This window comes from Nuphar pumila, chromosome 4, assembly GCF_984573655.1.
Source record: "Nuphar pumila chromosome 4, dmNupPumi1.hap1.1, whole genome shotgun sequence".
NCBI classification, from domain to species: domain Eukaryota; kingdom Viridiplantae; phylum Streptophyta; class Magnoliopsida; order Nymphaeales; family Nymphaeaceae; genus Nuphar; species Nuphar pumila.
In genome coordinates, this window is record NC_143252.1 from 9041467 (window position 1) to 9107347 (window position 65881).

The following is a 65881-nucleotide window of genomic DNA, read 5'->3' on the forward strand; positions in this document are numbered from 1 at the left end:
GTTTGATCTTTTCCTTTTCCAAGGCTGGTGGGGTGGGCCAAAGTTCCTTCTTACTTGGCAATGCTTATGTTTAGAGACAATTAGGCCCTGTTTGGAAACTAGTAATTGGGATAGGAACTGGAAACTGCCAAATCCTAGATTTGGCAGCTACCGTGGATTCCATTCTTTAGTGTAAATACAAAGGTTATAGGACATCACTTCCCTTCCCAATTGCATAAACACCCATCCATTCCAAACGACCACACATCAACTCCTATCCCCAACTCCTAGTTTCCAAACAGGGCTTCAGTTAGTGCACGTCACATTGTGTTGGGGGCGTTGCAAGTTCAAATCCCAATGGTGTAGTTGTATAACTTGTAGGGGTCTGCCTAACCCCAGCTTTTTCTGTCCAAAGAACAAAAAAAAGTGACAGTTTTTTGACCTTTTGGAATGACAAAACGTGAGAGTTAAGATCACCACACTTATAAGGGTAACTTTCATTTAAACATGTGTGATAATTGGGAAAATAACAAGGTTTTCATGAAAATATTAATTGGAAATAATTGCTAAGGGGGTTAGTCAAACATTAACCAAGATTTTAGTTGGACATACCCTAAGAATTTCATTTGGGTTGGGTTGGATCCTGAGCTAGGTTAGAGACAAAGAAGTTGGATCTGGATCTGGGTTGTGGATGTGGTGGGATTTGGGTTGGTGATTGGGATAGTTCTGACGTAGATGTAGATATGAGTTGGGAGAAAAATTAATAGTTAGCAAAACCATGCTTTTTTTCATGATGTTGAAAACACGTTTTTTCAATAGAACTTTGAACACTAAAAAAAAAAAAACAATCCAACTTTTTCAAACATGGTGGCAGAAGAACTTGTTCTTTTCAGATAAACATCTAAAACCTGAAAAGGATATATATATATATATATATATATAGTAATGGGTCCGTGCTCAACCAATTTGGTGCTAAACTGCGTGTTAAATGGGTTTTTTGGGCTTTTTTATTTTATTTTTTAAATTCTGACGGTACAGATGAGATCTATGTACTTGATTTTAGAGGGATCAGCTCTTGAATCATTTGATTCCAACAAATTGGTGGGTTTTTATAAAGTTTGAAAAATCAACGGTCCAAAATCTTTGTAAATTTTTGAGGCTCCAAACATTGTTTTTTTCATGGGTAACAAATGATCCAGGTGTGGTTTCTTAGTAAATTGACCATGCCTGACACATTTATGGGGCCCAAACCACATAAAAAGTACCAGAGAAGCCTGAAAAACCCATTTAGCACGCGGTATAGCACTAAATTGGTTTTGCACGCCCCCCCCCCCCCCCCCCACACACACAACTTTGTTTTTTTTTTTTAAAGGCAAGATGGGGTCAGGCAGACCTCTACCAGTTATACAACTATATCATTGGGTTTTGAACCTGCAACACCCCCAACACGAATGAGCTGCTCCTACGAGACAAGCGGTGCCCCTTCCCCCCTGTTGGTGCAACCAACTTTGGCTTCACAGCCAAAAACGCATGTTATAGGTTCCAAACTTGTGATGTCCAGTCAACTTGGTTACTTTCACGAGTCACTCCTACTGTCACGGGCTTAGAAGCGAAGGCCCCTGCGACGTAGCTTGGGAAGGTGAAAACATGGTGGTCCAAAACACCTACAATGTAAGTGTAAATTTAAGGGTTTTTTTTTATAACTAGGGAAAAACTGCCTTGCTTACTGAGTTTACTGGTATAAAATCTGCTCACCAGAGAGTACAGCCAACTTTAGCTTCACGGCAAAAAACACATGCTGTGGGTTCCGAACTTGTGATGTCCTGTCAACTTAATTGATGACCTTCACAAGTCACCCCCACCATGTGAGCAGAGCTATCTTGGGCAGTCTGGAAATACCTTTCTAGAATGATCTAGGTCATGCAACTCATGCCTCACACAAGAAGGATCTGGATCCAACCCACTGGAATCAAAACCAACTTTGTTTGCCATTTTTGCCACCATGATCTTTAGTTTTTGCCAAACCTTGAGAAATGATATTTTAATTAAGTTTCAAAATGTATTTTTTTTAGAATTCAGCAATTAATAAGCAACGAGCCACATGCGATTTTGAAGGGAAAATTGAACCTGGATCCCAACCTGAACCGATATAGTACCCAGATTATATACTATTCCAAACTTAATTTTGAAGGGAACGCCTAAAGGCAACATTCCTTCGTGTATGTTCCTTTTCTCTTAAGCTTCAAAAGAAAATTACTTATTAAAACTTGAAAATTCAGCTCTTTTCAACATGCTCCTCTAATTTTCCTCCTATATATCATTTTCTTTATTTTTTTCTATCCATTTTTTCAAATTTGAGTGCCTCTCCATGATTTATCAATTTCCCTACTTTTTTTTTTTATTGTTTGAGTCTCAAATGAATTGTTTCTGTATTTTGGTATATTTTGTGGCCTTGTAGGTTAAGTGATATATACAAGGTTTGAATTGGTCATGTTTCTATTGGAATCACACACACCATTAGGGATGGCAGTGGACCGGGGGATAATGGGGCCTGCCCCACCTCGCCCGGTTTGGACCGAGGATGAAGAGCATGAAGCGGGGATGAAGGTTAAAATCTATCCGTGCGAGGATGGAGGTGGGGATGGACTTAAGCTTTCTCCCACCCCGCTCCGTCTCAATCCCCGCCTTTCCCCGCCCCACCTTGTCCCTAATCTTTTAAGGAATAACTATAGACCAAGGGAAAAACGGGGCCCCGCCTCACCCCCGTTTGGATCGGGAATGGAGGCAGAAGTGGAGGTTAAAATCAATCCCGGTGCGGGGATGAAGGTTCAGATTTTGAAACGGAGTGAAGGTGGAGACCTTGCCCCCCGCCCCGCCCCCGGTCCACTGCCATCCCTACACACCAAGAGAGAGACTAATTTTGTTGAGAGAGAGAGATCTTCTTAAGGATCACAGTAACATTGACCTTCAAGCAGCCGATGTTGATGGGTTGTCATGGGATAAAAAATCCAACACCAATGATCAAACAACGTCCCCATGTTTCTTACTATGTAAAAAGTTGTAATTTTGATTTGTAGTAAGGGTAATTTACACATATGTGACTAACATATGGCTAATTTATGTTGTACTAATATGTAAAAAGTTATAATTTTGGTTGGTATTAAGGGTAATTTACACATAAGCGGCTAACATATGGTTAATTTATGTTGTACTACCTCAAATTTCAATTATTTAAGATAGACGGCTAACCTTTTAAGAAAATACTCAAATGACTGCCTAAGTAGGGTGGGCATCGGGCCGGCCCAGCCTGACTCATTTACTATAGGGTCGGGTTTTGGCCTGATTCTTAATGGGCTCGGGTTTGAAGAGAAGCTCATGGTCCACCGGCAGAGTTCGGACTGGCCCAAATAAGATTATTCCTACACAAAATAATCCTAGCCAACTGTGTGTGCAATTAATGTGATTTGGTGCAATTAATTATCTTTTTTTAAATTAATACAATTAATTAGGTAATTAAAAAGTAATTAGCAAGTTTTCGTGCACTCAAGTTATTATGTGATTTCTAATTTCTATAAAAATTTAATTTTACTTTTTTTTTTTATAACTCAGGCCCGTCAAGCTTGCCCGGTAGCTCGTGGGTTGGCCCAAGCCTAGTAGTACTCCGGCTGGCACTGTTCCTAATGAGCCCGGGCCTAAAATGCAGGCCCAAACCAGGCCCATGGCGCGGGTGGGTTTGGCTCATAGGGCCGCTCAGCCCTATGCCTAAGTTGCTATTTGTCTGAAATTATTTATTCGCCCTTAAGTACAACTATAAAAGTAGAGGGCTACAAAAGTTACATTCAATGAGTTAAAAAAATAAAATGTTAAACTCGTCATTTTCAAGAGTTAGCTGGAGTTGAATTAAAAAAACATTCCAGTTATCTGACCAATTTTTTACAAGGTTAACGCTATTTTTAAATACTTGAAATCTGAGGTGGCTAAACATAAATTTACCATATGATTGGGGTCCCATGTGTAAATTGCCCTTATGATAAGTCAATCCATGGTATTTATATGCATGATCACATCAAAAGCAGTCCTTGATGGGTTGTGGTTGGTGCATGAGCATCATAGTTGATAATTAAGTATGGTCCAGAGCATCATGCATGTCATTATCATTGGGATGGTTTGTATTTTTTATTTTTATTTTTATTTTTATTTTTATTTTTATTTTTATTTTTATTTTTTAATGAACGACAGGAAAACCACCTCGAAATCAAGACCTAGTCGCGCTGGCTAAGCCTGTCCTACTTACCATCACTGTCACGGTAGCGTAAACCAGTGGCAAAAACCCTTTGCCACTAAGAAGTCGCCAAGCTTCGGTTGAGCAAAAGTTTATTTCTTGCTCTCATTAATGCAAAGGGTTGATTCTTATGAGAATGGAACCCTGACCACCCGTCTAGTGGTGAAGTCCCCTTCCACTGCACCAAACCCTTTTAGGGCTGGGAGTGGTGTGTATCTTATTCGATAGTTTTAAGTTGAGCTTTCATACATAGGAACATGGTCACAAATATCAAGTGTTTTGAAAACATCACAATGTTTAAAAAAAAAAGGTGATACAATATTGATAGAAATTTTTCATTATGATGCTAACAATTTTTAAAAAAATCATATTTATCTTTATGTTATGATAATTTTGTATTATTTTAAATTCATACCATAATTTTCTTAAGAGTTTCTAAAAATACCAAAATTTCAAATATTTATCTTGATATTTTCCCTAAAAAAAAATATTTATACCGAGGTTGTTGGATTTATAATGATATTGATATGGTGGGCCCATAATAGCTTAGCACACCTAGCTAAGTGGGTCAGCTTAAAGCATTCGAGTGGAAGGACATTGTGAGTTCGATACCTGAGGTGTGCATCTTTTGCAAGGTCACAATCAAAGAAAATTATCCTCATCATGCATAAGTACTTGTAGAGTTTTACACATAGACGTAGACCGTAGACATAGACGTAGACGTAGACACCGAAACAGGACCACGAGCAACGTGGCACCTCTTAAACCATAACGGAAATTCCAAACAATAACAGTGGTTTTTCCTTGTTATTAAAAAAAAGATATTAAGGTGGAAGTCACTAGAATATGAGAACTAAAAATATGGGCATTTTCAACACTTATTTTGCAAATCCAACCATGTGGCTGTGCTTGACATGGTGAATTTGCTAGGAATCAACTATATATTGGATCATGTATTTTTCATGAAAAAATATGATTTTTGAATGATTGAATATATATGAAGATTATGAGCTATTGATTTTAAAGCTTTAAAAAAATCTCATTTATGCATCAAAATTGGATGATTCAAGAGTGGGTTCTTATAAAACCAAGTGTGCAGATCACATTCGTACGGTCATATTCAAGAGAAAAAAACAAAAAATTCATGGAAATGGCGATTCACACATTAATTCTCACATTTCCATTTCTCATATTCTAGTAACTCAACAAGGTGGTTCGTCTAAGATAGGCTTGATATCACTCTTAGCTAATAGGATCTGGGTATTTACTAAACATGGGTTGTCTTATGTCTACCATCAGGACCATGATGTCATGGAGCAAGGGCATCATCAAGCTACAATAATAGTAGGTGATTAAAAATTGTTTAGGTGAAAGGGATCCTCTATGGTGACATTGCACCAACAAGTGTTCTCAATATGTTAACAAATTACATTTCTAAAGGTCAGTTTGACTGGGTAGGAATTTAATGCATTGACTGGCTGCTAACAAATCAAGAATATATATATATATATATATATATATATATATATATATATATATATATATATATATATATATATATACGTACGGTAAGAATAAATGCAAATATTGAAGTAAAACTAACAAGGTCTAGGAATCAAAATTGAAATTAAAAAATAGATTCAAACGTTTACTTAAGAATTGTGCTAGGCTAGTCGATTGTTGTACAGTATCATTATAGAGAATCCCTACCTTCTTTTTCACAACGAAATTCCATCTTACTAATATTATAGTATGTTCTTGTGAGTTACAGGAGTAATATCAGGTATAAAAGCAGTGATTACTCTAATTTTTTTTTTCCATAAGCAAGCTAGGGGATAACCCTCAAGGGATTCGAACGCAAGACTCTCAATTATGATAGTGCAACCTAACCATCCAACTATCTCATTTGACCTCTTACCCTCATAAGGAAGGTAGAGTTTGATATTTTGTGTCATCATAAGTAGATAACCTGCATAGTCTAGACCTACCATGATCATTTTCAAACCAATAAATTTTTATATTAAAAAAGGATTAAAAATTCAAACACCTAAGATAGAAAATTTCCAAATTAGAAATTGAGAAATTTGAAAGAAATAACATAAAATCCATTGTTAGCTTTAAAATAAGTAAAATTCAAAAACAATGTATATAAGGAAAAAAAGATACCAAAATATGAGAAGTTCAAGCACTCGAGATATTAACTAATTTGCAAAAAAACCAAATTTATTTTATGTGGAAAAACTTTCCAACCTGATGGAACAACGTGAGAAGATTCGGTTGTTCGTACCTGGTGCAGGGCTTTCCCATCTCTGTACCACTCACAAACGTCAAGCTAAGGTGGGGTCCACTATTTGTCTTGTTCCTGTGAAGGTATCTCCACGTGGCACAGGAATCTGCCATGTGTACCTTATAGGATGCTCAATGAGAATCCTCATCCCAAGCAAAAGAAGGGGAAAAGAAAGAACACGAGGGTAAGTTGCACTACTAAGAATTTTTTTTTTTAAAAGCCAACCTTTTGCTCTTAATATAAAAAACAGGCCTTAAGTTTATAAATTTCCTGATATGAATCTCTCATTTTCTGAAAACAGTCAAACAGAGACCTATCCTTATCATTATCCGTTAACTCAGGTTAAGTCTCAGTTAAATTGAATCAAATGATAATAATACCCTTCTCTTTTCTATGAGGGTAAACAAGAAATCTTTAACTCCAAGAAGACCCAAAGGCCATATGAGAAATTAAAAATAAACGTCTCCCAAGATTTATGATGATAATATCATAAAAAATTGCCTGAAAGTTTAAAACTGTAATCTTGCGAGTTTAAAACTGTAATTTCTCGCGAGATTTTCAAACCGTGACAAATATCATGATATTTATGGTTTTAGCATATATTTATCGTGAGATTTTTATTTTTAAACATGTTTTATTTATATTTTCTTATAAAAATAAATTCTTATATTTTCAAATTTATTTTTTATTGCTGATAGTTTGCCAAAAAAAATGCAAGATTTATGAAAATTTTCAAAATCTCCAAAGGTTTTGACTCCCGAGATTTTGCCGTTTTTAACTTTTGTCACTATGGTGACATTAACCTCATCTCTATTTTGGCAGTTTTCAAGAAATCTGAAGCTTATATCAAAAATTATAAAAAACAAGAGGCCTATTTTTTTAAATTAAGGGCAACTGTTTCTCATAAATGAAAATTTACCTTCAGAGGAAAAAAAAAAGGCAAACTCTGCTTTCCCACTCTACCCTTCAAACTGCATTTATACATCACAGTTTTTGAGACAGGCTCACTGTGTTTTACGTCTACATGAATTAATGTATATAGACCGCGTCTAAGTTGAAATTCATATTTTCTGCAGGGTGGGCCCTACAGAAGGGACCAACAAGTTTCAAGCTCTGATATCTGAGATAGATCGTCAACTTTGTATATTCTTTTTAGTAATTTACAAAAAAGCCCTCACAAAGTTTGGATTACTTTATTTAAATGCATTTCAAATACCCACATGTGGTATCAATTGACATTTTATCCATTTTTTTTTTTTAAAATCGATAATGATCATGTAGCCGTTTGATAAACAAATAAAACATGAGGTTGTTAGTCACTTTGTCTGACTAAACAAAGGCTACTTGAATATCTCTCTCTCTCTCTCTTATATATATATATATATATAAGAGAGAGAGAGAGAGATCATAGATGGTCCTACACTCCTACCCCTTTTTCGTTAGGACTCGGGACCCTCTAAAAGTCATATTTTTTGTTTATCATTGTTTACTCAGAACATGTATTTGATTAAAAAAAAATTATGATAAGATGTGTACTTTAAATAGGTAAAAAAAAATGGTGATTTTTATACTAAAATTTACATTTTTACGTGAAATCAATTTGAAAGAAAGCTTTGTTTTAAATTAGTAAATAAATAATTGTATTTTATCAAAAAACAAAAACTTTGAATATGGTTTTTAGAGGGGCCCTATAACAGGACCTAATAAAAAAGTGGTAGGACTATCCTCCTATATATGGGATACCATTTGCTACCCTCATGGGTAAGGAACCCCTAATTAGAAATTATACAGAAAATTGTTTTCACAAAATCTGACCTCATGGATGTGTTTAGAATGGTAGTAAAAATCAACTCTTGGATTATAGTTTTTTAATATAAAAACATATTTTTTGAGGTTTGAAATTTGGTACATTTTAGGTCATTGATTTTTCAACCCTTGGAAAATCTGACATTTTTTTTTCAGAAAAACATGATCCAAAGGTCAGTTTCTACTAAACTTGATATGCTGATCACATTTGGAGGGTCAGATGTGCAAAAAAATTGGATAAAATAAAAACATTACATTTTTTTATTAAAGGCTCCTTACCCAAGAGGCCGTGTCTTCAGAATCACGTTTCATACTAATGTTCTACATAGTTTATTTGATAGGAATCATGCCTTGTAATATGCTTCTTGGATATAAAATGAGAAATTTTAAATCATAAAGTGCATTGTAGCCATTGATTTTTTAAATTCTTAGAAAACTATACAATGATCACTGTCACATGATCCAACACTTATTTTCTGCTTAAAAATGCATGTAGATCACATCTATAAGGTCTGATCAGTGCTCCTGGAGCACCCTATGAAATATATGTATATTATATGTTAACTAAAAATATGTGAACCAAAGTGTGAACTAAGCATTTCCTAAACTTTTTTTGTGAATCCAACTCTGCATATGCATTCATAGTGACCCATTTACTAGAAATTGATTATTGGATAATGTATTTTTTATGAAAGGCAATTTTTAGATGCTTGAATATCTCCAAATGAGTTCCAACCTATTGGTACTCTCCAGATGGTTGGTCTATTTTTCATCTTTCTCCTGAAACTGTGTCAGACTCCGTTTCGTGGCCCCTCAAGTGCACACCCCTGACCCTAGTGGTTGGATCGTCTTCTTCCTCTTCATTACATTTTTTTTTCAAAATGCTTGATCAAGTCTTTTGATTTTAATGGTTTTTTTATTTTTTTCAATTAGCATAACATATTTTTAGGGTTTAGTTTTTTTTTAAATAACATGAATGTTTAATTAAGGTTTTAGGGTTTTTTATTTTTTTTAATTAGCATTAGATATGAATAATGAATTCTTGATTTTAGGTAAATTATTGGTGGTTTTATTTTTTTCAATTAGCATTAGATATGAATAATGAATTCTTGATTTTGGGTAAATTATTGGTGGTTTTATTTTTTATAATTAGCATGAACCTATGATTTTTTTTTAAGGATTTAGGGTATTGATTTTGATTTTCTCAAATGACATGAATTAATTATCAGGGTTTTAAGGGGTTTTCCTAATTTATTTTTAGTTATCATTAAACATGATTCAATTAGTGAATGCTTGATTTTGGTTATGAAACCCCTAAATTTGATTTTTTATGGGATCTTAGTTTTTTATTTTTTATTTTCAAATGAAAAATACTTAATTAGGTTTTTTTTTAATTAGCATTATCTATGAATGTTGTTTGTTAGGATTTAGGGCTTTGATTTTTTTTAGAATGACATAAATGTTTAGTTTAAGGTTTTAGGCTTTTTTGTGTTTTTTTAATACCATTAGGCATGAATCTATGAATATCATGTGATTTGATTTTGGCTAGAATATAAAAAATTTGTTATCAATTAGCATAAATGCATAATTATGATGTTTGTTGCAATTAAGCTCTTTAATTGGGTTTTTTAGAATGACATAAGCATTTAGTTTTGGTTTTAGGTTTTTTTTTTGTGTTTTTTTAATTATCATTAGGCATGAATCCACGAATATTGTATGATTTTATTTTGGTTAGAATGTTATTTTTTTATCAATTAGTATAAATGCATAATTTGTGATGTTTGTAGTAATTAGGGTTTTGATTTGGCCTTTTTTAGGATGACATAAATGTTTAGTTATGGTTTTAGGGGTTTTATGTATTTTTTTTAAATATTTTTAGGCATAAATTTATGAATATTGCATGATTTGATTTTGGTTAAAATATTAGTGTTTTTATATCAATTAGCATAAATGCATAACCTGTGATGTTTTGTAGGGAGTAGGGTTTTGATTTGATTTTTTTTAGATTGACAAATGTTTAATTATGGTTTTAAGGGTTTTCTATGTTTTTTAATTATCGTTAGACATGAATCCATGAATATTGAATGACTTGATTTTAGTTAGAATATTAGTTTTTTTTAATTAACTTAAATGCATAATTTATGATGTTTATAGGAATTAGGATTTTTATCTTGTTTTTTTGTTCTAGGTGTGTTTGTATGCCTGTATAATTTAGGTTTTTTATTATGTCCGCTGATATACAAAGGCAAATTCTAGGTGCATTTATTCCCGCCCTAGTTTAGATTTCTAGCTCCGCCCATACTTTATATATATATATATATATATATATATATATATATATATATATATATATATATATATATATATATATAGGTCTGTGCAAAACTACATTGGTGCTAAATCGGAGCTAAAGCACATTGACCATCCATCGCGCATGCTGACAGTTCGTTGACCGATACCACCACTAAAAGCAAGTATTTGTTAGCATTTTTAGTGTGCCAATAAAGATCAAAAACGTGATTTTTGCATTTTTTACACGCTGACCGTCCATCAGCACGTGCAATGGACAGTCAACGCGCTTTAACTCAGATTTAGTGTCAAATAGGTTTAGCACAGACCCATCTCTCTCTCTCTCTCTCTCTCTCTCTCTCTCTCTCTCTATATATATATATATATATATATATATATATATATATATATATATCAACGCGCTTTAACTCAGATTTAGTGTCAAATAGGTTTAGCACAGACCCATATCTCTCTCTCTCTCTCTCTCTCTATATATATATATATATATATATATATATATGTATATATATATATATATATGTATGTATATATATATATGGAAATGTTAAGTGGCTTTCTGTAAATAGCAGACAAGTGAGTAGGCTTTTGTTAAATTATAATGTTGTAGTAGTAGTTTACCCAACCAGGAGTAAATGGGAATATGTTTCTCACTCAAAATCTTTCTCTTCGAACATCCAACCGAGACTCCTCTTGCCCAAAGGCTACCTTATCAACGATTCTCTTGCTCACCATGAAACAATAAAGTTGTATCCTAAGATCTTGAAATACCCAAAACTTGCTAGATTTGTAATCACTAATAACCGTGACTGTTACCACCGAGGTGGTAAGCGCTGTGTCAAGCTGAAGGCCTCGGATCGAATCCCTCTGTCACATGGGGCAGCTGTTGTTCTGGTAGGGGTCTGCCTAACCCCAGCTTTTGCCTTTAAAAAAAATAAGTGACTGTCGGGTATTTTGACCACCTAAAGAATAAGGGAAGGTGTCTTTATTGAGAAGTTGGAATATCTCCATCATCAAAAGTCAAACAGGAATATCTTATGAGAAATGAGCAAACTTAACTCTTAGTTAAATGAAAGGTTGAAAAAACCAATATTGAATTCAAATGAGATTATAAATCAGAATTAGAACAATGTTGTGTATTGGTGTGTACCAGCCCATATGTATCTTATCAGCAGAAAATCGATACCATCAACCCTGGATCGGTTATTTTTTAATAAATCTAAAAATACTAAAATTTAATCTTTTAATATTATTTTAATGGTTTTAACATGTGCCACATTCTGATTGCCACACCATTTTTTTTCACATTAGTATTGGTATCGGTCGATTACAACGATTCAAGACCGATACTGATACTGACAACATTGGATTAGACAATGCACATAGTGCCATTTAAAATATTAAGCACTTGTTTGCAGTTTCTTCAATAAGATAGTTATCCTGCACCAGTTATGAGATCCTACATCTGTTGGGGATGTGCCAACTTTTAGAAATCTTAGTTTGAAAGTCATGCTGAAAGTGATGGTTTACTGGTCCACATGAAGCCAGCCCAGCTTGTGATTCTCAGATTCTTAAGAGGCCACTCGAATCCAGAGCTAGCTGGTTCTCCCCGAAATGTGTTGAGGTGCAGCAGTTGACTGAACATCTAGGGGTAAAGCACTGTTTCGGTGTGGGTGCGAGAGCGGAACCAAATCGAGGCAAACTCTGAATACTAGATATGACCTCCAAAACAAAATTACAGGGGTCAAGGTTGGCCAATGAGACTATGGCGGATAAGCTTCATCGTCAAGAGAAAAACAGCCCATATCACCAGCTAAGGCCCTTAAATGACGGCTCAGTGATAAAGGAGGTGATTGTTGGAAGGTGCCTTATTAATCTCTAGTGGTGCAATGTGATATTTTGCACACCTAATATCTTAATTTGCCTCTTTTTTCTAGGATTATTGAAAAAGCTGGGCACATCTAAAACTACATAAAATAATTAAATTAAAGACCCAAGGGGTTTTGCATTGTGGGATGGAGCGTAGACTGTTTGATGGGTAGTCTAGGTTCAAATCCCATGAGCGTCACCGTCACCATGGGTCGAGCCTCACCCTCGGTCGGGTTGAGGGGTAAGTCCACGGAGTTTTATGCTGATAGGACAGCGGTATGGCAGGCTGAGTCAGCGTGGTTAGGTTTCTATGCCTGGGATGGTTAATTTCTCCTAGTAAATAAAATAAAATTAATTAAATCCAAAATTATCCTTTTTTGCACGTACCCAATTAGGCAGATGAAGGTTTACATGTTACTTTATGGAAACAGTTTGATGTAGTGATTAATAGGTAACTCATGTCTCGAAGCAACCTCATTAAATAGTATTCTCTTTAGACACCAATTTGCTTGTTAACCAAATGCACCCTTAATGTCGATGGGACACGACTGGGGACACGCTATGACACGATATTAAACCCTACTCACACATACTAGAAATCATGGTTGCAGGTTGTATCTTCTCAATTAAACCCTATGGACGTACTCAACATAGTTTATTTGATAGGAATTAAGGGTGTCAACCGGTCAGGTTTACCTGGACATGATCCGGACCAAACCTTATAGGGTCCAGGTATGGTGACAAATAAGAAGACCAGGGTTCAGACCCAAAGGTCCGATTAATACATGAACCTGGGTATAGTTTATACCTGAGCCAAGTTTCTATTAAAACCTGCAAATTTTCAATGTAAAAATGATAAAAATGTTATTTTATCAGGTATGGTCCGGGTCTGGTTCATGTAATTCTTATCGGATCCGGGTATGGTTTTTCTTATAGTATACCCTATTAGACCCAGGTTCGGACCTGATACCATACCCAAAAATATAGTTCAAGTCTGGTTTCACTTGGGTCCTAATCAAACCCGACCGGTTGACACCCCTAACAGGAATCATGCTTTGGATCATGTTTTTGGACATAAAAATATGATTTTTTAAGTTATGAAATTTTGATACATTGTGAGCCGTTGATTTTTAAAGGTTGTAAAAATACATACATGCGTGCTATAATCACATGATCCAAAACTGGTTTTATACTAAATAATGCTTATAGATTATATCTATAGGGTCTGATCAACAAAAAAAATAAAAATTTTAAAATCTAAAGCTTCTGTAGGTGGGAGTAGGTACTCCGGGAGCACCTTATCATTACCATTAATAAAATAAAATAGTAATAAACATGCACTTTATTCTTTAATGTGAGGTTAGCTAGCTAGGCGTGTTGGTCATTTTCGTAAATCGGATAATTTGACATCTTAGTTTTAAAATGCTTCTTGACATTATGGTTAAAAGAATCAATACGCAATCCAACTGGAAGGCAAAGGCCGATTACAGGCTTGCTGCTGATGATGATGATAATGATGTGGCTAATATAAGAATGATGACATGATGAGGAATGAACATCCAAGTCAAATTTCTGATGGGCCTTATTTTTTATAGGGTAAATATTTGGTAAAGTGATTTAGCTTATTTTATAATTGTTTGGACCTTTTTTTTTTTGTAGATGAGACCCTACAGCAGTGTTTCAGATGATTTTTTATTAAGAAATGGAATTTGAATAATGTGATTTTGACAGTAAGAGAGTCACTACAATATGAGAACTGAAAATATGAGAACTAATGTTTGAAATGCCATTTTCATAGATTTTTTTTCTTTTATCTAACGATACATATGTAATCTACATCCTTTGTTTTATAAGAATATGCTCTTGAATCATCCTGATTTGATGCATAAACAAGATTTTTTTAAAGCTTTAAAGTCAATGGCTTATAATTTTCATAAATATTCAAGCATTCAAAAATCTTATTTTTTTCATCGAAAATACACAATTCAATAGTTGATTCTTAGCAAATTAACCATGCCAAGAACATCAGCATGATTGGATTTGCAAAAAAAGTGCTGAAATTTTTCATAGATTTTTTTTCTTTTATCTAACCGTACCGATGTGATCTAGTGCTTGGTTTTATAAGAACATGCTCTTGAATCATCCTATTTTGATGCATAAACAAGATTTATTTTAGGCTTTAAAATCAATGGCTCATATTAAAATCAATGGCTCATAGTTTTCATAAATATTCAAGCATTCAAAAATCTCATTTTTTTTTTATCAAAAATACACAATCCAATAGTTGATTTCGGGCAAATTCATCATGCCAAGCATATCCACAATGGTTGGATTTTCATAAAAGGTGCTGAAAATGCCCATATTTTGCCCCAAGATGGGTTAGCATAGTGGGGTGGAGCCTTGGCTGCTAGACGAGTAGTTAAAGTTCGATTTTCATGGGTGCCATCCCTTTGCGCAAGCCAACGTGTAGCATGGGTCCCGGGGCACTACAAGAAAAATGTTAATTAGTGACAGAAATTTGTGACTAATTATTTTCGTCGCAAATTTGTGACGGATTAGCTAGAGAAAACTAATCGTCCTTAAAATTGGAATTAGTTGCAGAATTAGCGACGAAAAAATTGTCTCAAAATCTACCTCTAATTAGTGACGTATTAACGACAAGAAATTTTTATCTCAAAATCCATCGCTAATTAGCGACAAAAAAAAATGTCTCAAAAGTTGTCGCTAATTAGCGACGAATTCGCGATGAAAAAATTTTGTCGCTAATCCATCGCTAATTTGTAGTCGAACATTCATAGTGGTTGCCACGTTGGCAATTCGTGTGTGGCAGCGTTCTACCAATCAGAGTACAAAGCACCTCAAACCTATATAAGTACATCGCCATCTCCTGGTTCCCCATCATCAGTGTCTCGATCATATAAGGTTGAGCATGTCATCCTCGCGATGATGACAATGAGGCTGAGAACACCCGTCGGTAGGAGCTCTCGCTAGTCCCGACCGAGCTCCCTCCACCACCACTCGATTGTCTCTGCTTGCTTCGCTGATGCCTCAACGCACCTGCGTTGCACCTCTGCGGCTGGCCATCGCTTCCCTCGTTACTGCAGATCGATGAGCAGCTCCCCGACGGACACTTCTCCATCGATTCCAGCAAGACCACCGACTTGGAGAGGTCCATTGGTGATTATCTGTCTTCATCTCTCGGCTCTGCTCGTTCCCTGAGGTCATCGGTGACCCATTTCAGATCGTTGGTGTCTTCGAAATCCCGTGGCGGATATGCCAATTGCTCCAAATCCTGCAGTATCAGACATTCGGCCGCGATCCTTGACAACCTGGTATCGGGGGGGGCTTGTCGGTCGAAAATGCCCTACCCTCGTCGTTGATCGGGCCAGAGACGTCGACCAACCTGAGTTTTCGGAGGTTGAGGCACCCTTTGGAGAGTACCCTTAATCCCCGATCCAGCGACTTCGATGACAACTGCCTAACCTCACCGAGAAGCTGGTCGAAAAGATCAAAATCCGACCAATCGAGGGGGATGGTGACCATGTTGTGGGTGAGCACCAACTCTCAATTGCAGGTGGGTGTCCTCTTGATACAAGCATTGATCAGGTCCACGTCCGTGAGATTGGAGAACCTAGAAACGAGCCTACCATGTTCTAGAAAGTTTCAATCACGAATCTTCAATGATTTTACTAAAACAAAGAAAGAAAAGAGCAAGATTTTTTTTAATTTTTTATTTTTAATTTTTTATTTTTAATTTTTACTTTTTTTATTTTTTATTTTTTATTTTTTATTTTAATTTTTAATTTTTTTATTTATTTTGCGACGGATTAACAACGGATAATATCTGTCACTAATATTCGTCGCCAATTTAGCAATGAATGTAGCAATAAATCAATTTTGTCGCTAATTAGCAACCAAAAAATTATGACGAACACTATTCATCGCTAATCCGTCGCTAAAGCAGATTTGCAATGGATTAGCGTCTGCCACTAATACATATTTTTCTTGTAGTGGGGGCAGGGGTCCTAGCCTCAGAGTTTTATGCATAGGACAACACAACTAGGTCTTCATGCCAGGTGCAGTTTCTTTAGGTTATAAATCCAAAAAAAAAATTCTCATATATATATATATATATATATATATATATATATATATATATATATATATATATATATATATATATATTGGCTACTAATAAAGGTACAAAACTAATGAGTATAAATCACTCTTTTCTTCAAAATTTTCTAATTTTATGTAGATCAAATGTTATGGTGTCATCTACATGGTTTGTTTAGTAGAAAACTTGCTTTGAATCATGTAATTATGACAAGTACTTAGGTTTTTAAAGGACTCTAAAAATCAATGGCTCATAATGTGTCAAATTCTCATAACTCAAACTGTAACATTTTTACATCAGAAAAGGACAATCCAAGGCTTGATCCTTAGCAAACAAACCATGTTGAACACATCTATATGGTTAGATTGAGTCGATGCAACTTGCGTCTATGATTTCTTGCTCATTAGTTATGTACCTTAATTAGGGATGGCAATCAGGTCGGGTTGGCGGGTTAGCATACCTCAACCCGAACTCGACCTGTTTAATAAACGGGTCAGCTGTGGCAAACACGAACTCGACCCGTTTATTAAATGGGTAACTCGACACAACCAGCCAACCTGTTTAATAAATGGGTTGGGTCGGGTAAACGGGTTGGCGGGCGGGTCGGGGTCAGGTAAACGGGTTGGGGGGCGGGTTGGCGGGTCGGATTCAGGTAAACGGGTTGGGGGCGGGTTGGCAGGTCGGGTTCAGGTAAACGGGTTGACCCGCCCGCCTAACCCGTTTATTAAACGGGTCAGCCGGGTTGGCATACCCCTAACACGAACCCGACCCGTTTAATAAACGGGTTAGGCAGGTTGACCCGTTTATTAAATGGGTTAGTTTAAGCCAAACATGAACCCACCTAAGAAGCGGGTTGGCGGGTCGTGTCAGGTTTTGTCACCCCTAACCTTAATTAGTAGCCAATATTTACTATGGGTGGTGAAATCTGACACGACCTGCCAACCCGCTTCTTAGCCGGATTCGGGTTTGGCTTAAACAGGTTCGTGTCGTAAACGGGTCGACCCGCCTAACCCGTTTCTTAAACGGGTCGGGTTCGTGTTAGGGGTATGCCAACCTGTCAACCCGGCTGACCCGTTTAATAAATGGGTTAGGTGGGCGGGTCAACCCGTTTACCTGAACCCGACCCGCCAACCCGTTTACCTGACCCGACCCGCCTGCCAACTCGTTTACTCGAACCCGACCAGCCAACCCGTTTACCCAAACCCGACCCACCAAGCCGCCCGCTAACCCGCCAACCCGTTTACTCGACCTGACCCGTTTATTAAACGGGTTAACCGTGTCGGGTTACCCGTTTAATAAATGGGTCGGGTTCGTGTTGAGGTATGCTGACCCGCCAACCCGACCCGATTGCCACCCCTAATATTTACCTTATATATATAAATATATATGTGTGTGTGTGTGATTGTTTTTTCAAAAGCTTCAAAGATCAACAATACACAATGTACCAAAACTTCACAACTCGATAAGCTGTGCTTTTACATTGGAAAAGCTCGATCCTGAAACTCAGAACCTTAGCAAACAAACAATGTAGGCATCTACATAGTCGGATTAAACCGACATAGCTTGCGGCTATGGTCTCCTGCTCAATAGTTTGGTACCATTACTAGTACCAAATATTTACTATTTTTTTTAATGCAAAAGCATGCCTATTAAAGCTGTAATTCTGACCATCTGTCTCATCTAAGACATATCATCGCCAAAGTATTTTTTTAGATAATCCAAGTTTCATTGCAGTTCACACATTGGCTAGCCTCAAGTTGGTAAAACCCTTGAGGTCCCCCTGCTCACCCAAAAAGTACATCCCATCCAACCAGTGTTGTGAGAGGCGTACGCCTCAGTACCTCAAGCGTACGCCTCAGAGGCGAAGCCCACGCTCAAGGTACTGAGGCGTTGCAGTGATGCGCCAAAGGTAAATATAAAAAAAGAAATCTGATTATGAGCATTAAACAAAGGTCATTCTGATGCAGTCGAATACACATTAAATTCAATCCATTAACATCCCTAAAAAAATGCCACATATTTTTACGATATTTTAGATATACCACGGATACTTGAGAGTCTCACGTTGTGAGAGGTGTACGCCTCAGTACCTGAGGCGTATGCCTCAGAGGCGAAGCACAGGCTCAACGTCTCGCTTCGCCTCATCGCATTTAACAACCTTGCATCCAACTTCAACCTTGTGCCTCTGGAGGGTTTCGAAGTTGTGACGTCCTGTCAACTTGGTGACATTCACAAGTTGACCTTACCAGACAGTGGAGCCCTTGTGAGCATTCACCGCCAAAGTTTGTTATCTGTAATTCTTTTGCATGTTCAGATAGGGATGGCAGTGGACAGGGGGAAAACAGGGCCCTGCCTCGCTTCGCCCCGTTTGGACTGGGGATGGAGGACATGAAACAGGGATGGGGGTTAAAATCAAAACCCATACGGGGATGGACTTATGTTTTCTCCCGCCCCGCCCCTTCCTCGATCCCCGCTTTGCCCCGCCCCACTCCATCCCCCATCCTTCTTTAGAGATGGCAGTGGACCGAGGGGAAACGCCCCCCCCGGCTTGCCCCGTTTGGACTAGGGATGGAGGACATGAAACTGGGATGGAGGTTAAAATTAAAACCCATGTGGTGATGGAGGGTAGGATTTTGAGATGGGGGTGGGAGTGGAGACCTTGTCCCCCGCCCCAGTCCACTGTCATCCCTATGTTCAGATCTAGCAATATCATTGAAGGGGTGTATAGATCCAACCATTTATCCAGAAAAAGGGATAAAACTGGGATATCACATTGTTCTGATATTTATCAGAATGGTTTCAGCATTCATGGGCTGGCCTAATCCTATAGCGTAACGCAGATTGGTGGGCAGTGGCACTGCAACAAGAAAATTGATAATATCGTGGGCGCTCTGGTTAAATTGAGGGTACTAAAATTAGGGGTGTCAACGGATTGGGTTTACTCAGACCCGACCCAGACCAAACCCTATAGGGTCCAGATATGGTGAAAAATAAGAAGACCTGATTAAGATTCGGGTCTGGACCCAAAGGTCCAATTAATACATGGATCTGGGTATAGTTTGTAAAATTTTATACCCGGGGTCCGGTTCGAGTTCCGATTAAGACCCGCAAATTTTCAATGTAAAAATGATACAATATATTATTTTACCAGGTATGGTCTGAGTCTGGTTCATATAGTTCTAATCGGGTCCGGGTATGGTTTCTCTTATATTAGACCTGAGTCCGGACCCAATGCCATATCCGAAGATCTGGCTCAAGTCCAGGGTCCAAGTCTCTTATAGTAGACCCCTAACTAAAATGTTTGACTTTCTTTTGGATGCAAATTATTCTAAGAATTATACGTTATGCCATAATCATTCCTCTCATATGAAAAGTTGTGTGCTTTCTGGTGGTAATGAACAATCATAGGAAACTGATTATTTTCTTACTGAGATATTGTTTGCCCAACACTCCTTTCCTAACGAATTAAAAAAATCATTGCTGCCAACAGCAAGTCATGTGCTCCCAATGTCTTCCCTGATAATATATATATATATATATATATATATATATATATATATATATATATATATATATATATATATATATATATATATATATATATATATATATATATATATATATATATTATAGGCAAGCTGGGGTTAGGCAGACCCCTACCAGTTATTATTGGACTTACCACTGGGTTTTGAACCTGCAAAGTCCCACCACAAGGAGACCAGCTTCTATCAACCATCCTGCACCTGAATGCATATTCTTGCTTTGATGAGAACCTGAAATTTTCATTTTGGAAGTTTAGTAGATTCTGGGTCATGACTTTTTAGCAGTTGGTAGAGAAACCCACATAAATGCTAGAATACCTTTAAAACACGTTTTTATTAAAATCAACTGTAGAGGATGCTGGATGCGTCCATGAAGCACTTAACAGACTGTAAAAACATGTATGGAACTTGTTACGTAGCACAGTGCTATCATTGCTATCTTTAGTAACACACACAAACAGAGGGTAACTGCCTACTTTTCGTGCCAACCGTGAGCGAATGAGGGCTTTTCAAGTTGTTTTTTATAAATCTGATCATGGACATGTGTTCGGCATGGTCAAATTGCTAGAAAACAACACTTTGGATCATGTTTTTTCCGTAAAAAATATAACATTTAAATACCTTGGATATTTATATATTTTTTAAAAAATTTACACCATCGATTTTCAAACCATTTAAAAACCAACCCGTGTGTCGGAATTTGATGATGAAAGAGTTAATTATTATAAAATCAAGTACGTAGATCACATTTGTACCGTTAGATTTGAGAAAATATGGAAAAGAACTCTTCAAAAGCCTGGTAGGCATGGATCGGATTAGGCAGCCTCTCTCTCTCTCTCTCTCCCTCTCTCTCTATATATATATATATAGGTTTTAAATGCCTACTAAAAAACTTTAGACTTTATTATTTTTTTTGCACCTGACCATCCAAATGTGATCTACATGTCTGTTTTTTAGTACAAATCAGCTCTTGAACCATGTTCTGGCACATGTATGTCAAATTTTCTGATGGATCAACGGCTAATAATGCACCAATTTTTTAATCCACAAAGAATCATATTTTTTTGTCAAAAGAATAAGATCCAAGAGTCAGTTACTATTTTGACCATGCTGAACATATCCTCAGTCAGATTTGGGCAAAACCCAGTGTAGCCAATATCACACACACACATATATAGATATAGAGAGAAAATGATAGCTGCCTGCCACTTTTCTAGCTTAGTTCAAGCAAACTGCTTTCAGGTTGTTTTTGTAAATCTAACCCTGCAGATGTGCTTCAAGGGTGGTTGGCGTAGTGAGGTGGAGCCTTGGCCACTAGATGAATGGTCAAGGTTTGATTCCCATGAGCCTCCTCTTTGCGCAAGCCTACACCCAGCATAGGCCCCAAGGATAGGGTCCCTCTGAGTTTTACGCCACCAATAGAACAACCGTAGGTATGGCAGGCTGAGCAAGTGCTATTAGGTCTTCATGCTGGGTACGGTTTCTTTAGGTAATAAATAAAATAGCCCCGTAGATGTGTTGGCACGGTCGATTTGCTAGAAAAGGATGCTTGGATCATGTTTTTCGATAAAAAAAAAACATGGCCATTAAGCATTGGATATATATGAAAATTTTAGACCGTCAATTTTTAAACCTTATAAAAACCTAAATCAGACAATCTAAGAGTCTATTACTATCAAATGAAACATGTAGAGCACATCAATCAGGTTTACATAAAACACGAAATACCCTTCCAAAGGAAGGTAGGCAACCTGAAAAACTCATTTAGCACGGACCCATTTTATTTATACATGAGTTCAATGTTTTTTTGGCAAATCCAACCATGTAGATGTGTTTGGCATGAATAATGTATTTTCAACAAAAAATGCGATTTTCAAATGCTTGAATATTTACTAAGACTACATGCCGTTGATTTGAAAGCCTTAAAAACCCTCGTTTATGCATTATAATCGGATGATTCAAGAGGTAGTCCTTATAAACCCAAGCGCACACACACACACACACACACACACACACACACACATATATATATATATATATGTGTATATATATATATATATATATGTATGTGTGTGTGTGTGTGTGTGTGTGTGTGGAGGGAGAGGGAGGGAGGGAGAACCCTGCAACATCAAGAAAGCCCAAACAAAGGGACAAAACCATCTCCATCTTTGAGGTCGAACGTAATGACCGAACAAAACCCTGAACACCCCCCTCAAACCTGCCAAACCCGCATCACCCCACCACGACCCCCCTGAAAAAAAACCCACAGTGAAAATATTACAAACTGGCCTCAAATGAGACTTCTCTTCCCTTTTCTTTTTTCACTTTTTTTTACAAAAATGAAACCCGGTAGAGTGACTTCAGACATAGCTTTTGTTCCAACAGTTGGAGCTATTAGTTTCCCAAATTAAAATCTCCTAAACTCCTTAGGTGGCTTGAAGTTTACAGGATGGGTTTCGGGTGTCGCCATTTCATCTTGTTTCCACATCTTTATAGTCTTGTCAGCTTCGCAGGTCACAAGCCTTGAACCGGTTATGTCATATGAGAGGGCATATATTCCTGCTTCACTGTCCAGTGATCCTACAACAAATTATATTTCAGGAAAAACTGTCATCCAAGTCCAAGCTTTCATAGAGACCATTGTTAGAAGAGAAAAAAAGGAGTCCAAACTTTCTTAGAATGAGAATTTGAAGTTACCAGGCTGGACAATTGTTTGTGCCTGCTGAAAATTATGACCACTTTTCCAATCCCAGAACCACAAGCTCCCATTGTCACCTGGAGATTAAATGAAAAAGATTAAAAAAAAGGAAATAAGTTAAGTACTTCTGTATAACCAGCAACTCCATTAAATTGAGTTTGTATAGTAGTACCAGCAGTAGCCATCACGCCGTCCTCATTGGTGGCCATTGAGTTGATAATTGTCTTCTGTTGTGAACTATATGAGGACAACCGTGTCAAAATTAATATGCAAGAAAGCATGAATCGCAAGCAACTTAAAGAATATGCAAAAAAACTATGAAAGCAATATTATGCATAGCAGTGTTCCCAATCACTGAGGGGAAGCCTACAGTAAGCTAGCGAAAGCACAGAGGGTCTTGAATTGTGTTCAAAATTTCATAACCAGTCCAACACTATACAAAATTATCAAAGCATATAAAAATGGTACTTGAAATGCAGAAGTTTCACTAAACAGCTACAATACCAGAAGTATAAAATTGTAAGCTTCAATAGATAAACCGGTGCACAATTTTTTTGGATCTCCATAAAATGAATGGCCCTCGACAAAGAGAAACACTGAAAACTAATGGCCGACAACCAGTCACCATCATCTGCTTCAGAATAAAAAATGCCTCAAGAGCTATGGGGCAAATTGTTTCAGTTGGCATGAGAAAGGCCAAGTGAAACATTTTACAATGTACATGTCACTGCCATCAAGCAGACAAAAGTAAACCTCCTAGACATTTAAATTGAATGCTTAACATGGGCCATATAAGGAAGAGAACGCTTCGTTGTTTCTACATCAAAGTCTGAATGTTGTGAGCCAGTTTCAGCAATCTTGAAGTAGTTCATGTGGATGCAGTTGTGAGGATCATCAGAACTGAAATTTGTTTTCTCATTTTTATATTTCCTTAAGATCACAATAACCTCATATTCTCTTATTTTTTTAGAATTTTCCTGGGACATTCATTTTTTGGAGAACTAAAAACCATCAAAAGATATCACTTTTTCTAGTGAGGTCAAGCATAAATAACTGGTTTTTAGAACTGCTTGCATTGTTCCCTTGTGTTTATTTACCCTGTGATACAGGAGCTGTATCATCAATTGTACACTTTTACAATAAAGATGACATATTGACATGTTTATGGCAAAGCAGAACCCTCCCCATGAATTAAGCATATCAAGTTAAATTTCCACTATGATGCAGTATCTCAATAGCATACTATAATTACCACATGGTATGGGCATAGGCAGACAGATCATGTATGACGTGTCACTTGCTATTCACACATTTACTTTCAAAAGAAATGGCACAGATGTATGGATGTGTGTGTATGTGTGTCATTGCACCAGCACACACACGCACACAGATAAATGGCAGCAGCCAGACATGCCAAAACCAGCTTCAAGAAGTACCAGCATAAAGCACCTACTTTAAAAATTAGACTCATTAACAGTCAAAATTAGAATGTACTGCCATACACCTCATGCTGCTTCTCATCAGGCAAATTACACCTGTAGAACAGGGGAATATGGATGGATATGGGAGCACTATAACATACTGCAAGCAGCACAGGTGAAGCTCAAGATCATCAATCTGGAAGAGCCATTATAAAATAAATAGAAGCAAAAAAAGCTACATGACATTCACAAAGCAGCATAAGATCTTTGCAACAGCAAAACCCCACCCTCTTCCCTCTCCTTTCCAATGAAAAATGTGCAAATAAACTGTGTGCCAAAAGGAGTAAAACTGCTAGTGCTCAAGGTAATTCACACATTACAACAAAAACAAAGAAAATCAAAACAATGTTGGTCACTACAATATAGTGCTAAGCATCAGAGAACATGTTCCACGTTTTATAGAGACGATAAAAGCTATCCTATATTTCAATCTTATGTATATCCATCTATAATTTTTCCTAATCTACCTCCCAATTCCAATATTTCCACAGCTCAGTTAATTCACAATAATAAACAATAAAAACACAGACATCAAGAAACAGGACTTTGTGTATTGATTCCACATTGATGCAAACAACTGATTCAGCCATGCATATACTTACAGCATATTGTGCAAAAATTCTCCTTTTGGTAGCATAAATTTCTTTATGTTGTCTGCTGATGCAGATGAAAACGTATTCCTGGAAAGGGATGAAAAAAGAAATTAATACAGTTAGGACTGACTTAGCCTTGATAGCTCATTTAACGGGTGACAGTCCTATTTCTAAAAGATAAGGTTAAGTTGACAGTGAAGGCAGAAGAAGCTGATTATAATACAAAAGAAATTGCAGGTAACGTTCAACACGTACTCGGATGGATGCTTTGCAATTGCCCTAACAGATTTTTTATGATAAGTCAGAGTCGCCATGGTTTTTCCTCCTGCAAGAGATAATATGCTCTCAAAATTGGGGGAAAAATCAAGAATACAAAAGAGTAAAGGAACAGAAATTGCCTGCAGCAAGGTCCCAAAACTTGATAGTCGTGTCATGAGAGCCAGTGACAACTTGTGGATCCTGAAATTGCACAAAAAGAGAGAACAGTGAGAGGAAAACACAACTTTCTAAAAAAGCTAAGCCATGAACTACTGAACAATGAAGACCAAGTAACAGATGAGGTGATGCTATTGCCAGGTCTACCATAATCATAAAGCAACATAAGTCTAATTGTTACTATTAGAGAATTTCAAACTTATGAACTTAACCAAGAAAAGCACGAATAATGGAGCAGAAAGATAGATAAAACCCTAAACATCAAAATATCTAAAATAACTATCCCAGATACTAACATTCTTCAAGAAGGTCGTAATGAACCTACACCTAAACATGAAGATCTTAACAAGATATTCAAATGTATAACAAATGATACTATAACAGTAATTACATCACCTGAGTTAAAACAATAGATAGACTTACAAAGTATTTTTGTTCACTTAGGTCAGTTGATAATACATAGTGGTAACACAATTTGTTTTGTTATTTAATTCAGTCCATTGCAGCAACTTTGATGCATCCTATAAGTCAATCATCAGATCACAGTCTAAACTAAATGGGAACCTGTTAGGGCCACCTTATTATTGTTTTTCCCTGTTCCAAATGGTCATCTTGCAAATAGTAACGAATCTCCACGTTACTCATTGTATCTTCATTTTTTCCAGTCAAAAAAAGAAGGAAAACTCTCTTGCAATGGAGGCGAGAAACAAAAAGCATCACCTTAGAGAGTACAAAGACCACCAATATCAACCTGTCTGCAACTAGTGAGAATAACATGGAGGATATGTGCAGCATAAAATCTCATCCATCTCTAAAAGGATGCTAATGCATGTAGCCAATTACGAGATGAAGGATATGCACATAAATCAAATTTCAGCAATGAAAAGATTAAGATTTAATCTATGTCACCTGGGTATGGGCACGGCAATTCCAAAAAATGTGGGTATGGGGACACGGCTATGTCACATGGGTGCGGATGCGGGTGTGGGTGCGGGTGCGGGGGTGCGGCACTTTCAAAAACCTTGGGTGTGGGGGTGCGGCAGGGGCAAAAATGTAAATATATATATATAGAGAGAGAGAGAGAAGGCAAGTCCGGGGGTTCCCCCCTGCGCGGGTCCCCAAGAATTTTTTTTTTAAACTCCGTAGCCCATTTCATAGGGCAATTTAAAAAAAAAATCTAAAAAATGGACCGAAATGACCCTGGGTGCGGTCAACGCACCCAGGGTCGGGTTGACCGCACCCACACCCGCGTCGAGTCGCGTCGACGCGGGTGCGGCACCCTGCTAGCCGAATCCCTGTGACTTAGGGACACGGCTATATATATATATATATATATAAATTCAAAATAAACTGAATATAATCTAAATATATATGCTACATCTAAAATATATATTATATAGCGAAAATATAAAGTTATAAACTGAAAATATAATTATAAATTAAATACAAACTTGTATGTAGTAAAATGGAGTGTCTGGGTGTCGACACAGTGATACGCGTGTCGACATGGGTACGGAGGGCAAAATGGAGTGTCCGGGTACCATAGGATTTAATATGGATATGAATTTTGTTCAGAATGAAATGAAGCTAATTTGAAATAAAATAGCTTAAGATTCTTCTGTCAGCACATACAATTACTTAACTACACAGAGATAAGCACTACACTGAGTTTAGCTTATCATAAAAACCAACACACATTCTGTACATCATAATATAAATGGCAAGCTCTAGAAATGATAACACAAAAAAATGCTATTTCTCTACAGCAATGGGAAAATGGTATACCAATGCTTGGGTAAAAACAGAGCAAACTGTGTTCTCGTGTCCTGATAGAGCAAAAATCTGTGCTTTGGTACGTATATCCCAAACCTGAAGACAAGAGAATAGTAACTTAGAGATGCCACGAATAAAGTCATCTGAGATGACATGAACACAATAAAAACTACCGATTCTAGCAATGCCATTCCATAGATGTTTCCACTTATCATGCATGAAGAAAACACCCTCGTAAAGGAAAAAGAATATTTCATACCCGACAAACAGAATCACGTCCACCAGTAAGCAAAATATCAAGAGTAGGATGAAGAGACAAGCAGTACACACCACTTAGATGGCCATGGTATGATCGGATAACCTGTTTCATGAATCATACATATTTTTAGGTGCTTGTTACAAACCAAAGCTCCTATCCATCATGCCAACTCGGATACAGGATACCAGATACATGATAATGTGGGCCTCATAAGAATAAAAATGGAGTACTTGTCTGACACAGGTTACAGAACAATCAAGATTTTCATAAATTCAGAACGTGTTAAAAAATCCCAAACCTTGTTTTGTTCAAGATCCCAACATTTGACCTGCTTATCATCACCAGCAGAGAACATGTAGGGATGGTGCGCACTTACAGCAAGTCCTGTGAAAACATGGGATCAGACCACTCTAGAAAAATCTAATAGTATGTAACATATATATCTATACGTACAGTACAAAATATAGGTTGAAGAACCTACCACGTATCTGTTCAATGTGCCCTGTTAATGTCAATTTAAGTTTTCCAGTGGCCACAGACCATATCTGATCATTAAAATAAAGAAACAATATGTGAAAAGCTAGTCTAGGCAAGCAACAAGTCCACGGAGCAGAGGCTGAAAAACTAAAAGACAGAAAAGGAAAAGACAACGTAGATATATCATAGCAAATACTAACTTGTCATAATAAAAGATATTACTAAATTTCAAGCACATTACGTTGTACCTTCTTAGCAAATTAGCACCATCTCAGCCTATTTCACAGAAGCAATAAGAACAGTGGTTCATTAAAATCAACACCCTAGTGCTAAAAGCAAAGAACCCTTTAATCTTCACCCAGCACGATCCCTTGAAGCAACCAATTGCATGCAACGAATTATTCCCACTAAATCCAGGTCAGCTACCCAGACAACATGAACCCATTTTGGATGGATTTGAATTAAAGTTAGGATTATACATTAACCATAGTTGAATCCCGGCCTCAGGAATTTCTCGAAGGGTTTTTTAAGGAGTTTTTTAAGTGTTTTTTCTTGGAAAAATCTTGGATGTTTTAAAATTTAAAAACATAAAAGAAAAATAAAAGGATAAGAAAGAATAGGTTTTAGCAGTACTTTTCTTATGAACATATAAAGAAATGGTTAGAAAAGTATTATATTAAAAGAAACAAAAAAATCAGAAAATTATCTGCTTCAAACAATTGAAGTAAAAAAAATATTTAGAATATTGTGGCATTATCGCAATATTTACGTCTTTAACAAAATGTTGATTCGCCAATATTTTGAAAATAACATGATATATCAAAGTTTTTATTGGCTATTATAAAAACCTGATAATATCACGATATTCTCACAATATCCTCACAATATCGGCAATCTTGGTGCCAATGGTTAAATCAAAGAGAATCCTAATAATATCTGATAATACAATCGGACCAAGATCATCAAGAACACCTAAACAGGATTTACAAGCATAGCCTGTTTCTACACTTGATCCAATTGAGATCACTCAATATCAACCATCAAAGAGCAAGATCTGCATACTAAGCATGCGCAGTGTCTATTCAGATCCAATCAAATTGGGTTCATATTGTTAAATTGTACATATATAGGTGTATAATATGGTTATATATGCATATATAATACCTATTAGGGGTATTGTTGTCATTTCACTTTGTGTAATAGGTTGTGCCCATTAGAGGCACTTAAGTAATTTTTATTTTTTTTCTGTTTCTGTCTTTTTATTTCAAGCAGCTGTTGGGGCAATTCCCAAGGACTATATGGCCTCTCTTCTCTATATAAAGGGGAGTAATGCCCTTGTGGTATAATTGTTTCAAGCTCTCTTTGGAATACAAATACATATTTTTTATGCTCTTGTGTTGTCCATTAGTGGCATTGTGCTTGTGTTTGTATCTTGACTCATAAGTGGTCCTCGTTGGTGTCCCTACTTGTGTATTTTGCAAGCCCCTAAGAGACATTTCTTTGTTTTCTTGTATTTCATTACACATATAGTCAGTTTAAATAACTCATATTCAATCTTTCTATGGTTTTCAAGAGGATATACATGTCTTCGAGCAGAGTATGATAGTCAACTTGACACATTATGGACCCAGAATTCAGAATTCAACTTTAAGAAGCGCAAATTGAAGACTTATAAGAGGATAAATCATTTTCCAAACCAAAGAGAATGATGTAAAACGTGAGCAAGGCACTAGAACTAGAAATAAAAAAAATAGCTTCTAACTTGACAATCCAAAACTAATTCAGATGACTTTTTGATATTTAGATGTAAATCTTATCATTATTTGGAACCAGGGTCTTCGGATAGGAGGCCCAACAGCTTTAGGAGAACGATGCTTGACCAACTTAACCTTTGTATATTTTCTGTTTCCATATTTTTTATTCATAATGTTCAACAAAGATCAACTTATTCCTACATTAATTTACAGCATCCTGTAGTTTAGTTTTCTGATTCCGCTCTGATTTGCATCAGTATGTATGTCTCCATGACAGAATTGCATAAAATGACAAACATACCAGTTAAATATAAAGACAAATTAGATAAGCGATACTGAAATTACATATTAACAGTTAGACATTTATGAAAATTAAAATCATAAAAAATCAATGGCACCAGAGGAAAAACAGGTACAAATCAGTGTGACAAAAGTTTAAAACGGCAATTTCTCGGCAGTGAATTTCTCGGGAGATTTTCAACTTTTTGCATATTTCTCAAGTTTTTTTCGGCAAAATCTCGGGAACAAATTAAAAAATCAAATAAATAATTAAAAAATATAAAAACTAAAAAAAACAAATAAAATAAACTAACTAAATTTTACATGAAAAAAATATAAAATCTATTTTCAATCTCATTAACCATATCTAAATTTTACTCTCAACTGTTTATTCTATGTTGTACACTAATATCTTTTTTTGGATATAGGCTGTGTTAAATATGTATATGTAAATGGATATATTTCATGTACTGTATTGTACCACTGTACTGTATTGTACCACTTGTACAGCATACTGTACTGTATTGTACCACTGTACTGTATTGTACCACTTGTACAGCATACTGTACTGTATTGTACCACTGTACTGTATTGTACCACTTGTACAACATATAAATATCAATGGAAAGGGGAGAAGATCCTATTGCCGCCCAACATTTTTTTTTCTCTCTTCCCTCTTACCTCTCTCTCTATCTCTTGCTACGATAGTAAGGTGACTCCCACATCTGATTTCTCACATGGTATCAGAGCCAAGGGCGTGGTAATCACGATCATCTGGAAGGCCCCTAAGGATCTTGACGTGCGTTTTTGGGCGTTCTCAAGGAAAGTGTTTTTTCCATCTTTTCTCTGTTGTTTCTCCGTTGAATCACTATATTTCGACGTCGTTTCTTCATTTCCTCATATCGTGCATCTTTTCCTTCTTACATATTCTGTTATCCCCAATTTTATCAACCCTAATTTCTGTTTTCCCCAAATTTGGGAACCCTCATTTCTCAAAAGTGCCTCTTTTCTCAAACTTCTTGTGATTTCTTATCTATTTCTTGCAATATAGTTGATAAATCATACATTCTGCACGATTAATTGAAAAATCGTGATTTCCAAAACTCAAAAATTTCTGTCCGTACGGTTCTGTCCGTACAACCTACGAATTTCTGTCGTGCTGTTTGATTCATCCTTGATCTTCTTCCTTATGGATTCTAAAATCAGCCCCGGATTTCTTTCTCAACTTGTTTCTCACAAATTAACTCATGATAACTACTTACTTTGGAAACGCCAAATTCTGCCGTTTATCCGAAGTCATGGTCTTTCCGGGCATCTGGATGGGGGATCACCCGCCCCACCTATGACTATTAAGCAAGAGGTAACTGGTAATGATGGGAAGGTGAGTTGCATTGCTATTCCAAATCCTGCGTATGATGTTTGGTTTCAGAAGGACCAATCTGTGGTTGCCTATTTGACTGCTACGTTATCTGATCGTATATTACAAACTATCTCTGACCATTTTACTGTTGCAGAACTATGGAGACATCTTGCTCACTCTTATTCACAGGTTTCTGAATCATGTGCACTTCAACTGAAATGGCAGTTCCAATCTATGCGAAAGGGAACTAAGACCATTACTGAATTTCTAGGGGATATCAAAATTATCATTGATCAGTTGGCCGCTATTGGATATCCTGTTTCTGACAGAGATGTTGTTCAGCAGGTATTGGGAAGCCTTGGGCCCCAATATCGTATGTTTTGCACTGCATTACAGGTTGCCTCTACACTTCCATGCTTTGAGGATTTACAGGCCAAACTCCTACAGTATGAAGTTAGTTTGACTCAAGATCATCTTATTGATGATCCTCATCCTGTCATGTTTACATCTGGGTCTACCTCATTTCGTCCACCTGCTGCTCATATAGGTCGTGGAGGACTCCTTCCTACTCCTACTGCTCCACCTGCCACTAGAGGTACCCGTGTCCCTACTTGCTTCCATTGCAACAAGCGTGGCCATGTGAAAGCAGATTGTTGGCACAACCCACAGAATCGCAACAAGGCAGGGAGGCCAGGACCAAGAGCTGGACAGATGAATGTTAGACAGTTTCAGGGGCAGCCGCAGGGAAATTTTCGAGCACATCAGGGTACTGATCAGGGACAGAGTGCAGGGTTGCCACATGATGTGCAACAAATTCTGATGACTGCATTTAACAACATGAATTTGCGTCAGAATGATGATGGAGTTTGGTATATTGATTCTGGAGCAGCCGCACATGTTACTTCTGATGCAGGTAAACTTTCCAACATGGTTCCTTATATTGGCACTGGCACTATTGTCACGGGAGATGGTTCCCACCACCCTATTTCTCATACTGGAAATGCATCTCTCTCTTTGTCACAATCTACACTACCATTGAAAAATGTCTTACTCACTCCTGCCATTGAGAAAAACATTTTATCTGTTTCTAAATTGGTTGATGAAACAAATTCATCCATGGAATTTACTCCGTCTTTTGTTTGTCTTAAGGACCTTCGAACCAAGAAGATGCTCGCTAAGGGTGAACGACGCGGAAACATGTACGTCTTCGAAGCAGCCCCCGGGACTTTGAAGACGTCATCTACCGTGACTCCATCTTTTCCTGCTTATTTGAGTCAGTCTTCTTCTGTTATGCAATGTAATAAGCCAGTTTCTTGGCATCGTCGGTTAGGTCATTGTAGTCAAGGGTTCCTTGACAAATTGTCTTCTCAGGGTTTTATTCCCAAAGTCAAATTAGATCATAAGTGTCCTAGTTGTAATGTCTGCAAGAGTCATGTACTTCCCTTTCAAAGTATCAATAAAAGAGCTTCCAAGCCATTTGAAATTATTCACTCTGATGTTTGGGGCCCAGCTCCTGTTTCATCTCTATCTGGCTCTCGTTATTATGTGTTATTTCTTGACTCTTTCACTCGTTACACTTGGATTTACTTTATGAAATCTAAATCTGAAGTGTTCAAACTTTTCAAACAATTCCATGCTCTTGTTCAGAACCTTTTCAATTCAAATATCACTTATTTCCAGTGTGATGGTGGTGGAGAATACATATCTCATGATTTTAGTGAATATTTAAAGGACCATGGCATCACACGTAACTCCTCTTGTCCTTACACTCCACAACAAAATGGAGTAGCAGAACGTAAGCATCGGCATATTGTTGAAACCGCGTTAAGTATGATGCACAATATTGATATTTCTTTCTCTCTTTGGACTGAGGCCTTTCACACTGCAGTGCATATCATTAACAAGTTGCCTATGGAATTATTAGGAGATCAGTCTCATTATTTGCTTCACGGTTCTCACCCTTCTTATGATGATTTGCATGCTTTCGGATGCATTTGTTATGCCCATGTGGATCATTCTTTACGTAACAAGTTTCAGGACAGAGCAGTTCAGTGCAGATTTCTGGGATATGCCGATGGGTATAAAGGATATAGATGTTATGATCCTATTTTGGGTAAGATTAAGGTGTCTAGAAATGTTGTTTTTTATGATGACCATTTCAGCACTTGTGATACTTGCACTTGTGATACTTCTCAGGTATATGAGCAAACTACTTATGATCCATGGCTTTGTGATACTTTGCTATATGACTCTATCAGAGATCCTGTTGTTGATGAACCAATTCAGTTTGAAGCAGACAACTCCATCATCCAGGATGCACCTTCACGGTTTTCAGGTTTGGTTTATGCCCGTCGAGGAGCCCCTCCAACTCCATCTCACGAGGCTCCCCCTCTTCGACGATCCACACGTGAAAGGCATCCTATCCATCGTTGGGTTAGTTACAACAATTTTTCTTTTGACTTTCAGTTGTTTCTAACCAATGTGGCCAAAGAGAAAGAGCCGTCTACTTTCCATCAGGCAGCCCATTCTCGAGCTTGGGTTGAAGCTATGAACGAAGAAATGGCAGCACTTCATGAATGTCATACATGGGATATTGTTCCTCGACCTGTTGATAGAAATGTTGTTGGTTCCAAATGGGTTTACAAGATCAAGCGTAAACCAGATGGTAGCATTGAAAGATATAAAGCTCGCCTTGTTGCACGCGGATTCACACAACAATATGGGCAAGATTATGAGGAAACTTTTAGCCCTGTTGTCAAAATTGGCACCATTCGTGTGATCCTCACTTTGGCACTTCAGCATGATTGGTCTCTTAGCTAGTTGGATGTCAAGAATGCGTTCCTACATGGGGACTTGAAGGAAGAGGTGTATATGGAGCAACCTCCTGGATATAGTGAACATGATGCGGCTACATGGGTTTGTAAATTGAGAAGGTCTCTTTATGGTTTAAAACAGGCATCTCGGTCTTGGTTTGAGAGTTTCTCCATGGAAATTCAGCAGCATGGCTTTTCTAAGAGTATACTTGATCATTCTTTATTTATGTATAAGAATGATCATGTTACTACTTGGGTTCTTATATATGTTGATGACATCATTATCACTGGGAGTGATGATGCACATATTGCCTTGGTCAAGTCTTTACTCATGGCCAAATTTAAGATGAAGGACTTAGGCCCATTGCGATACTTCTTGGGAGTTGAAGTCGATAGGCAAGATGATCGACTCACTCTAAGTCAACACAAGTATACTCTTGACATTCTTCACACCACTGGTATGATTAATTGTAAACCTCTCAGCACCCCATCTGTCTTAAATCATAAGTTTAGTGCAAAAGAAAGCCAATTATATCATGATTCCACTTTATATCGCCGCATTGTTGGTATGTTGCAATATCTTACATTTACAAGACCTGACATTGCTTATGCTGTAAATCAAGCATCTCAGTTTATGCATGCTCCCACTGATTGTCATATGGAATGTATTAAGCGTATTCTCAGATATCTGAAAGGGACTATTGGAGATGGATTGCTCTATCACAAAGATGAAAGCTTCACTACAGGACACCGTTTACTTACATATTGTGATGCAGATTGGGGTGGGGACCCTGATGAGCGTAGGTCGGTTTCAGGATATTGTGTTTTCATTGGCCCAAATATTGTCACTTGGAGTAGTAAGAAACAAAGGCCATTGCTAAATCCAGCACTGAGGCAGAGTACAGGGCAATGGCAGCAGGGACAGCTGATGTCACTTGGGTACGGCATCTTCTTCAAGAGTTGAATGAACCCATCTCTTCCTCTCTGCTTTTATGTGATAATCAAAGTGCCATTAATATTTCTTTTAACCCTATTCATCATTGTCGCACGAAGCACATTGAGATTGATCAGCATTTTGTTAGACAAAAGATTGAAACAGAAGAAATTGAGGCTTCGTATGTCAGATCAGAAGACCAAGTGGCAGACATCTTCACCAAAGGATTGGTTAGTCATCAATTTTGGTTACTTAAGGGCAAGTTGAGCATGATTGAAGATCATCCTCAACTTGAGGGAGGCTGTTAAATATGTATATGTAAATGGATATATTTCATGTACTGTATTGTACCACTGTACTGTATTGTACCACTGTACTGTATTGTACCACTTGTACAACATACTGTACTGTATTGTACCAGTGTATTGTATTGTACCACTTGTACAGCATATAAATATCAATGGAAAGGGGAGAAGATCCTATTGCCGCCCAACATTTTTTTTTTTCTCTTCCCTCTTACCTCTCTCTCTATCTCTTGCTACGATAGTAAGGTGACTCCCACATCTGATTTCTCACAGGCTGGACCAAAAGAAGCCTTTTTTGATGCAATAGCCAAAGCAATTGGAAATATCAGTATAATTGCTGAAGACTTGGTATGTAATTAGCACCTATATATGGTACAAATTTATAATTGCATCAGGTTGTCTGTTCTGTTTGAAATATTTTTGCTAAGACAGTCACATGATTTAATATTTTTTGCATCGAGCTTGGGAGTTTGTAGCACGATGCAAACATAATCCAGCCAAGAGAACCAATGTGCATCTGAGATGTCTGAAATCAGAAAATATGAATTCAAATTCAATGATTTATTGGTCAAGAAATTAGATGTCACTCAGATATTTGTTAAAATGAAGTCTTTGTTAGGAAAATCTGAATACTTTTCAATATCAGATGACCATGGGTTCTAAGTTTTAACTTTTAACAGTTTTGAAACGTGAAAGAACCGTGTTAAACAAAAAGGATGACAAACATATCACGATAATATCGCGAGATTTAGTAAATCTCGCGATATTATCGCGAGAAAATGTCACAAAAAAAAATCTCGCAAGATTTAATCTCACGAGATTAAGCCGTTTAAAACGTTCAGAGTAATTCTCACATTTTTTTCGCAAGAATTTCGTAAATATCGCGATATTTGTCACTATGGTACAAAGTCACAAGCACAGCCAACACCAAACAGGGAAACATCATCTTTCATATACATATACGTACTTTATACTGATCAGAAAGTGTGTGTGTGTAGTGATAGTTTCCCTTCCCCATATGCGTGAAATAAAACATTTCATTTGATGCAAATGTACATAAGTACCATGTAGTTTATGTCATGTAGCATGCAATAAATTTTGCAAAATCGGCAATAAGCAAGTTAATTAAAATATCGGGCTTCAAAATTGTTATACAAGAGACAATAACAGAACTTAAAGTCAACATGATTAATCAGCTCATTATTTCACAAGAAAACAAAGAAACTGGAAGTTACATCCAAATAAGATATCTACAAATATTTAAGAAAACGCTAAAAATTAAGCCCAAAACCACCTTTATTGTGCGATCTGCAGATCCTGTACAGAACCATTCATTGCTGGGATCAAACGCAATCGACCTAACCCATCCCAAATGCCCACTGATAACCTGCAGATTGTAAAGGGAAAAAAATGCCACTTCTCCTTGTTCAACAAAGCTATAGAACATATAAAGAAATAAAAAACTCTCTAAGACTCTCCTATAATAAAAAAAAAAGAAAACATGTCATCATATTGACATGGCTGAAGAAGAGCTAAGAACAGTGTGAACGCCTGAGGTAAGCAATTATTTTATATTGCTTTTAATCTCGTAAGTTTCAGCTGAGCATACAAAATGCCATCAACATCCAAGAGAGATGCTTATACTTTGCAATCTGCATAATGACAAAAATGGCAATGAAAGTATTAAAATATTCCACCAAATGGTAAGAAAAAAAAGTAATTTTTATTATGTAATTGGCATAGGTAGGCTCAATGGATAAAATATTCTAAATCATAATATCCAATATTACAATAAAATTGTATAGCTCCAATCAAGATGGTGTTTGGATTGGTTTAAGTGATATTTCACATACCCATGCACTAAAAACAAAACACTGGGACACCATTCATGATGGACGTTGGAAAAAATATTTTTGCAACTTCCAAGGAATAAAGGGCTGCAATCAACAAAAAAAAAAAACATTTACGAGGGCAATGCTCACCGACTAATATATGTAGTCGACAAAGGGATAAGCATTTTACTCCCTCTCTTGACCAAACCCCAATAAGTCTGCCTCACCCAGTCTCATTCTCTTACTCTTATATTTGAAGCTTATCTTATATGTTGCATGCATACTTCCTGCTACTTGCTTTGAGCATTCCAACCACAGTTGCAAATATGACTGATATTTTCAGAAACTGACACAATGTATCATTATATTATTGCAACATTAATATTCATTTATTTTTATATATTTTAAATACTCTTTATATTTCTAGATGTTTTCTTAAACTTTTAAATTTATGTAGGCCAATTTTTCCTCAGATTTTCTTGAGAAAAAACAAAACATTAATTTCTCACAAGATTTTTCCTTGCCAAGAAAGTCCAAACAAACCACGTTATATCATTGTTCAGTTTTCTTCTCTTTGCTGGTTCTAAAACCTTGATATGGTATCAGACCCAATAAGAAGAGGCTGATCTTCTTGTGAGTGTTTTTAGTGTGTTTGTATTTGAAAAATATTATTGCATATGGTTTGAACATCAGCAAGAATATTTCTCTTCAAATTTCTGCATACTCAAATGTAGACGGAGTTGGGTGCCCAGATGACAGGACCTTAGGTTATGCAATTTTTGAGGGGGGACAATCTAGATTCTAGTGCCATGGTGTTCACGAAAACAATGAACAATTTCTTGTTCGAGCACTGAATCGAAGTATAAGGCACTTGATGGGGAAGCTTCAGAAGTTGTTTGGCTCACTACCTTGTTACGGGAGCTTGGCATATCTAATTCTCTGAAACCTACTTTATGGTGTGATTTGGCTCACTACCCACATATCTTGCTACTAACCTTGTATTTCATGCTCGCACTAAACACATCGAAATCGACTTCCATTTTGTTCAAGATCTTGTTCAATAAAATTTTCTCTCTATTCAATTCATCTCCACCAACGATCAAGTTGTCGATATTTTTAGGAAACCATAGTCTTCCATGAAGTTCTTCTTGTTCAAAGACAATCTTCACGTCATTGATGGAACACTCAGCTTGGGGGGGGGGGGGGGGGAGGAGAGGATGTTGGAGCTAATGGATATGGGCCAGATCAAAATCCAGGTCATAAGCAGGACCCAACCTCTCAAGGCAATCCAGAACAAATGTTGGAAAGATATCAAGATGGAAATTGTCCAGCTCAAAGTTTAAAGATGAAAGAGCAACAGCCTATAGTGTGTCCAGCTCAAAGAATGAAGGTGAAAGGGTGTCTACCTATTGTGCCATGGTACCCGGACACTCCATTTTGCCCTCCGTGTCGACACACATCAGCACCCAGACACGCCATTTTACCTTTCGTACATACAAATTTGTATTTAATTTATAATTTATAATTTATAATTTATAATTTATAATTTATAATTTATAATTTATAATTTATAATTTATAATTTATAATTTATAATTTATAATTTATAATTTATAATTTATAATTATATTTTCAGTATATAATATATATTTTAGATATAACATATATATATATATTTATATTTATATTTTGTTCAGTTTATTTTGAATTTATTTTGTATTTATGTGATATTTAATATATATAGCCGTGTCCCCATACCCACATTTTTTGGAATTTCCATGTCGTACCCTCCATACCCGTACCAGCACCCGCATCCATACCCAGGTGACATAGCTATTGTGCAATCCTATGATAAAGGAAAAATCTCTATGAAAGTGGAAGGAGATAAATCTCTTGTAATTATCCCTGTAAAATCTTCTTTAAGTCTCTAATGGACACCAAAGAAAGAAAGTGAGTGCCTTTGAGATCATGGGCGTAGGTTTACCCAAACTAAACCATGTTATATCTGTTTTCAGTTTTCTTTTCTTTGCTGGTTATAACACCCTTGATAGTTGCAACAATTGCCTGTCTACCATCTTCCTCTTTCAGAAGCTAGGGTCCACACAAGTCTTGACAACCTCACGATATTTATGGAAATCAATCTAGAAAACAAAACCTAGAAAACAGATCCATGAAGGCCAGAATCAGCACACAGAAAAGAATAGTTCCATATGCCTCACAAAATAACTGATCTCCTACACTTTAAAAAACCTAGCCAAATGTATCATCAAATTGAAAGAAGCAACCATCCCCAACAATTAAGCTTTTTTCTTACAGTGCTTGATCATAAATTATCTGAAGAGGAAGTTTCCAGTTTCATATTTGATTTAGGATGACATAGACCCTGCCAATGAAACGATGAATAATCACCTACCTCTTTCGAAGCCTGTGTTTACCTCTAATGAAATGAACTGTAATCCTTGCAACACCTTAGTTGCTCATATCCCATTCCAAACCCTCTATCGTTGGATGGTTGATGTAAGATATATGCCTTATCACCAAGCCAACTGGGAAGTGCTCTAGACTGCACACTAACATATTTCTTAAGCACGCTGTATAGAATGCAGCATCTTCGAGTATATTGTTCTAAGTACTCAAAGGCGCTCTTAGGTGATAGGCTTGTGCATAGGTAGCCGAGGTGGATTAGGCACGATTTAACTACTAAATTATTGTTGCATAGTACAGCATATTCTATGATTTGAAAAGTATCTGGTTAACAGAGAACCATTACATTTTCCCAAAGAGAAAGAAAAGGTATTTATTAAAATTCAGGTGACAAAAAGTCACCAGCAAACATCAATCAAATACATGGTACAATGCAAATTCTTCAGCAGTGTCATGCTTATGCTATAATACAATATACTAAGTACTGTTACTATTTACTCTGGTTCAAATGAAATCTGCAAGTTTTAGAGGAAATCCTCCAACTTTCAACTGGAAATTGCACTTTCTACAGAAACCGATAGGAGAAATGTCCCTTTCTTAAGTGAACAGGAGTAATCAAATCCCATATTAACCAAACTTCCAATGCCAAATCAAAAAGTCTTTCTCCGCTAACATATGTGAGGGAATTGTTTTGATAGGTAGTATGTAGATCCACATGATCCCATGCTTCAAAAGTTCATCCCACCCACCCACACACACACACACACGCACAGTCAGTTGCTACTTACTAGTCCCTTTAACACTTTGCGGCCGTAGACAACTAGTAAACTACATTGTTTAACATAATAGAAGGTGAAATCAATCATGATTTTAGAAGTAAACTACATTTTTTAACATAATAGAAGGTGAAATCAATCATGATTTTAGATATCAATTTGATAAACAAAAGGAACATGCAACAAGAACATACTCGGTAGTTCTTCCATGGAGCATGCCACACCGGACGAGGCCATCTGCTTGGAAGTCTTTCAATAATAGCAGCACTTGATTGATATCTAGAAGACAGAACAAATCAAGTAAGCAAATCTCTACGAACATGGAACAAACTCAAAACACAAGTCTCATTATACAAGCACCAGTGAGATATTCCATGCTTATGGGCAACCTTAGCATTTTGAGTCATAACAAATGACTACACCTATCAGTCAAAATATATTCAACCTGATGAACATATTTTCAATATCCAAAAGAGCTGAATATTTCCATCCATCACCATCTCAAAGGAATCGATCAACTATAAAAAGTGGGTTTTTATGACCATATTATAGTGAATCAATGGCAGTATGCTCATATGTCATACATGTAAGTCTGCCACAGTGTTCCTCAGAAGCCACAACTTGTGTAACTTAAAAAAATAAACTCGCTAAAACCAGGTGAAAGGTCCTTTTTTTGTTGGAGGGGGGTTATCACTGCAGAGTCGCTCTGGAATAATGACATAACAAAGAGGAGAAGAGAAGGGATCATGGAACAAGTACAATAAAAGGAAGTGAAAAGAAGATAAGGGCATCGTAGTGTATGACTCATTGTTTTGCATCCATACTACGGATCAAACATATTTTACAAACTCACAAATCTACAAACAAAATCAACCCCAATATGCTAAAGAGAGCATCAAATAAACAAGTAATATAGGAGTTAGAAGCTGAAGTTAGTCCATGAAAGGAAAACGCATATCAGAAGAATATACATCTAAAGATTATGCTAAATCACCTATTTATCTGGTACTTAACACAAAGCAAATAACTCTTGGTAGATTTTCAATCACCGATAGAGATGCCATCAAAGGAATGATTTCAAACATGGCCAAAAATTCATCAAATCTATAAACAATCCGGGTCAAAAATTCATCAAATCTATAAACAATCCGGGCAAACAAAGTCTTCATTTATTTATGTACTATCAAAATGTAAAGCAACAAAAACACAAAATAAACACCTGTCAGATGACCCAGCAATGGGTGCTAAACTTCCAACAGCACTTTTGCCACCAATACCCGCATCATTTCTGGAAACATAAGATACTAAGTCAGACAATTATAGAAACACACAGTTTCAACAACCCAATTACATATACCCATACAAAATTACAAAATTCATGTGATAGAAAAAAAAATAGACATACGGTCCTTTTTGTTGCTGTGGAGCAACAACAATAGCACTTTGTCCTTTTTGTGAGTCCCCACCATCCTGCAGAGCTGCAAATACAAATGATTACTCCTCCCACAAGGACAATTAACATACCATTAAAGAGAAAATGTGCAAAACCACAACCCACAGACTTTGACATATTCTCATTTCAAAGGCAGGTCTAGCAGGAAAATAAAAAACCATGATTTTTTTTTAATTTGCAAAAGAAAAATCATACTTAGAAACAAATAATTGATTGGAGGCAAATATTGATTTATTTTAACTTATTAAAATGGATAAAAATCATAAGATATACCCTCCACCAGCTGTGATTGTTGCATCATATATATAGATCTTCACCCAGAAATAATCCCACTCACTAAGAAAAATAATTCTACATGTCAGCTATGTGGAATGAGGATGTGCCAACTACAAGCATGTTTTACTTGACAGCAAATATATTCAGAGGTCGCGTAAAGTCAAATAGGCTCCCAAACATCAAGTCTAATAGTGCTCCCATCATCAATATGAATATGAAAGTAATAACAGAATTAAACGGTGGGGATGGCTTCAAAAGCTGATTATACACCAAGGTAAAGGAACAAAAGTAACATGCAGAAATTTGCACTTGGCCTATCTGACAAATTTTGGACAAAAACAAACAAGAATAACATCAGCGAGAGAAAGTGGAGACATTAGGATAAATTAAAGGAATAAGACTAAAATTAATAAAATTATCAGAATACCTGGAACAGCAACAGCTTCAGAAGTAGGAACACCTTGATCCCGTGGGACCATAGTCCCCTGCTCTTCAGGTGGCTTAGTTGGCAAGTTCCTCACAGCCCCATACAGAGCATCTACCTTCAGAATCAAGTACACCATGCAATTAGGGTCTAGCATAATTCAATACTTCAGCAATGCATATTCAAAACAAGATAAAATATCCATCAAAATAGGTACAAGATAAATATGACCAGTTAAGTTCACATGCCATCCCAAATACCATACTAAAGAAATTTGCTTAAGCAAAGGTAACTTTTCTAAATAATGGAGAAACTTATAATTGGGCATTGACAAGATATAGACATATAAATAAGATAACAAGGATCTACAGAAGGAAAACAACAATCCCCATGGAAGAAGAAAAGCCCAATCAGTGTGATGCCTCTTACAAAAAACAAGTGGTGTATCATGTCAATATATCGACTCATCATGGCAATTATGTATCATGCTACATAACATGGGCACTTCTACAAGGGTGTTGTACCTGTGTCAACACAGTAGTGACCTGGGAATGGAAATTCGTACCTCATGGGTACAGGTCACCCCAGTTTTGGATCTGACTCGATTCAGACTTGACCCATTACCTGTGATTTGCGATCATTTTCATCCATTTTTAAGGCACATAAGGAGCCGTTTCATCCATTCTGGTGTGGTGTTACACACACACACACACACACACACACATTTTTGTTTATTTATTTATTTGTCTGTTTTTTTTGTATTTATACATGTGTACCCTCATACCCATACTTTTAGACGCTTGCATGTATGTGGCATAGATATCATGAAATTATTACATATGAAAAGTTGAACCATCAATAGATAGGCAGATTTATGTCTACGACTCTACATGTATCTCAACCAAGTAAGGGAGAAGGCCAATCAAGTACAAAACCAGGTCCCCGTTAAAAATCCCACAGCAACTAAAAAGTTAAAGCCTAACTTTGTGAAAAAACATGGTGACACTTCACAAGGAACTCTTCTGCCAAAGAATGAAGAAAGAACAGGTTTCATGTCCAAAAGTGTTATACAATTCTCAGAGAGTATCAAGCTATCACATCATATTAACCATATGGCTCGGTAACCCAGAGTGAATGCCCTTTTAATGTAGAGTAACTACTAGATATCACATGAAAAAACAAATTAAGGATGAAAGGCATATGATTCCTTCCAATATTCTAAAGATTTGAGGACACAATGAAGTCTTAAACAACATGAACTAACTCGGTCAAAGCCAAAGCCTTAAGTCTCTCGCTCGGATTGGTGAAACCAAGGTCATCTACGCTGCCCCTTCTCATTTACTAAATAATCACTACAAGTTCCATATATGAAGCACAATAGCATCCAAGACCGTTTCTATACACGCCGCAATAGAAATTTCTTCACTAAAGCGCAAATGCAAATAGGAAACTTGTCACAAAAGATGAACAAATAAACCAAGGTAGAAGAACGAGAAGAATACCTTGTAGTCGATCCGAATCTGCTTGCTGCAAAATCACCACAATTTTCACCAGGGTAGTCAGAAACAGAGGGGAATTCACATAATCACCTTTAAGTCAAGAAAACTACAAAGAGTTAAAGTTTCAAAACTTATTCACTTCAAGGAATCAAAATACCGTTTCATGGAATCGAGAACTCGTCCTGCCAAGTTCTTGAACAAGCGGTTCTATACTCCGGAGAAGAAAAACAAGAAAAAGCAAAAGAAGAAGATAAAAAAAAAAAGTGGAACAAGCACTCATTGCATATACATTATAAACCAGTGCTTGCCCTGTTTCAGAGAACTGGCATACTGCAAAACCCTACTTCAGACGGTTTGCACGGCGAGCGAGCGGGCGGGCGGGCTCGAAAACGAGCACCTCGACAGCCATCGCTGCTGAAATTCCGCAGAGAGGGCGTAATTGAGTTCGCGGAGCTCGTTTTCGATAGAAGACAGCGGTTAAACCTAACTCAAACACACTGGGGATCTACCGTTTGTTCGATTCGACGGACTGAACAGGCGAGGACTCGAGAAGTAGGGTTTGTGAAGAAATGAAAGAAAAGGGGGATGATATATATATATAGAGAGAGAGAGAGAGATTACCTTTTGGGGTCAGGGGGGACGGGTTGGGAGTGGAGGGAGGAGAAGAGGTCGAGGGAGCGTTTGAGGGATTTGAGGCTGAGCTTCTTCAGGGACTGCGGCTCCACTGCCTCCATCGACGAAGATGCCGCCATCGTCGCTCCCGGCATCTCCCGCCTTCTTTCTCCCTCTTCTGCTTTGCTTCCCCTCGATTGAGAAAGAGAGAGCTTCTCTCTCTCTCTCTCACCGACCTTAAGACTGCAAGTTACCGGGTAGAGGATGGGTTTAAAGATGCGTCACAGGGACACGGATACGAATTATGACTGGGTACGAGTTCGAATGGCAAGTTCTCAAATTTTCCCTAGGGCACCAACACCAAACTTTTACGTGCCCCTAGGTTTCGAACTTGTGACGTTCCGTCAATTTTGGTGACATTTCACAAGTTGCCCCTATTAGATGAGTTAGTCGATTGATTAAGAATATACTTTTGGTGTTTTAATATGTAAAATGTATTCATTTTTAAAACGTTATTAAGAATCTTAAATTTGTTTTTCTCAGCAAAATCTAGTTTTTAAAAAACACGCGAGAATTACAAAATTTTCATAAATCTTGCATTTTTGGACAAATCTTGATAATAAAAAATTAAATTAAAAATAAAAAATGTTTTTTATAAGAAATTATTAATAAAAAATATTTAAAATTAAAAACATATGGTTTTTCATGATAAATAGCCATTTAAAACGTAAATATCATGTTTAAATTGTGGTATTTATGTTTTTTCATAAATCTTGCGATAATTTAAAAATCTTGCAAGAAATTGCCGTTTTAAACTTTCAAGCAATTTCTCGCAATATTATCGCAAGATTTTCATAAATCTTGTGATATTTGTTACTATGGCTGCTTTCCATATAAATGAGGTTTAAATTAAATTTTTGTATAATAAAAAATATAAACCAGTGAAGACAAAAAATTAGATAAACACTTAAAATAATATATGCTTATTTTAAAAAAACATATGAAAAAATAATCATATAAACCAAATTCAATGACCCAAAAAAATGTATGTCGCCTATGTTAACGATTTTATTGTACACTTACAATGTTAGACAACTTACTACTAAAAGAATGGATATCCATTTTTTAATATCTTTAAATTATCAAATACTATGTTTTGGTAAAATTGCTATCACGCTATTTGTAAAAACAAAAAAGAAAGAGAGTTACCTAATTGCGTGGTAAGTAATTAAGGTAAAAAATATATAATATTTGGAGTGACCCAATTGATTCATTAAGATTCATTTAAAACATAAGTCATCTGTCAACCTGAAACTACATCGGGCTTGATTTAATTTAATTGCGAAATTGTGTTATCTAGGTAAAAATCTAATATGGATCAAAAGTCTAACCATTTAAGTCCTTTAATATCGGATTCCAAATCTGAGATGCAAGTAGTTGAATCTGAATCCAAAATGGGAGTGATAATACTGGATCCAGGAAAAATAAAAGAAAAACAAACTATTTACATGCAAAAATGCAACCGGATTGGATTTTGACTCAATTTCAAATCGGACTTAAAATACAGATCCGAATCCAACCAAATCCTAAAGTAATCTGATTGAACAGACCCAAACTCGACTGCACATCTGAATCTTACTTAAAGGATCCAAATCTGGATATAACTTGATAAACTTGGATCGGATATCCGACCACATCCAATCCATTTATAGCCCTAATTGGGTTGGATCCATGTCAGTCCGCCAATGGTTTGAGAGAAAAAACTAGTTTTAGCATAATGGGTTTGGATACCTAAACAGTTTGAATTTGGTTTAATTTCGAAGCAAATGGTTACTTACTCATATGTATGATATCTTTTTATCCATTCACGCGTGTTCGACTCATAGGATGCGCCAGGGCGGGACCAAGTTTGCTAAGCAGGGCTCCCAGCATAGGGAACAGGACGCAGTAGTGACAAATCTCGCGAGATTTTCATAAATCTCGCAAAAATATCGTGAGAAATTACTTGAAAGTTAAAAAGATAATTTTTTGTGCTATTTTCAATTTCTCTAGTTTTTTGTCAAAAAACATAAATATCATATTTTAAATGTGATATTTATGTTTTCAACGACTATTTATCATGAAAAACTGTGATTTTTTAAAAATATTTTTTATGTATATTTTGTTATAAATTTATTTTTTATTGCAAGGATTTTGCAAAAAATGTAAGATTTAAAAAAAAAACAAATTCAAATTTGCCGATATTTTTTCCATTTTTAACTTTTTCACTATATTTCTGTGTGACACTTTACAAAGTGTCAGCACAGGACGTGCCAGGTCAATACCAGACAAGCGGTGCACATTCTGTCTGGTGTATCAATCGCAACCTTCAGGTATGAATCGGTTCTGTCCTCATCGGTTCCAGTTGTTATGGGTAGAGATATGAATTGTTGGAACTTAAGGAGGAGTTTGAATAGTAGATGCTTGTGGACAGGACAGTGCATCATGTTCTATCTGAACACCCAAAAAAAATATTGGATACGTTCGTGCTTGTGTTTCCTCTATCAAATTAACTGCAAAAAATTCAATGCTACGAGAGTCTCAATTCACTCCTCTTATTATATCGCATGATCTGAAAAGGTTAATAGATAGATCGAACCCTTGTTCAAATTAATATACTACTTGGGATAAAATTCAAAAGTTGAATCCTGAGTATGTTCTAACAAGACCCGGCCTTGCTAAGCTGGATTATCTCATCTCTTATTGAACATGTGCGCACATAAGTAATCGGTTTAAGAACATCATTTGATGCCTAAAAAGCCCTGAAAGAAGGATATTGATGCAATGGTACGGTGTGGACTTGGTACATACCGATTCATAATTCAGGATCCAAACGGATCGAAACGCACACGAAAGCTTATACGATAGAGAATCTTGACAGAACTCTGAGAAACGGGTTTTCGAGACCCGAGCACTATGCTTCGACAGAAATGATCCAAATGAAAGTTGTGCGCGACTTGCACAGATTTTTAACAAATTCGGAAACACCAGATTCAGAGCATGAATGTCTGTTCCACATCCTCGGAACCGAGACTGCTAAACAAGTCCAAAACAGATTATCGGATTCTAGGGATAGACTCTTCGAAGGAATTTTCGACCATTCAAACGTTAGATTTTGTGAATACTCACAACTGACGAAACGAATGTCAGATTCAGACCTTTTCAGAACACTAAAGATCGTAATTTTCTTATCTTCCTACAACCCGTTATGATTTTTTGAAGTTATAGAATGGTAGTAGTTAACAAGCACGAAACCAAAAACTCCAAGCAAACTAACAGTAGCATAAATCAATATTTTCGAAATACAAAGACAACGATTCAACAAAATCTCCAAACATGAAAGATGTAGATTTATATCTTAGTTTTTTACAAAATTAAAAAAATCTAAATTTCAAGTAGGGAATCTTCCGATAACAAAAATATACCGGACACTATTACGAAATTTCCGTAGCAAAAGAGATAGAAAAACTTCTGTCAGATCGATGTCTTGATAGTAAATTTAAAAGACCTAAATTAACGAATCTCGAAAAACATTCAACTACAAAGTTATATAAAATTGTCTTAGCTTTCCAAGAAAGCTGAAGAACGCTAAAATCCATTTAGAAATAAGCCCGACATGGTTGTTTTATCATAGACGCCTCTGTTATCTCGTAACAATGTTTTGATCCTTTTGAAGGGATCCGAGTTCATTCACGCACAACAATAACCCAAAATAAATTAATATCAAATTAGACAACTCTTAACATAAAACTCTTCTAAGCATGTATTCACAATTTTCTAATGATTCAATATAGTTTAACAACGATTAATCATGAACAATCACAAAACAAATGCGAATAAAAGTAATAAAGAACTAGAACGAAGAAACCAAGGATAATATCCGAATTGAAGATGATAATGGCCGCCATTGGGAAGCAACCGACGCCACAAATAAACCATGAACTGTAGTAATGGATTTTAACCACCACGAACAAGCTATCACATCCACCACGAGAATGACTTCTCAAAAGCTCACTCTCCACACTCACAAGGTGATATACGGTTTCACCTTCTTCTCCAAGCAACCTTCCACCAAAATATCAACACTCAAGAAAATTTTCAGCCACACCAAAACACATGATTTTTCAAATGCAGAAGAAGCCTCCATTTCCTTGGTCGACCTCCCCTAATTAAAGGCCTTGGTGCTTGGGAAGGGTCACATTAAAGAGGTCATAGACCTTCCCAAGCCTTGCACCAAAAATGAGCGTGCAAGGCCTCGCTTTTGCCAAGAGCTATTAAATCTCCAACAACCCACTTTTTGACTCTAAACTGGTCAACAAAATTTGAATGAGGTATAAGATGGACCACACCAAGGTGGTGCCACCTAGGACCCTCCTCATGAAGACGGATTATGATCCAGATCCAAATAGGCTGTGAACTGGATCCCGCACCAACACAAAAGAGAAGCAAATTTACGAAAAAATAAAAACCACCCTTGGACCCTATACACCCTCTAGTACCACAAAATGATCCTATAGGGTACCAGAACTATCCAGATTCGTAGAATCCGGCTCCTAAAAAAAATAAAAATAAAAATAAAAAAATAAAAAACATGTTTAATGTGATTCCTCACATGCCAAAATGGAACCAAAATAATAAAAATATGATTTCTGAGAAAAATACAAAATATCTCAGAAATTGAAACATGATAATCAAAATGGGTTTGGGTTGACAGAGATCCAATTGGACCCGGATAGTCCTGCACGATTGGATCTGCCTTGGATTGCATCCTGGAGTGGATCTTAGGAATTGGATTTGGATACAATCCATCTTCAAAGCTTGGATCTTCAGGATGCTCTGCATCATTCCCCCCTGGGTCGAAAGGCTTCATCATCGGAATCTGTATCTGCTCAAGGATCACTCCATAATCCCTGCACAAGTTCAAAATGTAATCAGCGTAGACACTGTTAAAGGCAAATAGAAGAGAAGTAAACATGGCAAGAGATTTAATATTGGAATGACAAAAATATTTGATTCAATGCAATGCAATATGCTCTATAAAATGTAATTCAAACAAATATAAAGCAAAACAATGAAATTGAATCTCAAAAGCATCTAAGACATTATATTTAATGACCTTACCTTGCATCAACGCTTTGCAGATAATACCAAAATTTGGGCCAGAAACAGATATCAATTGATTATATAGCATGTGATTCAAAATTGCAAATCTTGCGCTATTAGTTTGAAAAACACATGATAAGTCACAAGCAACACAAAGTAACAACATACCAAATGTACTATCAGGATTTATTAAAGAGACAAAATCAACATAATCTACTAAACCCTGGTGGTCATAAACAAGATTTGGGGCGTTAATGTCGACTAGACCTATTGCTTTACGACTAAAATGAGACTCTAAATTCAACTCCACAGAAGGAGTTGTGACATCTAAGCACGTATTGACATACATGTCTTGTTGATTCTCATTACTAACATCCACCTTGTCGATGTCGACAACCATGTCAGACGCAACTCGAGACAAAATCATAACGTCCATGGGTTCATAAAATTTCTCGAAGACCAGGCCCTTAAGAGTGACATAGGATGGGTCTTCTAGAGGTCCATGGGTTCATCAATGCTCAGATCTTCAGGATGCTCTGCATCAGATATGCTGCTCAAAACTCTGTAAGGGTGACAAGTCTATAGAAGACTACAACCAAAAAGCCAAGTCAATCGATCAGAAACTGGCTATGCCTGCTAAGCCGTTTGGTGATGAAGATATGGTGATGTACATCCTCAACAGTTTAGCACATGAATATGCATCATTTTGCATATCCATAATAACTCGTGTTGAACCCATCACCATTAGTGAACTGCACCATCTATTGTTGTCCGAGGAGGCTCAACCTCGCAACGGTAAAAAGATATTAAACCCTATAATGGTCAATTTTACTCAAAGAAATGACTACCACAATAATAATTGCGGCAACTGAAGTGGTTTATCTAATCGCGATAACAGATATAGGAACAAAGGATGATGACGTTTTCAGCAAAATCAATCATCAAGTTGTAGTTATCAAAATAAAGCGAGTTGTGAAAATCAACAAAATTCATGTCATTCATTCAGCCAACAATTTATGTGCCAACTATGTGAGAAAGGAGCGGGCAGGTTATATGTTTCCCCCAAGAACACACACTGTAGCTACAACGCGTGTTCCTGGGTCCCCACTGAGCATTGTGTGGTGCTCAGTGGGGTGTATGGGGGAGACGTACATTGTCGTACATCCTACAAATTGATGTACGGTGGTGTACGGCTCCCCCGTACACCCCAGTGAGCATCATGCACGCTCAGTGGAGACCAAGGAACATGCACTGTAGCTACAGTGCATGTTTGGGGGTGCACACGCAACACCCTCTCAACAAAGGAGGTCATACCGCCAAGTCAGACAATCAGTTTGCACAAAATCAGGTTGAAAGTGATTCTTATTATGTTTACTCAGCGAACTTTGATTCAGAACACAACAATGATGCATGGTACTCTGACTCCAAAACATTACATCACGTTGTTCTAGATTTGTATTCCTTGAGTCTTCATAATGAATATCATGGCAACGCCTTTGTGAAAATCGAAAACGGTAAAGGTTTGAGCATTCTTCATACTAGAAATAGTTCTTTCTCTTTGAATTCTTCTAATGTTTTGTTGAAAAATTATTCAACGATTATTTTTTGTTCAAAGATTCACATCGGACAACAAAGTGATTTTTAAGTTTCACCATGACTTCTGTTGCATCAAGTACAATAGAACAGAACAGGAGTTACTACGAGGAGTTTATAAGTAAAAATAGATTATATTTCATAAAGTTTGATTATTGCAATAAGGAGACCAATATTGGTAAACATGTCTCACTAGATTAGTGGCACAATCCCCTTGGTCATCCATCTTTTAAAATTGTTAGATCTGTTATTAATCATTTTTGTTTGTTGTTCATAAATAAAATTCTTTTACATGTTTGTCCAGCGTGTCAAATAGCCAAATCTCATAAGTTGCCCTTTTCTATTTTTGTTCATCCAGTGACACAACCTATTTGAGCTTCTTTATTATGATGTTTGGGGACCCACCCTTGTTTCAAAAAACAATGGCATATGACATTATGTAATTTTTTTGATGATTTTTCAAAATATAACTGGATATATTTGTTGTCTCCTAAAATATGTTCTTAAGGCTTTTCAAAAGTTCAAAAAATTAACAGAAAACACCAATGAAAGAAAATAAAATTCTTTTAGTTAAATGGTGAATAAGAATTCAAAGCCTTCAAAACTTACCTAAATCAGTGTGGTATTCAATATTATGTCTCTTGCCCTTACACCTAGGAACAAAATGGGAGTGATGAGTGGAAGTACTGACACATTATAGAAATTGGCCTGTCCCTTTTGGCTCATGCAGGTGTTCCTACATGTTTTTGGACCAATGCCTTTCGTACTATAGTTTACCTTATAAATTGTCTTCCTATCCCCAACCTTAGAAATAAAACCCCTCTTGAAATCATGTTCAAGAAGAAACCCAACTATGTCTTCCTTAAGACATTTTGTTGTGTGTGTTATCCCAATCTTTGACCGTATCAATCTCACAAACATGAATATTGATCCAAACTTTATATTTTTTTGGGTTACAGTCCTATTCACCATGTTATATTTGTTTGGACTCAATGTCCAATAAAATTGTAATCTTTCGTCATGTCATCTTCGATGAAGACAAGTTTCCTTTGCATATTGCACATGCCTCTGACTTGGATCCCCCTTAACCACCTGATGTCCAACATGTGGTTCTCCACAGTGCCACATGTCCTCGCTCCTATGCTGATTGCGCCTTTGACATTAGCTGGTTCTTTCTGTGATAGTCTCACATCCTCGCCCACTACATCTCTCCCACATGATTTGATATCATTGCCATCCTCTCGCTTTTCAAGCATTTCGACAATTGTTGACCTCCCCACCTCCCATCTAGTGTTGCCACCTCCTCCCACCATCATCTGGTTTAAGTTCTGTGATCCATGTTTGTCCGGAACCAACGACTAAAAGAATCAGGTTTACGAAGGACTCTCTTAATGTGAGTAAAGAAAGTAGATTCAACAAGGAAACATCAAATGAGAGCAAGATACATGATCTGTGTCCATGTTTTGTGATCCAAGTTCGTCAGGAACCAACAACTAAAGGAAGTAGGTTTACGAAAGACTCTCCTAATACAAGCAAAGAAAGCCGGTTCACCAATAAAATATCAAATGAGAGCAAGTCTAAGGAGGAAACATTTATTAAGAGAAAATCCAAAGAAGTCTACCAATCTCATGTAACATTTCCTGATAGAGATAAAATAGAAAGTGACTCTCTATATAAACCTATTATTCACCGTCTTTCTAAAAAAGGAAAGAAGTTGATAATTAACCTGTAATATTTTCACTATAAACAGAGGACCTCTATCTCATGTTAAGGTATGAGAGAGATAGAGGTATCATGGGCGTAGGTCATTAAGATTGAACCAAATTAAAAAAATTGTTTCTTGTTTTGAGTGTGCATGAGTTCCTTCTTTATGTGAGAATCAACATCTTAGTCGTGTGTTTGTTATCCACACATTTGTCGATTTCTTTAAGAACATGAAACAATGACGGACACCATTTTGGTGTTTTCCGAATGTACCAATATTTTGTCCATGCATCCCACATTTGTGTGGGGCCCATAAACTGGGCATCTCACAGATGCATGCATACGATATATCTAACCAGTTAATCTAAAGTGAAACCCAATGGCTAAATTTGTATCCAACATCTCCCATTTGGCCATAGAGGCGAGCAAATATATTATATCAAATTGGTGCATCGGGTATCATAGATAGTAAAAATGTGCACCTTGTACAATTCTAAGGGTTATATCAACATTTACGTGTGATATTTTTCTCACATTATATGATTTTTTCATTACCATATGATTCATGATTCTTTACCACATATAGACGAGTTTAGGCATGACATCATGAGATCTTACATACATTAGTTGGACTTTACCTTCATGATATATCCTTATCATGAGGACATTCACAAACTTGGATTGATTTTTTGTCATGATCTTTTCATGCACTCATTTCACATAACTATATGTGTTTCACATCATGCCAAAAACTTCAATCATAACCCTTAATGTGCAATACCATGTGCAAAATTATTTTTGTCTTTACATCGTCTGGATCGAGTCTACAACAAACCATGATGAATCATTTTGCACATTCAACATAATGAGGGTCTCAATAGATAAAACGACTAATTGATAAAAACTGTTTGTTTTGAAATTACTGTGAAATTATTATTTTAAAATTGATTAAACATTTTGAGTGAGTTACAAATATGTAAAAATGTCACCACCAAACCATAATAAATCAAATCTATTTATTCCATGAAGCAATTGCTTATGAGTCTAAATTAAATTAATTTAACAAATATAAAAATCTAATGAGTCTTTCAAGGATCAATAGTTGATTCACATGACACCCCTGAATATCCCACAACTACTCTAGCTCTATTGGTTTTAAAATATAAATGGTTAGACTTTCACAGTCTTAATAGGAAAATACTTCAATAATGCATATATACATAACACAAAGCATACATGCATATGTGACTATCATAATCATTCAATCAAACAATCAAATTTAAGGAGCATGATATCCAAACATGGCATAGATAAATATCAACATACTCAAGAGCATAAAAATACATGTAATATTTGTAAAGTGTCTCTACTCAACTAATATATTTTTTAACTTGATTATAAAAACTCATCGGGTACATATGAGTATAACATGAAACAGTTCAGACCACTTGGGTGTTTATTATATTATGTGTTTTAATTTTTTTTCTCAAATGACTAACTAAGTCGAATCCACCAGAAGTGGCCTTAGACCAAGAGAAACTTTCCTAATTAGTTAGGATAAAAAAGAATGATCAATCATATACTTCTTCAAAAGGCCTGGATATATCTGCCTGGAACTAAAAAATTTGGTATGTTCTGGTCCCTACCAACTGTGGATTGGAAACTTGATGAGCCACGATTCAACAATACTCTTACCGAACATAAAATTAGGTTACACAGGGGTTGTACCACCTACCCTTTTCAAGGTAGACCTGGGTCTTTCGGTTTCAGCATACCCTTGTAAAGTATACCTAGAATTCCTAAAAGGTTTATCTTTATTAGGTCATGGGTTAATGTAGCTATTACACGGGAATATCCCATTGTATCAATTAAGTCTTAGTTCTTATTCAGAACCCCAGACCACACATGCAATATAATATGCATTCATAACCTTGTATGCATCTAATAGGCACATTACATGTTATTAAATTATATGCATCATGACATTGCATGTACATCATAAACGTAGTATTCATCGTAATCACATGCAGTAAAACATTAATATATATTGAATATTAAATAAGCATGCATACATAATCACATGTAATATAACATTGTCGCCTGCTAAACAACATATCAGAATAGATATTTAATTCTTTATATTGCATGATATAAACATTATTAGAATCACATACTGATCTTCAATTTACTAGTATGTCTATTTGGTTCAGTTCTGGAACCAAACCATATTTCACTTGTCCACTTTTAGAACCAGGACACCGAAATAACAAGAGTTCCAACTCAGAACTATAGGGAGTGGATTTTATCAGTCTGTATAAATTGTATATCGGTCACACTACAAAGAAAAAAAATGAAAAATTTAAATATATGTACAATTATATTAAATAAACATAGCCACAAACCTTGTCTCAATTCGAGCTCGAAGCATGAAAAAATATTTATTTTACTCAAACTGATTTTTTTTGCTTCTAGACTAACTTGTTCAGTTTAGCCCCTCTGAAGAAGCATCGATTCTATATCTTTATAAAACCAAAAAAAAATTGTAAAAATTATTCTAAATAGATGGACATATCTGAAACAATCTCTCACATAGATCAGGTCCAAAATTCATCAAAGCTATGAATTAAAATCACAAACCACAGTAGTCTGTTCAGGTTCTATGCCAACTTTCATAATTTTTAACTCGCAGACTGTAATGAATCTGCATACCAAAATTTTATTGAAACTTTTTCAATATGTAATCCACCATATAAAATTTTTTTAGTCATAACTATAGAACAAATTAAGAGAAATAACATCAGCAATATAGTATAATTAAAATACAAAATGTCTGTCAAGACAAAAATCCTATTCTGACTTTCGAAGACCGTAACTTCTCATATGAAACTGAACAAAGCCAAAATTTCTCTTGCAACTTCCTCTGTAAGTCAACACCATCTTTATAAAATTTATGAATTTTTGGCCAAACTGTTTGATTGTACGATAAAGTTCTTGAAAAGTATTTATGCCCATGAAAAACAACAATGTGGCTTTTCATGGAAAACATGTATAATTCAAATTTTCATAAAATAAGGCATATTAACATAGTTTTTATGATTCGATTAATCATAATACGATAAATAAAAACTTGCACATGCATCAACATAATTTTATACCATAAACAAATTAATCTAATGCACAAAAACAATTTTGAAACACACAAGAAACCATTTATTTTAAAAACAAGCTCTCGTACACCGAAATAAGTATCAGATAAATAAAAATAAATTCTAAATCAAATACAAATCATGAACATGTATATCATATCTAACATAATGAACAAAATATAGGTTGAACATGAATAAATCAAGTATATATCACAAATAAAATCACATAACTCATATTTTTCTGAAAAAAGCTCTCATAAACCCCTAATTGGCCGAAACTATATAAATTTACTTATGGTATTTAATTTTAGTTATGTATAAAATCATGAATCACACATGAATATTATTTATGTCATTCAATACATGCATAGCAATATGAATCATAACAACAAATAATATTTGAACCTGATTTTCCATAAAGAAACCCAAAATCCCTAAAATTGATTTTTTATATTTAGGGTTTTTTTTTTCAGATTTAAACTATCAATTTCAATATTATTTAAACATGCTGATCACATCAAATACACATCCAACATAATCTGAAAATATAAATCATGCTTTTTATGAACTATGAACAAGAAACATGATTTTTCATCAATCATTTTTGGTAAAAACACCTTTTGGGGTCCTGTAGACCTCCAAAATCACCGAATATCGATCGGAGCTCATGGCTGTGATTGATATCACCTCTAACACACATCTAAAAATTTATCTCAGCATGTGGATGCACCCTTAGTGCTACGTACGCATGCATAAGTTGATGATTGTCTACCTGAAATCGCGTAGAATAAAAAATTATCGAATGTTTGATATTGATGCGCAACTTCATCACCTTCTTGTTGCAGTAGACCTCCAAGCTCTTTTAATGAAGGCCTGAACCTATAGTAACTTAAGGTAAAGAAAGAGAAGAGAGAGAGATTACCAAATTCATGTGATGGGAGAGGTCTCCTTCTATTTAGAATGTTTTTAAAAGAATTTTTTTGTATATGGGTTTTCTCCTTTACCTTAAAATTTATCCTTTCAGCTTTATAGGTTTTCTAATTAGATATGTAAAACTTTTCATAATTAAGTTTTTAATTAATAAAATAAAAGGACAGTACTACTTGGCATCCCAATATAAAATCTAATATAGGGTTTAGGGACAAGGTGACCTTTGAGGATGACTACAGATACGAAGACTCAACCAAATTTGACGTTTAAATAGTCGATTCGATAGTTTTCAAAATGTAGATCACCATGGTAGTCTTAGATTTAATCATACGTGCACAGAACAACCAAAAAATTAGTTGATGCTGAAAAATAATGATTCATGATTTGTAATAAGGCATGAACTTCGACTGACGATAAAACACTCAAATCAAAACCAAATTGGGTATATAGATAGGCAATTTTAATGCCCTCAAAATAAGGAACATCAAGGATGACTTTGATTTAATCGCTGAGCTATCGATCAACCAAAATTTTTGCTGAAATAATAATAACATTATTTGAGGCATCCCATACTTGGATCTCCACTGGGTCCAAATACCATATTTGACCTAATTAAGTTTCAAATGAGTATTTAAACATAAATTAAAATTAAATATTAATTTAAATACCTATTACAATTTTTAACCACCGTTAAGACAAAATTTTATTTTTATTTATTTATCAATTATGAAAAATTCATAAAAAAATCTTGGGTATTATATCTGGAGGCTAGATTCCTCGACTGCACTGGTCAGCAAGTCCAATAGAGGCCGATGATGGCCGGAATCGAGGCTCATGATGAGGAGCTCCCTGAGGCCTTGCCCTTCTCCATCTTCTTTTGCATTACCTGAGAGGGCCAGAACACCCCCCTCCCCATTTTTTTTGTATCACCGGCTACACCCCTGCTTGATACAACCAACTTCTGGTAGCCACTCCTCTCTGCACCACCGTCACCATTTTCGCCATTTCATGCATCGAACCACATATGCAAAAAAAAATCTGCAAATGACCTCACAGTGGTGGTGACAGTGGGGTCATGGGAGGTGGTGCATTGAATGGCTCTGATACCACTATTGGAATGCTAAATGTGCTCCTAATAGAATTAGGGTGTGGGCATTGAAGTTGGGGCTTGTGCATCAAAAGGAGGAATTAAACCTCTATTTGTGTGTCACCACATGCTCTATCTTTAAGCTATTAAGCAAATGGCCAAATTTGAATCCAATATCCTAATCCAACACAAAGATCATGCTAACAACTTTTTTTAGGACTGTCCATTTTTTTTAGAACACTGATCAAATGTGCCATGGAAAAAATGAGTGTTTCTGTCACCGTTAGAGATCCATTTACTCCTTGACTTTTGGTTCCAAAAACATCCTACAATCACGTAGAGCTCAAGTAACTTCTTCATCCACCAAAGCTATGTTCCCATCCTCTATAGGTCCCTGAATAGTGATAAACTTGCTTTCGCATTCATTGTTTTTTTTTCTTGAATGCATCCAAAGTTGTTCATCTTCCACATTTTTCAATCTAGCTTTCACCATGTCCACCCTGGTCTTCCATACGTCTTCAACAATCTCTCTAAGCTTCTAAGTGCAACCACATTTTATAAAATTCGAATGAAGCTCGAGCTGTGCCTCTAACATTGGCCGTGTGAATCAACAGAGACCATTGTGGTCTGAGCAGCTCTTAGGAGTTGATTCCACCCATGATCATGAGAAAGCATTAATCCAAAGATTATTGTCCAGTGTGCAGTCCAATTTACTAGCCATGTAGCAACTTCCTTTCTGCACATTATGCTAACTGTAAGTGGAATTTAATGTCAGAATTTCTGTTAAACTGCAATATGAGGTCAAATCGTTAAAAGTCTTCACTTGCAACATTAAGAATTTGGCCACCTATCTGCCACATACATGCATCTCTGACCGGCTGCCTACCGGAACCTCACCAGATTCCGGCATGCTACCCACAACAACAGCCTTCTTCCTGGTCTCATTCACTCGCTCACCTCAACAGCTCATGCAGGATTCAATATCATTATTGAACACATCTTCACTGGATACATTAAGATCCAAGCTGTTTTCGCAAACGACCTCAGGAGTAACATTGGATTGGGGCTGAACTTCAACCTCCATGTCCTCTATTACTATACCTTCCAATCTGTTTCGAGTTTCAACATTAGGGGACTCTTTCTTCCTCCATACCTTCTTCGATTTTACAGTCTGCCAGCCATCATCTGTGTTAGTTGAAGCCCTTCCGCTTTCTTCACACAACCTCCATTAGCATGATAGGCCGAGCCACATAAAGAACAAAAGGTGACTCACACTTGAGTCGGCTCATGAAGAAAAATTAGTTCAAGCTCTGCTTGAGCTCGAGCCTAGCTTGAACAGCCATGACTTGGGATCAGCTAGAGCTGAAAACCTTTATTTTAAAAAATGTTTTAATTTTTTTTGGAAATTGGGAAAAATGCTTTCTTTTAAAGAGAAAAAAACAGTAAGATTTAAACCCATTGTCACTTTCAAAGATGACCAATGACTTGCTCATTAGGGTGAGACCCTTCTTTGTTTTACCATTATAAACACAATACATACATATATAACTATTTTTTTTATAACTATATGAGCTGAGCTTAATTTGGCTTACCGAGCTTATTCGAACTGGACAACCTGTTCAAGCTTGACTCATTTACGAGCCTGAATCCTTGTTCAAGCTCGACTCATTTATTTTTTTCGAACGAGTTTGAACCAAGCTTAAACAGGGGAGCCTGAGCTAGCTCGGCTCGTTGTTCATCCATACTCTTAATTCATATTACACCTCCTGAATAAAAAGTTCACCCATTACCTATAAGAACTTCAACTTCCCGCTGCGGTGAGAAATCCACAGGGACCTCTTTGCATATTCTAGTATAGAAGCTTACCCCCTAGGTGTTCTGCAACACCCCAGAAGAACTTTTCTTTCCACAATTCTACCGACAGGTTTGGAAGACGAATCTATTGTGGCACTGTAGACATGGCTTCCAGTTTCGACCCCATCTTGGGCACCCACTTATGTGACTAAGGATCTCCCCGCAAGCAATTCCAAGCTTCTCTTTCATAGAATCAAGTTCATATCAGCTTCATTCTTTACCCTGATCATAAACAACCCCTGATTCTCGGCAGAGAATTAGATATCCTTAGTGTTCGACGACAACCTTCACAGGTTTTCAAAAATGAACTTAAACTCCATACGCTTATGTTTATCTTCTCCGGCGAACCCTGCTATCAACGTCCACTCAAAAGGCTTCTTCATAACATCATACTCATACCTCTTGGGAGAAACATATACAACTTTGCAGATTGTGGGCTGTGCGGAAACCCATCAACGGGTGGGCGTTTCCACGAAAAGCCCCAGGTTTCCATGACAAGCAAACGCACACATTTTCCCTTCATTAATAGTATAAAGAATAATGGGGATTGTGCAGACAGAACATCCATAAGAAAGCAGCACGGAGTTTTAAAAGGGCCTCGCATAGGCCCTGGGGGGCGAGGGGCCTAGCCGGAGTTTTTCATCTTCGTCCTGGGATGTCGAGCTATGATATACCTGATTCCAGGCTCTGGGTTTCTCAATGTAACTAGACCCAAACAAATCCCACAGAACCATACCAACTCAACAATCTAAAAGCTGAATGTACATGGTGATTCAAATCCCATGCCATGTAAACCCCACTTCATATGGTACCCCAATAAGCAACATAATCACCATCAAGAGTCTTCCACAAAAATGGTGCGTGCAAGGGTTTAAAAACCCTTAGCAGTAAAAGAAGAGCACCAACCACTTGCAGCAATGAGATTCATCTATCTCCACAACAATACAGGCCGCCCAACGACCTAACCACATGATTTATGTACCAAATGCCAGAAAACAATTCATAATGTTCTCTCAGCAGCAAAAGAAGAGCACCAACCACTCGCATTATTGAGATTCATCATCTCCACAACAATACAGGCTGCCCAACCACCTCCAGCCCCATGATTTATGTACCAAAAACCAGAAAATAATACATAATGCTCTCAATCTCTCAATTAACCATCTTAACTACTAAATGAAAACTAGGAACATACAGTGAATATAACCAGATCCAATTGTGAAATTTGATAAAAAAAAATTTAATTTTTTAATGCTTAAATATTTATAGAGCCATTGGTTTTAAAGCATGAAACCAAGCATGTAGATCACCATCAGAAAGGTCAAATTAAAAAAATAATAATTATTTTTTTATGCAAATTGTGGTTTTCAGTTCTCATATTCTAGTGACTATATATATATATACCGTGTTCCCTTACCCATATTTTTTGGAATTACCTGTACTACCCATGCCCAGGTGACACAGGAAACCATGCATACCCATGAAATTAAAAGGAATATCCACACAAAAAAACTGATGAAAGTAATGGATTAAGGTTTTACAGGATGCAAACAGTGCCAACAGAAACCGACACTGGTCTGCATTGAAGGTTTTAAATATCAGTCGAGCAATTTAAACTGGCCACTTTCTTATTTAGTCTTTGTGTGCATGGGCATCCAACGGAATGAACGGCGCTGCATGTCTATCTGCCTTTGATCCTGTCTTGTGATCATAGTATTCGACCACCGCAGCCCCCGCCAGCGCAGCCAGTGTCAAAGCTTGGGCGTGCAACCTGCAACAACCACAGAAAAGTTATTATAGGTTAAGCTTGACCGGTTAAACCATGTTATCAGTAAAAAATTTCATAATGTGATATTAGCCAAGGCTCAAAATTACACACAGAATCGTTATCAATAACATCTAAATATTGACTTTTAAAACCATAAGTTTCGTGAGCAACAAGCATTTTACCCAGGCATAGAGGTGGGGGTGCAGAATGAGTTGAGTAGCTTGAGCTAGTTTATTTATTAAATGAGAGTTAAATATAAGCTCAATAAAGCCCAATTAAGCTTGTTCATTGTATGTAGGCTTGTAAGAATATGCCTTCTATTGGTTGATCAATAATGCAGCAGATATGTTTGGTACAGAGGTTTCATCAGTTGCTTTGAAAATAGGGGTAAGGATGCGAGTATGCCCTCTTAAACACGTTTTAAAAAAAAAATGTATTTTTATAATAATTCAAGCTCAGCTCAAGCTTTTAGTTGTGAGCAGAGCGCAAGCTTAGCTGGGCTCCCCTGAAGCAAGCTTGAACGCTCAAGCTCAAGGTCGGCTCCAGCTAGAAAAGCCAGAAGTGCAGCATTTCCAAAGTGCCCATCACACTTTCCATATGCTTTCCATTCACCATACATAAATTTTTGTATGAACACATTTCCCATGTTCAGGAAATGCACTAACCAAAATATTCTTGGTTCACTTTCTAGTTTGATTCTCGTTTCAAGCTCGACCAACTTCAAGAGTCTTAGAGCGTATACTTATTTCATATATGAATGGAGCCAAATTGAGAACTTAACTTTAACCCTGCATAGCAGATCCAATGTTCTTTAGGTCTATTTTTCTACTTGACATGGTACAGAAAATGATACCCTGTGCAGTTTACACGTACTCAATAGAATTAGATTTATCAAATGAAACAAGCTCTTTGATCAAAACCCCTTATCAACTGCAGAACTTTTCCAACAGCATCCCAACATAATGTATTAAAACCAAAGGCCGGTTCCGACCCCATGCCTCTTCTCAACAGTATGTGGAGATGGCACACGCCAGTCAAAACTCAAAAATGTTCTCATTTCATCAGCAAGTTCACCCTTATCCAGACATATTTTTTCAATAGAACCAAATAACAAATTATAACATACAATAACAACAAAGAAAACGACACCAATCAACAAATTCCCAGACAAATATATAAGGATGAAGCAGAAGGTATGCATTGTTCTCAAGAATTTAGCAGAGGAATCTCCGAAGATTGAACTAATAGAGTGGTACAAGAAACGAGCCGATTACCAACTTCTTCCAGCAACAATTTTCTTGTCAATAATTCGCCATCAATCATAAAAACCCTTTTTTCACGAAAACCTTCTAAATATATTCAATTTTCACCTTCCAACGGGATGATTCACACCCAAAAGGCCATATATAAACCATTCCACACACACACAAAAAAAAACATCATCCCTCATCCAACAGACGATCTACATAAACCACCATTAAATCCCCAAATTGATTCCACCCATATCAAAGAGAATATCAACACTGCAAATACCCAAATCGAACCATCAACTCTATTTTTTCTTTCTGGGTCTAAAATTGACCCCAAATAATTAATAGCAAAAAGAACCCAAAATAAACATACTGTATTTGCCTCCAATTACCAAACCACAGCTATAACAAGAACAAAAAAGAAATTTCCCAGAAAAAATCATATCCCAAATAACAAAAAAAACTGAATTGGTTAAGATAAAATACCTAGCATGGATGATCTTGACGCTAGGTTTCATGTTGGGCTGAGACCAATTGTACGCGATCGAACCCGCTAGTCCGCTCAACCATAGAGTTCCTACCATCCCCAAGAGAGAGAGAATTCAGCGAAATTTTCCCAAAAACGAACCCGAAAAAATGGATTTGAAGAAACAAAACAAGATAAAATAACAAAAGAATCCGAAAAGAAGAAGAAGAATGAAGGAAGGAAAAACAACCATACCAACGGTTCGAAGCTTGTGCTCGACGACCCATTTCCTCAGAGACTCAAGACTGCTCCTTCCTTCTTCCGCCATTGTATGCTACACAAACTCACCACACAACAAACGCGCGCGCGAGAGAGAGAGAGGCTTTCTTCTTTCGATAACCAGTTTTGACAGAAAACCTCGTCGGACCGACGCGCGTTTTTTATATTAGAAAGAGAGAAGAAAAGAGTAGTTTGTATTCCTCAACTAACTTTTCACTAACTGACTAATATGCCCCTCTCTTTCATCACATGTACGTTTGTGCCAACATAGCCGACTGCCTCTCTAATTTTTTTAATGGTCTATCCGTGTGCGGCATGACGATCACCCTTCATCCTGAAGATGTACGGTGGTCGATACGGGTCTGGGTTTTTTATGTGAAGGATCAAATCCGATATGGGTATGGAGCAAAATCCCAATCCCAATCCCAATCAGATCTTGTAAGCTCTGATTGCCTTGCTGAACTTGAATCCATGTCGTCAAACCATATTCCAGGAAGGGAAATAGTTATGGTAAGCGATGAGTGAGAGGGAAGCGGATAAGTGAGTGAAGTGGGATTCGTTTTGGAAGCGACAGTTCAAAGGGTGTGAGAAAAAAAAAAAAAAACATGAAAGAAAATAAAAGAGAAACAAGTGGGAAGGAAGGAAAAAAGTGAAAATAAATAAATAATAAAATGAAATTTCAGAGAAGCGCACTTCCGGGAACTATGGGCCAAACCATGGCAAAAAAATATGAGATTTTCTTAGCAAAAAGAAAAACTCATGATAAATTAGAAAATTCCTACTTTTGTTTGGATTTCACATGAAAATATCAGCATACATTGAATTTGAAAAAATGTCTAAATAAAGAAAATTTTGATTTTCTTGTATACAGTAGCTGGAAGTGTTGTGGTGAATCACACGCAACATATCTTGGTATTGTGTCGTATCCTTTAATAACGTATCCTTGTGACACAGCACAAGAGCGCACTGTTGCATTAAGGGTGGCCATCGGGTCAGTTGCCAGAAATAGAAAAGTCAAGTTTGACTAGACACGTGGGATGCAAGATGAAGTTGCTTAGCACACCCTTAAAATTGTGGATTTGAATTATGATCCACCATGATTCGACCCGTATCCGACCCGAGAACCAGAGGCCGTGTTTGATGGATTCATCTGCGTTGGCATAAAATCGACGGAGATTTGAAAGAGAGGGATAATCGTGTGGCGGAGATTTGCGCGTTGTTGCGACGCCGCGCTTTTGTAAAAAGAAGGTAATATGGTCAATATGCCAAATACAAAGGAGAATCTTGTAATCTCGGTCAAATCCAGCAGCGCCCTGGGTTAAAAGATCGGTGCGGTCAAACCACGTTCTGTAATCTGGGGCGGATTGCGGTTTTGTTGGCCAGGCCCATGGTTTTTGAATTCTTTAAGGAGGCCTGTCAAGTGGTCGGGTCGTACCCGATATTGATCCAGCAGTATTAGGTAGGACTGTCAACGAATCCGAACTCATAACCCGAACTCACCCAAATAACAAATTATCAGGTTCGGATTTTTCCGGGTCATGGAAATAAAATTCCAAACACAGATCCGTATAATTTTAAAAGTCTAGTTTTAATTAAAAATACATATAAATCAGTTGAATCTGGTTAGGTAGGGTACCTAAAAAAATCATAACCCAAACACGGCTGGAATATTGCTCGGATCGGATGGGAGTTCCAGTCTGGATATTATTCCACTACGCACTTTTCATGCCCATACCCAGAAATTTGAGTTCGAGTCGGGTTGAATACCCGATACCCATTGACAGTCCTGATATTAGGGTCTGGACCTACTAAGGTTGGTCTGATTTATTTAATCAGGAAGGACGTACAAGATCCAAGTAGCATACAGCTTGGGTTTGGTTTGCAAGTTTATAAACCAGGATCAAGTCCCACCAACGGGGGGCACCGCTTGTCTGGTAGCAGCAGCTAGTGCACGCCACCTTGTGTTGCAGGTTCAAAACCCAACGTTTTAATAGTTTTAACCGGTAGGGGTCTGCCT

General features: G+C 36.7%; 2 protein-coding genes across 3 annotated transcripts; both read right to left on the reverse strand.

Moving 5' to 3' along the window:
* Positions 1-22464: 22464 nt before the first annotated feature.
* Positions 22465-44872, reverse strand: LOC149839292 (protein pleiotropic regulatory locus 1-like). Of its 2 annotated transcripts, none has more exons than XM_090002431.1 (17): positions 44655-44872; positions 44037-44061; positions 42538-42652; positions 41787-41859; positions 41601-41669; positions 40576-40660; positions 36645-36737; positions 27910-27973; positions 27727-27812; positions 27429-27530; positions 27182-27265; positions 25360-25420; positions 25217-25286; positions 24971-25048; positions 23060-23124; positions 22887-22964; positions 22465-22769 (listed from the first exon to the last, which is right to left on the reverse strand). In XM_090002431.1, the coding sequence occupies exons 1-17, from the start codon at positions 44798-44800 to the stop codon at positions 22597-22599; spliced, it is 1467 nt and encodes a 488-aa protein (XP_089858557.1). In that variant the 5' UTR covers positions 44801-44872; the 3' UTR covers positions 22465-22596. The 2 variants fall into 2 exon arrangements, with proteins under 2 accessions (XP_089858557.1, XP_089858558.1); XM_090002432.1 differs by having other exon boundaries at positions 42538-42648; positions 44655-44840.
* Positions 44873-61599: 16727 nt separating this feature from the next.
* On the reverse strand, positions 61600-63997 carry LOC149839293 (uncharacterized). The gene is made up of 3 exons (XM_090002433.1): positions 63841-63997; positions 63606-63696; positions 61600-61872 (listed from the first exon to the last, which is right to left on the reverse strand). Exons 1-3 carry the CDS (start codon positions 63911-63913, stop codon positions 61734-61736), a joined length of 303 nt encoding a protein of 100 aa, XP_089858559.1. The 5' UTR covers positions 63914-63997; the 3' UTR covers positions 61600-61733.
* Positions 63998-65881: the final 1884 nt, after the last annotated feature.

Excerpts from the sequence above, each read along its gene's own strand:
- LOC149839292 (XM_090002431.1), bottom strand. The coding sequence starts at position 44,800 with ATGCCGGGAGCGACGATGGCGGCATCTTCGTCGATGGAGGCAGTGGAG. Across the intron at positions 25,421-27,181 it reads CTGTTTTTACCCAAGCATTG|GATCCACAAGTTGTCACTGG; the intron begins GTATACCATTTT and ends GTGCAATTTCAG. Across the intron at positions 22,770-22,886 it reads ACAAACAATTGTCCAGCCTG|GATCACTGGACAGTGAAGCA; the intron begins GTAACTTCAAAT and ends AATTTGTTGTAG.
- LOC149839293 (XM_090002433.1), bottom strand. The coding sequence starts at position 63,913 with ATGGCGGAAGAAGGAAGGAGCAGTCTTGAGTCTCTGAGGAAATGGGTC. Across the intron at positions 63,697-63,840 it reads GCACAAGCTTCGAACCGTTG|GAACTCTATGGTTGAGCGGA; the intron begins GTATGGTTGTTT and ends TGGGGATGGTAG. Across the intron at positions 61,873-63,605 it reads GTCAAGATCATCCATGCTAG|GTTGCACGCCCAAGCTTTGA; the intron begins GTATTTTATCTT and ends TGGTTGTTGCAG.